This window comes from Quercus robur, chromosome 8 (assembly GCF_932294415.1).
Source record: "Quercus robur chromosome 8, dhQueRobu3.1, whole genome shotgun sequence".
NCBI lineage: Eukaryota > Viridiplantae > Streptophyta > Magnoliopsida > Fagales > Fagaceae > Quercus > Quercus robur.
In genome coordinates, this window is record NC_065541.1 from 46,608,144 (window position 1) to 46,680,232 (window position 72,089).

Consider the following 72,089-nt stretch of genomic DNA (forward strand, 5'->3'; position numbering starts at 1 on the left):
AATAACTTTTAAAGTTTATTGGAATTTTTAAAATAACTTTATTGTTAATTCAAATTGGGAAATTAATATTAGAAATTTCTAAAATTACAACTTTTACACAATTTTTGGATGGGAAGAAATAGGAGGTCAGGAATTAATTAGTTTCTTTGGTTTGATTGGATGAGAGAAAAAGGGTTGATTTGGAGTAGTATAATTTCCATGTACCCTAGCCTTTTGCTAATAGCCCAAATTGGGCGGAAAGAGGGCAAAAGGGAGAGTGATTCATGATAAATTTTGACTTTTATATTTTATAAAATTACTAATATGCCCCTTATAAGTCAAATATGTTTTACTATATAATTTTCCTGAGGGCCACAAATGTAAAACACACAATTTTTCTGTTCTTTTCTTTTTGCAAACCAAACAAAAGATAAGACAGAATATATATATATATATATATTTTTTTTTTTTTTTCTTTTATTTCCTTTCATATATCCAAACACACCAAAAGAAAATATTTCTCATTTCTCTTTCACTTTCCTTCCTCTTTTACTCTGTCTTCCCTTTCGTGCAACTATAATCAAACATAGTAATAGCAGCTTAAAATCCTTCTGTCTAGACATATATAGCATAACCTCTTGATCTTACTTAATTCCGGTGCGTTTAGAATTTCAAATCTCATAATTAGAGTTGTTTGTTTGGCCATATATTTAATTTTAACAGATGAAAGTAGCTAGCTAGCAACTGAGCCATTTTAAGTCCACGAGGACAAGTAAAAACCATTCATGTGAGTTTTATGATTTGTAAGCTACGTACGTTGTCTATGTTTTTAAGGGATACTAAGATTAATTTGTATCACAACCAACATAGTAATTTTTTCCGGGCATATATCTAATTGTCATCATATATCTAATTGTCATAACTGTGAGTTTTAAAAACTCAACTCTCAATGTTGTCAATGGACCACATGAACTTATTATTCTGGTGTAGAGTAGAAGGGAATCGATTAAGTTTTCAACTTGCTGTATAGCATATAATCGACTATACGCATTTCATGCAATTTCTTGGTCCTTTTTTTTTTTTTTTTTGCCTTTTCTTATCCAAACAATTAATAAGTCTTAAATGCTTTCGTGTCTACATTTTTTAATATAACAATTAACTCTAGATTGACAAGTTTTGTTTACAATGGTAAGCTGTGGCAAGTTATTACTAATAAATAAAAAGTGATGTTAGTGGTAGGTTGAAATAAAAATTAGTAAAAACTTATCAGTTTAACAATTGTGAAATTTGTTCATAGAATTACTTCTAATGTAAACCTACTTTTGTAGTTTGTGTTAACTGTTCCATCTTCTATAAAAGATGAAGTAGTGTTATAAACACAACAATTTTTACAATAGTTGAATTGATATGTTTTATTAGTTTTCATCTAAATCCATCATTAACATTGTTTTATTATTTACCATTAACCACTTATTATTTAGACAGTTGTGATATATTTTGTGAAAATTTAAAAATTTATTGATTATTGCACACCATCCATGTGTCTTTGTGCACCATTTTTGAAATGTTACGTGAATAAGATGTGAAAAAGTTGGTATTTTTTGTAAGCATAGCATTTCTTTTTGGGTCAAGGTAAATTTTTTTTTTGTTTATCTCAATTTATTTAAATAATATAGTTTTTATATATTTTTAGAAATAAACTTTTTTTTTATCACACATTTAACATAAAAATTATCAAAAACTATATATCTTCATAATCACCCTTTCAAAAAAAATATATCTTCATAATCATTATACAAATAACCTTTTAAAGAAAATTGCATTAGCCAGCCAAACACACACTATAGTTTATTAAGGATGGTTGGGATTAGGATGACACGAAAGAGAGTAGCGCGTGTGAGGTAATCTTTTACCTCTTAAAGCAGAATCTTTGTTTTTTTTTCCTCATGGGCGAGTGTATGTACTATCTAGTATGTGTAATGAATGATAGTCATCGAACGCATGTACTCCTAGTCCCCCACCATAATCATAAAATATGGAGTGTAACTAAAATATACTAGTTTTCACTTTCAAGTGGTAAATAATAATAATGTAATACTAGGATCAAAATTAAAGCTATAAACATATCAAAAAAAAAAATTAAAGCTATAATTTTATTACTATTTATTCACATGATAAGTTGTAAGTAATAGAATTGTATTTATTACTTTTATTCCACTGAACTTGTAACATGGACATGGACATATTGTAGCAAAAATTGTGTCATTTATTGTTCTAACCTTCAAAAAAAAATTGAAAAGTGAATTATATTGGTAGATAATATTGTATTTAAAAATAAAATAAAAAAGAGGGTGGGGCTTACTAAAAAAGCATAGGCTAGCGCTCTCATAAGTCGCTGTCAGTCATAAATTAGGAAAAGCGAAGAGAGCTATAGAGAATTGAGACCACCACACAGAGCGGGAAAAAATATTATATACTACTAATAAATAAGAAAAAAGAAAAAGTAAAAAAGCTTTCTCTTTCATACACACTGTGACTGTGTCACAGACACAATATACACTTTTCTCTCTATCTAACCTGATTTCCATTTCAATTCCTACCTTTCTTTCTTTCAACTTCTCTCTCTATCTCTCTCTCTCTCTCTCTGTCTTCTCCAATCTTCTTCCGTAATCACCCATCACCCACTTCTCTTCTAATCTATATGTCTCTTTGTGAAAGTCTTTTCCTTTCCTTTTTTTGATTTCAACATGTAGACTCTTTTAGTTTGTTTTTTTTTGTTTTTTCATCTTTCAAGTTTCAACGTTGTCTTAGTGCTTTGTTTTTCTTTCAATTCTTCATCGTCTTAGGTAAAGAGTTTACACAAAAGCATGGCGTTTTCTATTGAGGGCTTCTCGATCCGGTAACTTTGTTCTTCAAACTCAAACTCAAACTCTTTCTTATTATCATGATTTTATGCTTTTTTTTTTAATGCTTTGCTTTCAAAATCTTTCTTTAATTACTTGGTACTTTCACTTCTAACGTGTTCAAGATTTTATGTTCCCTTTAGAGAGTACACTGCGAAGATGAGGACCGTTGACGTGGTCAAGTGCTGGCCTTTCGCCAAAAGCTCAGAGATTAACGTTGGTGATGGTGGTGACGAAGATAAAGATAAAAGCAAAGAAGATATCAAGGCCTCGCTTCCTCCTATCACTGTCGCCAAGTTTCGCTGGTGGTCCCATGAGCTTCAAAGTGTTAAATCCAATCACCAGTTAGCGAGGATTCAAGGAGAACAAGATGGATTTCCAACGAAAGAGAGTGAATTTGGTGAGGAAAGCTCGGAGAAAGCAGTGTCAGAAGTGGCTGAGGAGAAATTGGAGATGGTTTGCCCGGTTTGCCGTGTGTTTACTGCGGCAACTGTGAATGCTGTGAATGCCCATATAGATAGTTGCCTTGCACAGGCTTCGAAAGAAGAGCGTCGCCAAATGAGGAAGGCTAAAGCTCCTAAGAAGAGGTCCATTGCTGAGATTTTTGCTGTAGCGCCTCAGATCGAAGCAGTGGATGTTGATGATGATGATGATGAAGAAGATAGTAGTGGTGGAGAGGTCAAGGTAGGTAGTTTTCAGTTTTCAGCTGGGGATTATGTTGTTTCAACGTTTAAGGGAAAGAAGAAAATGATGAAGAAGAAGAAGAAGAACAAGAAGAAGAAGAATAGGAAGATAAAGAAAAGGGTTTTGGAAGAGAATGGTGTGGCAATTGAGAGCAGGTTGAAGAAGAACAAGAGAAAGTTGACGAAGAAGAAAAATAAGAAGGCTTTGAAAGATGGGTCAATTGCAACCAAGGTTAGTGATTTATATCATGAGATATTGTCGATTTGCAATAGTAATCTCTGTGATTTTGTGTTTGTTTTTGGGTTCTTTTTAGTAATTGTAGTATGTTCATTTTGGATATATTGGTAGCTAGTTTGTATCATAAAATCATGAATAGGTTCTTGATTAGGACTTGTGAATTTTGGGTTGTTTTCTTATGTTACGTTCTCCATTGGGTATTTGCTCTTTTTTACTTTTCTGCTTGATATTACTGCTGAAAAAGCTGGTTAATTACTGCAATACGATTGAGAAGGAGAGCAGTGACCTTGTAATTGTACTTGTTATGTGAACTAGACGGCAATGAACTAGGCTGATCAGTAAGTATAAAGAGAAAAAGTCAAAAAACTAGGAATGGGGTTCTCATGTTTGGGAAGGATTCAGCACCTTATGGAGGTGAGGGTGGGGTGTGGTGAGGTGCTCCAGCTGTACGGTACGGGTTGGGCAGTGAAGGCTTTTATAATTTTGGAAGAGTTTTTGTCCTCGGTTTATCAAAGGGTATCCTTGATTAATGATGCTGCTTTTTCCACTGTTGCAATAATAATTTTTTGGAAGATAATCATTTGGCCCTTTGGGGCCGCACTGATTTTTTGATTTGATGGCTAATATTTGATCATGAAGATTGGTGGAAATATGAATGGGAAAGATGGCCTTGAAGAGGGCAATGTTCATATATATGACTAGTTGGATCTCTTTTCTACATATAATAATTTGAAGGGACTGTTTACAAGGTTAAAAGGGTTGGAGATAACGCTACTAGTGGTGTCTATTGTGAAATGGGGTTGTTGATATGCTAGTCCAGATGATCACTGCATCTGAATATTGTGACTTAGAATGCTATACATCATTATCACATGGACTTTATGTAGTGAACTGGGGCTTATGTCAACTTAATGGCTTATTTTATAAAATGGAAAAACAGTTTCTTATGGTATGATGTTAGTGCAAGTTAAGGGGCGTTTGTTTTTGCATTCTGGGGCCTGATATTGGATGTAAGGATCTTGTCTGCATCTTGGCCGGATGGATAAGAAATGATATTCAAGACTGCTTACATGTCAATTGAAAAGATGACTACTATCTCCATTATGATAATCTTGCTAGGGAGCTATATGGCCTATTGCTGTTGTTGATCTGATGGTATTGGAAACTACTGGATCTCAATTGCTGTAATCAACATGTTCTTTTACTTATTTTATGTGACTTCCTGTGAGTTAAGGACGTTTGCTAAGAATATTGAAAGTTTCTTGCTCTATATAGGCCAAGGCTTCTTGTCCATGGATTACACTTCGTGAATTTGAATCAATTCTATACTTTGGATCAGAGTGAATGATTAGAGAAATAATGCTACTTTAGATGCTGATAATTTTGAGCTGAAATGTGTTGCTCAAGAACTGCACCAGTGGAAAGTCTGCATTGGATTACACACTTCATACTGGTTTTGAAATATTGGATATTACCTCTTATATATAACTAGTTTAGGAGAATGTTAAATTCTTTATGGAAAATAAAATTGACTTTGACACCAAATTTGTTATCATGCGGATTATAATTTGTTAGTAAAAATCATCAGATAGCTATGAAAAGTTTTGTAGTTCGGAACAATTTCTGGCCTGCAATTTATGTAGATTTAGAGATTGAAGAGCCAAGAATTGGGATTGAAGTTATGGTGTAGGACTAGGATCTTTTTAATTTGTTTCTTGAAAAAGTCACCTAGATACTTAGTAATAGTGGAGTATCAATCTATAGAACCTTTGCTAGTTGCATGACAAAGAAATCCACAATAATGTCATCTTATTGACCTTTTGCTAGTAAACATTTGAAAGAAAAACATAGTGTGGATATTCCTCGCATGAGGGTGCTCATTTTTGTTATGGCCTTGGATTTGCATGTGTTGGTTTTTAATCTTCTTTCAATTATTTTACTTATCAGGGAAAAAAAAAAAAAAAATTCTTTTGGATTTTTCTTGGGCCTTATGTATTTTATTTCATCAGTTCATTTGAATTTGTTTATCATAATTCTTGACATGCTGTTGAAGAGGCTAACTAGGAGTAATCCGCAAAGACAACGTTTAGAGGGGACAGTTTAAGCTTTTGTATGCATTTTCTTTTTGATGCCTCTTTTTATCCAGTTGTATCATTTATTTACTATCTTTTTCTTGTTTAGTTCTAAACCATTTCATTCATCATTTGCATTTAACCTCAATTCTAAATTTTCGCTCATGTTTTTGTCTTTACACCTAGAGTAATCCGTAGAGCTGAATCCCATGATATTAGGAATATCTTTTTATGTTAAGAAATGCTATTGGGAACTAATAGGCATTCATAAAATAATTTTATCTTTACTGGACATCTTTTCTTTAAAGTAGAATTCTATCTAAGCAAATTAATGAGACGACATAAATCACCTGTTTAATCTCACAATAGTTTCAGGTTTTGATTCCCATATTGTGGTCAGATATAATTCTGCTGACTTTAGGTCCCTTCTTTTGCAACATTCCAGCAGAATGGTTTTGAGTATATTCATAGTATATTACCATCTATAAATGCAACGTTATGCTGCATTGAATGAATATATCTGTTAACAATAATATTATGGATATGACAATATCTTTGTTCAAGTTCTTAAAGCTCATTTGTCACAACTACGCAATGGTCAATATAACTGTTTCCTTATGTTTTAAATATGTTGGAAAAAGCTTGGGGTAAAAAAAAGGGTGAATGTAAGAGTTACAAATATCATCGAGCTAGTTGCCTATATATAATTTTATAAAAAAGGATGAGTTTTTTTGTGTAAAGGCATCCTTGTAGCTCAACTGGCATCTCTTGTGTTTCTAATGAAGACAATCTAGGGTTCAAATCTCCTTACCCCCATTGTAACTATCGAAAAAGAAAGGCATCAACTGAAATAGTTTCAAGGTGCACACCTTGCTTGACTTTTTTCGGGCCTGATGCTCAATATGTCTGATTTTACATGTTTTACGGAGTTTCAAAAGGCCATTCACTTCTCTACAAGTTGTCTTCTAAACGTCTAGCTGGATATTGAAGTGTTATAAGTTGTGTGCAACTCATTTAACAATCATTTGAACTGCAGAAGTCATAAGATTCTTTGGAAATTCAACTGTGGTTTTTCTTCTGAATCATGAAGAGATGAGAAATAAATACTTTCCTCAAAGCTCTTTACAATAACTTGAATTTGGAGATTTTTCAAGGATTGTAAGCAAACTGTACTCGATATTTTCCCTTCCAGAATTTCTTTATATAGCTATATCTCCTAAGGAGCCCTATATGAGCAACCTCCTTAAACAAACTTCAACTAGGGGGCAGAAAGACATACGTCGATTAACCGCCTAGCTTCAAAGTTTTAGACATTTTCTACGACATGAGCGACTAAAACTTTTTCCTTCAAATTCTATCTGTTTTTGAATGATTGACATTTGACTATCTTTTCCTTGTATTCCATTGTTGTAGATCATATGTTTGCTCTCAACAAAAGGAAATATCATATGTTTGCTCTACATCTTTGCCATGTATCCAAAAATATGAATTTTATGTTAAAAGTGTACATTTCTGTTCCTCTGGCCAATTTTAGCAAGCCAAATGCTAGGCACTTAACTGTCTCCTGTAAAATTTTTACTTCAAACCCTGCTCATACACGTTTCTGTAAAAAGCCTTAAATAATCATCATAACTGAGATGATATATGATTAGAATTTCAGGATTCAACTTAGTTTACTTTGAAATATTATGTTTCCTCCTTTATCTGTAACATTTTATGATATGTTTGTTGTTTTAACTTCTCTACAATTACTACTATATGTTGTTTCTTTAAATCCTTAGTTCGCCCATAACCCAACCTACAAGAATCCTAATCCTAATCTTTAATTTGTAGTGCTGAAATTGCAAGCTTGGTATATGGCAATTACCTTGATGAATCTTCCTTAATGCGAATCCTTTTATAAAAATACTTCCCTTTTATGGTTTTTTCTTCTCTTTATTTGTCAAAAGAATGGAGTCCTTCTCTTCTGTTGCAATGCTGACAGTGCTAAACTAAATTTTGAGTTCAAATGTTATTCTTTAGCTCTTTGACGTCACTTTATAAGTGCCAATGTCATATTCTTTGAGTCTATTTCCCATTTTTCTTCGTCTTCCTCTCCTGTTCATAATCCTTCTATTTGCCTTCCTCAAGTGATCCCGTTTTCTCCATCAGCCAATCTTCAGGAAACCTTTAAAATTATATAGTTGTCAACGGCTGAATGCTGCTAAGCCTTTTTCCTTGCCTGCAGATCCATCTCTAGCTCATCCTCAACCTGTCTCTAATGTTTCTCCTACCAAGATATTATTTCCACCTATTGTTCCCCCATACTTAAATTCTCTACCCATTGCATTGCACAAAGGTAAGCATGGCTGCATCTCTCCCAATATGCAACTTTGTTTCATATGAACACTTGTCCTCGTCTCTCCGTGCTTTCACTGCCTTTGTTTCTTCTGTGATTTTTCCTTAGTCTGTTAAGGAGGCCTTGTTAATTCTTAATTAGAAAAAAAAAAAAAGGGAAGTAGAGATGGTATCATTTCACCATAATGGCACTTAGGAGTTAGGATTTTGTTCCTCTTCCTTCTGGAAAGTATATACGGTTGGCTGTTGTTGGGTGCACACTGTGAAATAGTTACCTGATGGGTCTATTGAGTGCTTGAAGGCTTGTCTTGTGACAAAGGGGTATACCTAGAACAAAGACATTGAATATTCTGAAACCTTTTCACCGATTGCTAAGATTGCCTTTGTTTGAGTTTTCATATCCCTAGCTGCTAATCTTGGTTGGGTGTTATTTTAGTTAGATGTGGACAATGCGTTTTTAGATGTTAATTTACATGATGCAGTCTAAGTAGAGTAACGAAAAATGCTGTTTAGACCCCTAGCATGACTTATAACCAATTTTAATGATTTATTCAACAAATAAATTGGGTAGTCAATTAATCACTATTCAAGCATAATATGGAAAACAACAAATCACATCAACCATAAACACGTGCACACATAGACTACTGGCATATTTACACAGAGTGAAAACTCAAATGGTAAAAACACTTCGGAGCCAAGCCAAACTCATCAAATCCACTATGAAGATTGTTGCTATATAGACTTGTTAAGAATGTAGGCCCTGGTTGTGCCAAATTTATCTAATTTTAAACCAAGTTAATTATTAGTCCAATTATGTGCTTGTTCTCAATTGGTTTACTCAAACACCATACCATACAAAATAATTCACATAGAGACAACGATATGATGACCCAAAGAAAATCAATAGAACAACTTATCCCACGGTAAAAACCACTAGGAGGGTTTAACCTAACAATCCCAAGGTAAACAAAATCCACTATGAATAGAATGGAAGTTTATACAATAAACTTAACCTTAAATCTAGTACTACCTCATTCAGTACATACTAACGTGACTCCACGCAACTCCGGATCCACACACTTCTATTCTAGACTTTGTTGAACGTGAATCTCCCACTCACGACTTCAAGCAACCACCTGAAGATTTGTACAAGTAACTTTGTTGTAACTTGATTGCAGTAACTTCAGTTTGATCGCCAGATCTTTAGAACTTCATTTTGATCTTTGGTTGATGCTTTAAGTGAGTCATTGAAACTCTACAATGCTTGTGTACAAAACACGACTCTCCAAAGTCTTGAAAAATGTGCCCTAGGGTTGTTTATATACTTGACTTGAAAACCATGAATTCCTAGATCAAATGGCTGAGAGCAAATAGAACCAGAAAACTGAATATGCACGAATCTCGATGGGTCGACCTGGAATTGAGTTGGAGTTGAGATTCCTGAAAATCTGATTCTTTTTTTTTGCTTGAACCTTAACTTGTCTTGAACTTGATCTTGGAATTAAACACACTAAGATTCCTAAGATTGGTTACACAAGGTCACACTTTGCCAACATAGTCCTATGGACTCAACAAGGCTAACTTATTAAACCTCTAGTAAAAGTAGACACTGTATCAGAGCTCCCCACTCCTACTGCAATTGTTGAACTAGCCTTTAGCCTTCACAGTGATTTGATGCAGCAAGTCGATCGCCGGCTGCCAAACCAATGACTTGGTTACTTCAAAGCCACTTTAAGATTTTGGTGTCGCCTTTTTGGTTTCAATGGCGCATCCAATACACTCTAGGTGATCTTTGGAACTCTCAACCTCTCAAAGATGATCAATGGGAGAGGGTTGGAAGACAAAGAATGCTATCAAATGGTTTGTTTGTTTGTTTTTTTTAGCTGTCTTCCTTCTCACAAACTTAGGGTTGGTATAGGGTTTTTATATAAGCAGGGTTTGGGCTAGTGATGGCTACACAAATGACTTTAAAAGAAAATCTCGAAATTTCCTTAACATGGTATCATTTGATCGAGTCTACCGAGATTTTCTGTCTGATTTTCAATCTCACATGACTGAGCTTGACATTTTGCATAGTGAACAGAAGTTTCGATCTCAGCCTTTTCAACCTTCAGCCTTCATTACCACTATTCAGTATCAAAACCCAACAATACAGATAAATTTGTCATGGAATTAGCCAACACTTAAAAATCTTGACTGGTAACAACCAGGGTTTGTTGCTCAAGAGTATGGGAAGGTTTGTAGACTGTGCAAACCTTGTGTAAGTGATACTAGCCATCCATATAATTTCATTCTGCATGAATATATGAAATCATCTGGGAGCAACTATTAATGGCATGGCATGGGCATGTATGGGAAACATGTTTGAATTGAATCATATGCACTTTCATCTGTCATGAACAGTGCAGAGAAAAATATCCATGTGTCTGAATATGATTGAGATATGTTTGAAACTGAGGAACAAAAGCATTCATGGCATTACTCCATTTTGAATGCATCAGTTTTCATCTGATATCCCTCTGTCCTACAATCTTGGGTACATAATAGAAGTAACATGAAGATGTGCAAACTTTGCATGCATCCATCTGACACCTAGACCACATCTACATGCAGCCTTGCATTCATGCCTTTGAAAAGAGTTAAAAGTCATTCTGTTATGTCCAGAAGCATCACAATGCTCACTGTCTCACTGCATCAATGTGTATATTAAAATATTTTTATCACAATATTTTTTTATGCTTCTAATAAAACTAATACCATCTCATACTTGTGACTCTGAGTATTTTTCAACCTTATGATTTCACAAGATAAATGTCATTGGCAAAAACTAAAAAAGTTATTTTTAAAGCTCCAATACTTTAATTTAGTGTTCTTCCAGGACCCATGGATGCTATTTTCTGAGCCTGCCGCCCATCCTTGTATTATTCTCCTAAGCATAGGGAACATTTAGTACCTTTGACTCCTTTATGTTAAAACTGGGTGTTATAATGAAAGGGCTAGAACTTAGTCATCAACTTACCATGATATTGTAAACTAGTTTATTCTACCCATTAAACCATGTATAGTTCAAAAGCGTTGTCATTTTCAAAACCTTGTATGACATGATGTTACGGGTTTCCTGTTCTTCTCAGGAGAATCTACTCGAGCTCAAACTCCATCCTCCAGTCGAGTCAACTGGAAAACTGAAAGGTTCATTGTGTAATAAGAGGTTTCGAGAGGGCATTTTGGATGCTTCTGCTGCCATCCAAGGAAAGAAACCAAGTCTGAAATGCTTATCTACACAAAAGAAGCTGAAAGTTGTTCAGACATCCAAATTGATTGCAAAGCAGCATAAGCCAGTGATTCCTGTTCGCAGCATTCTCAAAAGCCATAAAAAGGTTGTTTCAGAGCTTAATCCTGAAATTTACAACTTGCATTGTGGTAGTCTAGTGAATCATTCTGCTATCCAACGGTCTGATAGGCATGTTAGGTTCTCAGACAAGGATGACATACTTGGTCCAAGGAAGAAGAATCTTTCAGATGCCTCTGAGCACAGCATTGGCAACCTATTTTCAGATTCTTTTTCTGCTTCACCAGGGAAGGACCAGTCCACTGAATGTGATAAAGAAGTAGCCACTATGGAGATAGATGGAACTGATGATGATGATGTTTTCATTAGTACAGATAACAGAACTGAGCCTCAACCTATAGCAGGGAAGAAACAGTTGCTCAATACTCATGATCATGATGATAACGCATGTTTTTTGAGGCCAGATATTACTTGTCAAGACAAAATAAATCATTTTCCAGAGAAATCAGTGACTCTGAGTCAAATTGCAATTCATGAAGATAATATGCACATGTTTGATCAAGGTCATTCGACTGTGTCACATAAACCTGCATATGCTGGCAATCCTAGACTCATTTCTGCACTGGAAGAAAGGCATAATCCTCATGTAAATGCTCAAGTAGGTGGTAATGTTATCAGAGCTTTCAATGATAGTGGAAAATCGATTGATCATTTTGCAGATTCTATCCATGGAGCTGCTGCAATGAATTCTTTGGAAAATACACGGGCTTCTTCACAGCCTTCATCATCTTGCTTTGTTTTAGATGAAAATGCAAACAGGACACTTCCATTTGTGTCACAATCTGCTACAGAGAATTATAATGGATGTACTCTCAATTACAGACCATTTTGTCATGTGTCTCCAACAGAGTTGATGAGTAGCATCTATCCATTTCCAGAGTGGAAGCATAGAGCAGTTTCGTATAAAGAAAAGTCCATGGATGAAGGATTTTTTGGCTTGCCTCTCAATTCACAAGGTGAGTTAATACAGTTTAGCTCAAGTGGGAGAGGTGGCTTGGACCAGCTGAGGCTACCCAGTACAATAACTGGTTCTTCCAGTTGCTTACCTGTGCACAATCTTGTCCTGCCACAAAGTTCTGGGGATTATTTTAGTGTGAAGAAGAGGCATTTTGTTGAGAGAGAACATCCAAAAGATTCATTAAACTTGTTTCCTTCGCAGAATTATGTTACAGAGATCCCTAAAGGACATTTACCAGCTAGGTTAGGTGTCACTGAATTAGAAGGTGCCGGAAGATCAGATGTTCGCTGGCTTAATTCTGAGAGGGGGAACAACCACTCTGTCCACCTGCTTGATTCAAACCTGAACCTGTCTGATGTTTCTTTCAAAGGATGCTGGCAATATAATCAGGTGCAGAACCAAAATGCTAATGGGATTATTCATCATAAGGAAAATTCAGATAAAATCTTGCGAAATTCTACCCAACCAACAATGCGGCTGATGGGAAAAGATGTAGCAGTTGGTAGAAGTAGTAAAGAGATTCAAGGATTTGAGGATGGGAAGGTGTGGACTGATAAGGAAATCATCACAGAAGATTGTCGTGCACATGCTTCCCTGGAAAAATCATTTATGGAGAGAAATTTTCTGCAGGACTGGATGTTACACCCTGCATCAGGAAAATCGAAGGACGCTCAGTCATTAGAAATTCAATGCAATCACGCTTCACAGAGCAATTTACTGATGAAAGCTCCAGAACCTAGTTTTTCTAACCCATTCCTCAATTGGCAATCTAATGTGGTTCATCGAAATGGCAGCCTTACCATCAATGAAAACCGTAGTAATGAAGTACATTCCTTTGTTCATTCACCTGCTTCATCAGCAATGTTTAGTGGTGCACCCGGCTTCCAGGAGCCCTTTATGTCTGAAGCTGAAACTCTAAGAGTCAATTCTCAGTTACCACTAATATCTACCCATCACATTAACTGTCAGCATATGCCTTGGAGTCCTGTTGAACTCAATCACAAACAGAGTCTACCTCATGCTACAAAATCAGCCTTCAACTTTCCTTTCTTGCACCCAGATTGTAGAGAAAATGTCCAACCCTCTTGGTTTCAGGGATCCTCAACGAGCCTGCCCCCATGGTTATTGCATGCGCAACAGGATAAACCACTAATTACCTCCCCTCAACCTTTTTCTGATGTGGGTGGTAAATACTTTCCCCAGCTTACGTCTGGAACTAATTTTTTTCCTACCCCACCTGTGCATCATTTACCAGAAGTTTCTTATCATTACAATCCCATAAACTCTTACTCACACATGAGGAATTCACTTGGTACAGCATCTATGTTTCACCCTCCACTTGTTTCTGGAGTTAATTCAACTTCTTCTGTCAACATGGGCTACAGGAACAGAATCAAGTTCAAAGATACAGTGAAGTCGAAAGCTTTTTCTATCAAAGACCCTCTTCCTTGCAAGAAAACCAAGAGGCCGGCAGCTAAAGTAGATCATTCAACAAAGCCCACCAGGGTACCTAATTTAGAAATGCCAAAAGATTTAAGTTCTGTGACAGGGTTGACAAGAGAAAACTTTAGTGGGGACATTCAAGGTAATGCAGGAGTAGTTGAACTCAACCGAAGCAAGGATAAAGCAATCAGGGTATCATTTTGCCCACATGAGAATGAAAATGACGGGCTTGGAACTTCATCTGGCACTGATCCTTCCAAAGTGGATAATGCCGCAAGATTAGGTCCTGTTAAACTAAGTGCTGGAGCAAAACACATCCTGAAGCCTAGTCAAGCTATGGATCAAGATAACTCTAGGCTAATCCATTCAACTATCCCTTTTGCTATGCCAACAGATTGTGGTAGTGTGCCAGAGTCTCAGAAGAAATTAACAAAAATTTACAAGTTCTAGAAGTAAGTCTTACTATGTTATATAAATTACTCAGGCTTCCTTTTTGTCCACCATGCTTCATTCACACTGCATTTTGTGAATTTTACAGGATTGCCTCCGAGTCAAAGATACAAGGTTGCTAGATCTTCATGTTTGACTACTTTTGGGTTGCTAAATTCAAAGGACATATAGTATTTTCAGGTTCAGGCATTTGCATGTGCAGCACTAGCTCCAATGGGGGGTTGAATGATGTAACCATGGTTTGGAATCCACTTACAAAAGATCAGCTGCTAGATTATGCTTTTGATATATGCTTTTTAATCGGTTGTTCTCCAGGTGTCATCTATATCGTGGTTTTGATACTTCTCTAATGAATTATTATGTAATCTGGAGGACTTATTTTATTTTATTTTATAAAATTGTCATTCTGTTGCTGAAAATGTTGGTGTGATAATTATTTCTTGAACGTTGAATTTGTGGGATGTTAATTTTGTGAAAGTTCTTATACAGTTTTCAGTAATTAGTAAGATGGGTTTTTTTTCCTCAATGATGTAATCATGACTCTTTGAGCACCAGACTAACGTTGGGAATATATTATTTATTGAGAAATGATATGTCTACAATATTTTTGCAACATTTTTACAACAAATCTTAAGTGTTAGATTGTTATTGTTGGGGTAAAAAAGTAATTTTAGTGTTAGATTCAAATTTGAACTAATAACAACTAATCATCTGTGATTTGTTGTAAAAATGTTATGAACGTAACATCTCTCTTATTTATTTGTCAATTAGCAAAATATTATGAGGGTTTTTAATGGAATGTAAAATGGTTTTTTTTTTTTTTTTAATAGGAGGAATGGAAAAGAAAAACATAAATTGTTTTACTATACCATTCCTTTTTCTTTTCTTTTTCTTTTGGCAAAAATTCAAATCGCATCGTTTAAGTTTGAGTGAATTTTGGATGAATTGATATTTCCATCTATAAAAGAGCATCCATATATATGGCCATATGGGCAATTCACTAGTTGAAACCTTAGTCCTAGGTTGTTATGTGTGGGGACTGGGGACCCAAAAGTCTAAGAGACCTCTTAAGTGAGGTGAAGTGAGGGAGAACCAAATATTAACTCATTGACTAAATAGAGAAAGGTCGTGCATCTTATATAAAGGCTTTAGACTCTAATTGATAAGATACATTTTCTCACGATACTATATATATGTCATGTGAGGAAGAATAGAACCATACAGCTTGTGCGGCCAAAGCAGAGAATATCCAGTTTGTTGGGATCGTTGTGGCGTGAGCGTGTCAGTATGTATTTTAGTAATAGTTTTTTTCTTCGATTGAGATAAACTGGAAATAATTTTCTTTCTTTCTTTGTTTTCTAGTTTGATTTATTTAGTATTTATTTGGTAATATGCCCCCTCCCAAATAGATTGGGTAATAAAACTCTTTTCTTGTTTAATTCTTAAAATATTGAATGAAAAAAATATATATACATATATAAATATATATATATTTATATTTTTAATTTTAAATGTTTAGTCCATGGGAGGAAGAATGAGAGATCCAAACCAGTAACTTTTACTACATTAAAAAAAAAGGATTACTTAGGCCATGTTTGGATGCATATTATTCATCAAATTTCCATCACTCAATTTCCGTTACTCATCACTTTAAAATACTACACCTGTTTGGCACCAACACTCAATATTTTTCACACTATTTGTGGGCCTCATACCTGTCACTCGGTGCAGTTTTTTTTTTTCCCCAGTACCCAGATCACCCGAACCCAGTGAAAGAAGAAAGGAAAAAAAAAAAAAAAGAAAAAGAAACCCAAATCACCAAACCCAGTGAAAGAAGAAGAAGAAAAAAAAAAAAAAAAAAAAAGAACCCAGAAACCCAAACCCAGTGAAAGAAGAAGGAAAAAGAAAAAGAAAAAGGAAGAACACCCGAGACCGAACCCAAGAGAAGAAAGGGAAAAAAAAGAAGCAAGAACACCCAAGACTGAACCTAGGAGAAAAAAGAAAAGAAAAAGCAAGAACACTCAAGACCAAACCCAGGAGAAGAAAGGAAAAAAGAAAAAAAGGAAGACACCTTAGACTGAACCTAGGAAAAAAAAAAAAGAAGGTAGATTGGTCAAAAGGTGCGGCTGAGTTATGACTAGTGGGTCCCCTATGTGTGTTTAATTACAAAAATGTCATTGAGTTATGAGTTATGAAAACTGGAAAAAAAAAGCTAAAATGTGTTTTCAGTTTCTATAACTCATTACTAAAAAATCAGAGAATTGAGTGATGGAAACAGAGTGATGGTGGTGCCAAACGGATTTCTCGCTATAGGTCCCACCATTTTTGAGTTATGAGTTATGGAAATAGAGAATTGAGTTATGGAAACAAGCCATCCAAACCCTCCCTTAGTTTCCGCATTTTAGTATTGTAAGCATCACCATGTTTCTTCTATTTTTTAATCTTCTATACAAGTATGTACCAACATTTTCAATGAATTTAAGAGAGATTGTTAGAATATATTATTAATTACCATAAATACATAGGTTATGATTTGTAGAAGATTATGGACTAGTGTAGTTTTATAATATCATGGGTTATCATTGTCTTAGGGTTATCATACTTTTTTTTAAAGAAAAAAGAGGGTTATCATACTAAGTTTAAGATATTCTTATGTATACTCTACATTGAATTAATTGTAACACATGGTTCATAATATTAAAAACTTAGTTAGTATTGTGGATGTAGATCATCATGCAAAACCACACTAATTCTCTTATTTTCTCTTTATTTCTCTATACTATTTTATTCCCTCTTTCTATTTTAAATGGTATCAAGTTAGGGTTTTGAAACCCATCTCATTGTCCTTTTTTGGTGTTCCTTCTCGGTACTACCTCACCCTAAGGTCATTCTTAGAGTCATTTAAGTAATGTTTCTTTAAGATCTTAGCCTTTCAAGCACATTATCAAGTTTTTTTTAGTAAACTTGGTACACCCTAACTCAACATTAGCATGATATTATTTGTTTTGAATTGCTCCTCACAGTTTTAAAAGGCCTTATATCAATTTGGGTCCAAGGCCTCCATAAAAGGCGCAGTACATCCCCCTACCTAGATGATGTGGGACTCAGTCAGGATTTGGGTCTCTATCATCTCACATTTTGACATTTTGGATCCCCACAATCCACCCCCTTAAGGACCATGTGTCCTTGTGTGGGACCTACCCACCATCCCATCGCATAGGGCTCCGCTTTGATGTCATTCTATCATATCCTAACTCATCATTGGCATGATTTTGTCCACTTTAGGTTGTCCTTCATTGTTTTAAAAGGCCTCATCTCAATTAGAGTCCAAGGCCTCCATATAAGGCCAAAACCTTCCCCTACGTAGGCGATGTGGGTCTTACTGTCCTTTTTTGGTGTTCCTTCTCGGTACAGGTAATACCTTCCTCTAAGGTCACTTTTAGAGCCATTTAAGTAATGTTTCTCTCAAATATTAGCCTTTCAAGCACATTTTCAAGTTTTTTAGCACACTTATCACACCCTAACTTACCATTAGCATGATATTGTTTGTTTTGAATTGGCCCTCATGATTTTAAAAGGCCTTATATCAATTAGGGTCCAAGGCCTCCACATAAGGCTTAGTACATTCCCCTACCTAAGTGATGTGAGATTTAGATTGGGTCTTTCTCACCTCACACTTTGGCCTTTTGAATCCTTACAATCCACCCCCAAGGACCAAATGTCCTTGTGTGGGACCTACCCACCATCCCATTGCATAGGGGTTCGTTTTGATGTCATTATGTCACATTTTAATTCATCATTAGCATGATTTTGTCCATTTAGGTTGCCCTTCACCATTTTAAAAGGCCTTATACTAATTAGAGTCCAAGGCCTCCATATAAGTTCCAAAATCTTTCCTTATCTAGGCAATGGGGGTCTCAGTCGAGGTTTGGATCTCCCTCACCTCACCTCACTTAAAAGATCTTTTGGTCTTTTAGGTTCCCACAATACTACTTAAAAAAAAAAAATGTAGAGGTAATATGCAAAACTGCACAAAAAATTAGCCAAATGATGTTAAAAGTGCCCTCACATGCCATCCAAATTTTATGTATGCCATACCCACGCGTCGAACATGGCGATGTGGCACCAACATAACTCATTCTCTAGTCACTGATGTAGCTGTTCTCTAGTCCTAATAGTCATCTTTTGGCCTTCAACCCCTTCTCCATGTTTTCACACCTTACATTATATATCATGACTAGTCCATTTTATATCCAATTTGATCATTTATAGTCATGGTTTTCTTCATGAGCATATATTTCAAACTCAAGATGTTTTCAAAATTCTACCATGAATTTTAGGGAGCATATTAGAATATATTAGGATATCATCATAAATGTATAGACTATGATTTTATAAAATACTATGGACTAACATAGTTTTTTAATTTTTAATTGATTGGACTACTATGATTTTAAGGTTGCCATGCTAAACTTAATGTATTCTTATATGTATATATTCTACATTGGGTTAATTGTAATAAACTAATCCAAATAGAAAATATGTAATCTTCTGGGGCATTCTGTCGTGGGCTTAAGCCGTCAAACAAAATCACTTTAATTCTCTTTTCTTACTTTTTCTACAACTCACATTCTATTTCCCTCAACTAAAGATGCAGAAGCCACGGGAGCAGCTAATAAGTTTTTGTATTTTCGTGGTAAGTAAAGGGTAATATAATTTATTTTTGGGCTAAATCAAAGGGAAATAAGTTACAATAACCTATATGTAGCATTTTTTTATTTTCAAGTTGCGCTAGAGTATAAATGGTGAATGTCAATATATATATATATATAATCCTCTATGGTAGTTTTTGGCTGACTGGCTCAGTAGTAAACAGGGCGGCCTCTCCATTATGCTTCGCTCGAGTACCAACTTGTTTTGCAAAAACGGAAAGGAAGGCAATCAAGGCATATAATTAACACGGCTTAAGCAATAAGTTGAAGATAATTAAACCTATAATATAATCATTATTACAAAAATCTCTACAATACTTGCTCCACGAATACAACAGATGGGTAATAAAAAGAACCCTCGAAATTCTTGGTGATGGTCAAATTTTGCATCAAAACATATGTATAACTGGTTGACTGCCACCTTTTTTCCTTTGGTTAAAGCAGACAGCAAATATGTGTTCACAGGTTGTTTGTGTTGAAGGTCTGCAACACTCTGCAGAGCCTATTTATAAACTTGGGTGCTTACGTAAACGCATGAATCTCCCAATTCATAGAATATACTAATTAAAGCTATGTATCCAAAATAAGAAAAGATAAATAAGTTTAACCAAAAAAAGAGATATATAATTAAGACAGGATTTTCAGACATAATCAGACCTGAGACCTCTCAGTGTTCAGAAAATTAACTAAAAAAGTGATAGAAGCCAGACAGTTGCAGCCTTGCAGGTTGCTAACTAGATTCGCCAGACTAGCTAGTACAGTGCTAGGGTATGATAAGCAGTAGAACCAGCTGGACAATGTTTTTTTTTTTTTTTTTTGGAGAATAGCTGGACAATGTTTAACCAAATAGATTTAGAGTTACACAATTTTTTACAAAATATCTTAAAACAACTTGCTTGTAAGTTGTTAATAGGAGATACAAAAGTAATCAAACATGTTGATATTAGTTTATATTGAAACTAAATGAGAATCAATAAAAATCTACCAATTCATTTGTTGTTAAAATTTTTGTGTTTAAAACATAAAGTCTTGGGACACAAGTTTTGTGCAACAAGTTGATCTATACATATCAGATTAAGATGAAACAGTACATTAATATATTCATTCTTAATAGTTTTATACATATCAGATTAAGATGAAACAGTACATTAATATATTCATTCTTAATAGTTTCACATACATATTTAGCATTTATGGTGATGATGTACCATTAAAAAAAATTAGTCCATGTCTTTTTTTTTTTCTTTTTCTTTTCTGGAGATGGTGAACTATGAAGTGTGTAAACTTAATAATTTAGTATTATTTAACTTTTATTTTTGAGTAATTTGTTATTTGTTATCTTATTTGCATTAAAAGGAAAACAAATAATCATATTTATTACTGTTATTATTACTTTCTTTTTTTTTTTTGTATGTGGGAAAATACAGGTCAACCCGTAACTTGATTGACCCGACCCGCTTGCAACCTATTTAGGATGATCCATTTTTAACCTGAACTTGATTTGACTCATAATCCTAGTAACTTGACCCAACCTCTTTGCTAGGTCTAGTGAATTTAGGTGCATCAATCATAAAATGACGCTTAAGCATATTGTGAATTTGGACATGTATTTAAAAAATTTCCATTTTGAAATAGTCGATTGTGAGTGATGGAAAAAAAGCTGTGAGTTTATGTGAAAGTAATTGTCTATTTCTCACATTTGATCACATCATTAAGTTGTAGTAATGTTGTGGCAAATGGGGTGGTCTTATAAGATTTTGAAGAAATTGATAATTAATATTGTTAAAAATTACTTTGAATTCCTAATTAGATTTGGTTTGAGTTTTCTTGGTATGGAAGAAATTTTTTTCCTTAAAAGACAAGGATTTCCTTGGTGTGGAAAACGAGGATTCTCATTGATATGCACAGTGGCGGAGCCACACACAAAGGTGGGGGGGCCAAGGCCCCCCCAAAATTTTAAAAAATTAATTTATAGTATGTATATTGTTTACATTTTAAAAAATGTAACATGTAAAAATTGAAGTTGGCCCTCCCAAATTTTGAGTTATTTCAATGGTGCTCTTAAAAGAAAAAGAAATTATATTAAAATCATATAATTTAAGAGGTTTAACAAATTAAACTATGTAGAAAATGATAAATTTTTGTACATGTCTAATAGAAGAAATACATGACTTTTATATACTCATTAAAATTTAGAAAATGATAAATTCTCTTAGTAAATTAATTTATATACATGTGTGTGTAGAGGTTTGTCTTAACTAATATATTAGCATTACAATTTGGCCCCCCCAAACCAAAATTTCTGGCTCCGCCCCTGGATATGCAAGGAAAGAAGTTTTCTTTATTCAAGAAGTAATTGGGTATTCATTATCCATCAAAAAAATATTATTAAATCCTTATAAATGGGCATTGTTGCAAAAAGTTTGGTCAAATTAAGATTCTCTACATGGGGAGAAAATAAGGCTTTTAGAAGAACATGAAGTGAGTTTCTTCAAAAAATAACTTGGTAGATTTTGGGGGTTGAAAGATACCCTTGTATGTGTTGAAAGTTAGTTTTGTTAGTATGAGAGAGAGTTTTTGAGTGTATTGGAGTTTATGTGTGTGAGATTTGTGAGTTAATTTGTGTTTGTGAGAAATTTTGTGTATGTTCATTAGTGAGATTTGTAAGTGTTGTAAGGTTTCATTAAGCATGGTTAGAATCCATATCGTCGATCATGTATTTTGGTTAGCATTACTCTTAGACGTAGGCATAGAGTTTGTCGAACCATGTTAAATATTACCGTATTGTGCTTCCATTAGCCACAAAATCAGAACAATTGATATTAAAATTTCGGCTATTACACAACAAATATTCTTATGAGAATGACATATAACGAAAGTAAATCTTTTTTAAAGAAAATTCATCCCCATTAATTACAGGTGGTGAGTGCGTGGCCAAACATGAGCAATGTTTGGTCTTCCCAAGAGAATATACAAATATAAACGTATTTACACACAATATAAAAGCCATATTTGTTGGTTGTAGCATCTCTATATCTTTACATATACATGTGTATCTTGATTTTGTTACTGAGCCATATCTCCTCAGTGCTTCTTTGCTTCTTTTTCAGCCTGCAAAATCAACTCTATAAAGGTTAATACTCCAAAAGCACACGATTGAGAGAGAGAGAGAGAAAACAACCACGCAATATATTCATACCGCTTTGACCACTCGCTCAAAGGCTTCAGTTCCATATTTATCAATGAATAGCTCCACGGATTTCCTTGCATCGAGGCTCATCATCTGGATTACCTTCTTTTGGGTCTCAGAATAAGCAGGATTATTCACACGGCCTCCAATCTTAACATATTTTCTCACCAAATTCATATAAATATAAGCTGCCCCATTAAATATTGGTAGCACCAGCCACAAGCCAAATACAAGCTTCATGTATGGCCAAATTGGAAACCTGTCACACAGCACATATATTTTCATGCAGATTTATAATTTTTTGTTAGTGATAGCACAATATGTGACATTCATGTCAATCATTACAAACAATTTACGTCTGATGTGATAGTACGTACCAAGCGAGAACTTTCCAACAAGAAAGCTCAAAAAGCGTTATGAGTGAGTATAAGACCCAGTATGTTAGCCATTGCTGATCGTCTAGGCTTGTAGGACTCTCAATTGCTCGCATTGATGCATATCTGTTCGTATATATATATATATATGGAACTCGTATTAGTCATACATTAATATCCTTTTAATTAGTTTTCTGGTATATGTAAAATACTGGGGATGGATGTACTTTACTTACAGAGGATATAGAAGCATCACTGCAGGCCTGGTTCACAACAAGAATCAAAGTTATTGTTAGGATACAATTTGAAAATGATGAAATTTTTTTAGGATAGATGTTCCTCTCGAAAAGGATATGTACTGTTAGTTAAAATCATATCTTCTAAAAAAAATTTCCTGATAAAGTTTGACTAATCACTAATGCACTGGATTAATTCATGCAACGAAAAAGATAGCATTAAATGTCAGACTAACAAACAAATTATGCATGACCATTGACCATATATATATGCATCCTTTTGTCCTTTTTCTTGGGGTGGCCAATAATTGAGTATGTAGATGATGCCCAGTATTTGTGACCAACTAATGTTATTGCTGAAACATCCAGTTTCTTTTAAGAAAGACATGAAAATAAGAAAGCCATAAACAAATTTCTTGCATTCTTATTGAATAAAAAGTTACATACCCGGCTAATGAATCCATGATCCTCGCAATTGGTACAAAAACGCCCATGTTGAAATTCTACTCTCGGACTCCTGTTGATCGATAAAGACTACAATTTTGGTGAGTTTGATGAAAAATATGAGATGTGGTTGCAGAGTTTTTATAAAAGGAAGCTAGATAGCTAGCTAGCTAGGTGGGGTCGATGAAACGAAGTAAAGAATATCTGTTGGATTGGCCAAAGTCTTCTTTTCTCCCACAACAAGGAAAAGAAAAAGGCAATGAGAGAGGAGGAAACGCTAAAGTAAGTAGCTACTTGCCTTTAAACCTGTGTATCAAAGGTATCTATTCTCTGCACCATTGTACCTTACTTTTCTTTCTCCTCTAGTTTGTTCCATTTTAAAGTTTTTCATGTCTCTATCACTTTTGTCAAAAAAAAAGTTTTTCATGTCATGAACCAAGAAATTTTGTAACATTTACTTAATAAACTAATTCAATCTGTTAGAATTGTTTAGGAGATTTACAAGATTGGAGAGCAAGGCCAAGAAAGGCATCCCAAGTTTGTATATATGAATATTCCAAAATGGTACGTATCTACCTTTATAACTGAGCCATTAAGGCATGCGCACATTGACATATAGGGTCCTGCACACCTTACATGGATTCATGTAATTAATTTAGCATCTTTCTTTTTGGCTAAAATTTAAACATGCTTCACTTTAATGAGCACTTCTCATCCCAAAAAAAAGTATTATCTCTATAACAACATGGTCAATTTTTGGCCTCTAAACATGGAAGTGCCCAAGCTTAAAGGAGAGCTCGTGAGTAAATCTTATTAAAAAAAAAAAAAAAATTCCTGACAATTTTATCATTTAATTATTATTTTATTATTATCCCCTCACATTTGGCCTCAATGGCATAGTGTCTATATATATATATATATATATATTTATATATTGATATTCTAGTTTACTAGTTGGATCACTCCACTACCAATTTTAGTTTGTAAATTGAATGCTTTAATATAGTTTTATCAATTGGAGTCCGTTTGTTTGTTTATGAAAATCATGTGTCTCTAATTTTGTTGGTTTCATTTGAACCTGTTAGTTCTCTTTCTGTATTTGATACTGGGACTCTTTTTTTTTTTTTTTCCAGATTACCCATTTTTATGTAATATTATGAATTTTTACCCTTTTTTTTTGTTGAGAAAAATATTATGAAATATTGTATGTCATTAACAGAACATTCCCATTTTTAAGTTTAACTTTAGCATATAGATTAAAAACGGAAAATGGAACTTAATAAGGAAAAAAATGTGACTTGGAATAGTAAGGTAGAGTGAAAGAGATCAAGCTATATATTTTCGCAGAAAAAGGTGAACAATAAAGTGACTTTTAAACATCTTTTTTCCTGTTTTTCAAACAATGGCCTTATGTCATAGACATATGTTTTGTTTATTTGATGTAACACTTGAATGACATCAATATTTTCAAAATAATTCACGTCCATACTCCATAGTACTAGTTTACTTGAAACAAATCAGTAATTATTGTGTTTAGGGGAACTAGAACAACAAATAGTAAGTTTTTCCTTTGCATTAAAAACCATTTGCTTTTTGAATCCTCTTATGATCTTTACGGTGAAGGTCAACTAGAGATGAATTTTATTTTTTATTTTTATTGTTGAGTACGTTATATTTTAATTTCTATTCCTTATCTCACTTTCTTGCATTTGAACAGCTAGTGGCCTAAAAGAAAGTAAAATAATTTCAAAAGCTTCTTCTTTGTCAAAAGGACACATTAGACATAGGCTAGGGCTAGTACAATCATGGCGAAATTTATATTTGTACCAGCAGTACGAAATCTTCATAATTATATAGAAATCTTCATAATTATAATGCTACTTTTAGGTATTAAGCAAGCAATATTTTTAAATGAAAATTTGTTAGCTATATTCTAATGACATGTTAAACAAGCTATTAATTAAAATTTTAACATGGTATTCCTCATTTCGTATGAATGACAAATTATACAATGAATTTAATTAATAGGATTCACTAATATGTAATAAAAGTAACACAACGTCATTCTATTATTGAAATATTTAATAATTATTTATGAAAAAATATCTTTACATTTAAATGAAATGAAGAATTAAGTGTTTTTTTTTTTTTTGGGAGGGAAATTATGTGTTTGTTTTGGTACGTTTTTAGATTTCTTAAAACACAATCAGATTAACCTAGTTATTTAGCCAAGTAATTAACTTAGGTAAATTATGCAGATCTAGGTTAACACAGATAAATCATATCATTGAAACAGTGCGAAATATAAATAACACAACGATATGATAACTCAGGAAAACAAAACTAGTAAAAAATCTGGAGAGGATTTAACCTAACTGTCTTCAAGGTAAAACAGATCTATTATGAAAGAATTGAATTTTACACAATAGCGACTTAGACCACTAACATCCTATTATTACCTTGAGTAGGAAACTTACTACCATAACCATGTGACAGTTTCGAGTCCATAGACTACTTCTTTCTTAGATTCACAGCAAACACAAGCACTCCCACTTGTGTATCTTTAAGCTCTTTATGCAACAACCAAACTAATCATCAAGTTCTTGACATAATATTGATTCTTGATAACCCTAAGTATATATGGAGGCAAACACCTCTAGATCTCACAAGAGATTCACATACACAACATAAACAACCACTATAAAACGTTGTTAGAGTTTTTCTTTTATATTTAAGGCAAAACATAAAACCCTACTCGTCAAATGGGCTTGGGCTGAGTTGGAAAATTCTACAGAAAAACAATTTGCACGAGCTTCGATCGATCGAGTCTAATTCTCGATCAATCGAGTTAGGTAGATTTACACAGTAAATCCTTCAGTACACTCGATTCCAACTTTACATATAAACATACTTTGAGCAAGCTTAAAACAAGACTAAACGTTTTGATCATGATTTGCTAACATTACAAAATGAAATTTTAATACATTTAAACTTAAAGTCTTAGAACCCAACAGTTTTTAATGGAAGAAGAAGTCCTAAACAAGTTAATTAAGTAAATGGTTATTGATATTTTTCTAAAGCATTCGTTGGGATGGGCTTCTTTTCAAGGTACGACTACACTACTGCATTAAAACCTATACTATTCCATAATAAAAATAATAATAAATCGATGAAAATAAGTTCATCCAACAGACTAAAAAGTAAAAACATATGAAGCTTTTGTAATTTGTAATTTTGTACCTAATGCATGGAATACCACTATTAGAATACCATTTAAAAAAAAAAAAAAAAAAAAAACTCATAATTAAGTAGAAACTATACTGTAGGAACCAAGTATGAGGCTGTTGGGCCTTAAATCACTGGGGCTCACAATTTATTTGTAGTGGGCTTGAGGATTTCCTACTTTGGGTTGTTCTCGGCAGAGAGACTCAAAGCAACGCTCTGTTTACACTTTTTCACTATACTGTTTTCTCTCTATTTTTCTAAACCCCCTCTTTCTTCCAAACTTCTGCTATTTATAGGCAAGGTTAGTGGTGAGATTACGTTTTCAGCCTCTGTTAGTGCTATTGAAGGTCCAGTATTATCTGATTTAAGTGGATTTTTAGGTGAGAGTGGGGTGCAACAATTATGGCCTTGGAACTTGGTTCCAGCTTAGTTGATGATGCTCGGTAATGCAGTTTACCGAGCAAATCACGATTAACCCGGACACGGTTAATAAGCTTGTTCGAGGAACATATGCCAAGCACACATCGGAACATAAGGCCCAAAATTGTCTCTTTGCGCTAAGGTAGATCCAAGAAAGGCTTAGGGCAATGGGGTTGTTCCTGTTGGGCCTGGGCCCAAGGGCCTTTAAGGGTCTTGGGATCTCGGTGTCGTACATATACCTAGAGTAGTATCTACAAAGAGTGAATTTTGGGATTAATTAAAGTGTAACTCATTAATAATGTCATTGTTTATGTTACCTTATATTTATGATTGGAATCTTATAGCCCACCCACACCCATTATCTATCTATCAAAGTGTGAAATTTTTAAAATTTTTTTTTTTTTTGGTTAAAGCTTTACTGGATCTATAATTCAATTATTTTTTATCATTTATTTCCCTTAATACCAATTCCAAAATGGTACGTATCTACCTTTATAACTGAGCCATTAAGGCATGCGCACATTGACATATAGGGTCCTGCACACCTTACATGGATTCATGTAATTAATTTAGCATCTTTCTTTTTGGCTAAAATTTAAACATGCTTCACTTTAATGAGCACTTATCATCCCAAAAAAAAGTATTATCTCTATAACAACATGGTCAATTTTTGGCCTCTAAACATGGAAGTGTCCAAGCTTAAAGGAGAGCTCGTGAGTAAATCTTATTAAAAAAAAATTCCTGACAATTTTATCATTTAATTATTATTTTATTATTTAATATAGTTTTATCAATTGGAGTCCGTTTGTTTGTTTATGAAAATCATGTGTCTCTAATTTTGTTGGTTTCATTTGAACCTGTTAGTTCTCTTTCTGTATTTGATACTAGAACTCTTTTTTTTTTCCAGATTACCCATTTTTATGTAATATTATGAATTTTTACCCTTTTTTTTGTTGAGAAAAATATTATGAAATATTGTATGTCATTAACAGAACATTCCCATTTTTAAGTTTAACTTTAGCATATAGATTAAAAACGGAAAATGGAACTTAATAAGGAAAAAAATGTGACTTGGAATAGTAAGGTAGAGTGAAAGAGATCAAGCTATATATTTTCGCAGAAAAAGGTGAACAATAAAGTGACTTTTAAACATCTTTTTTCCTGTTTTTCAAACAATGGCCTTATGTCATAGACATATGTTTTGTTTATTTGATGTAACACTAGAATGACATCAATATTTTCAAAATAATTTACGTCCATACTCCATAGTACTAGTTTACTTGAAACAAATCAGTAATTATTGTGTTTAGGGGAACTAGAACAACAAATAGTAAGTTTTTCCTTTGCATTAAAAACCATTTGCTTTTTGAATCCTCTTATGATCTTTACGGTGAAGGTCTACTAGAGATGATTTTTATTTTTTATTTTTATTGTTGAGTACGTAATATTTTAATTTCTATTCCTTATCTCAGTTTCTTGCATTTGAACAGCTAGTGGCCTAAAAGAAAGTATAATAATTTCAAAAGCTTCTTCTTCGTCAAAAGGACACATTTGACATAGGCTAGGGCTAGTACAATCATGGCGAAATTTATATTTGTACCAGCAGTACGAAATCTTCATAATTATATAGAAATATTAAAAATTATAATGCTACTTTTAGGTATTAAGCAAGCAATATTTTTAAATGAAAATTTGTTAGCCATATTCTAATGACGAGTTAAACAAGCTATTAATTAAAATTTTAACATGGTATTCCTCATTTCGTATGAATGACAAATTATATAATAAATTTAATTAATAGGATTCACTAATGTGTAATAAAAAGTAACACAACGTCATTCTATTATTGAAATATTTAATAATTATTTATAAAAATATCTTTACATTTAAATGAAATGAAGAATTAAGTGTTTCTTTTTTTTTTTTGGAGGGAAATTATGTGTTTTTTTTAATGGAAGAAGAAGTCCTAAACAAGTTAATTAAGTAAATGGTTATTGATATTTTTCTAAAGCATTCGTTGGGACGGGCTTCTTTTCAAGGTACGACTACACTACTGCATTAAAACCTATATTATTGCATAATAAAAATAATAATAAATCGATGAAAATAAGTTCATCCAACATACTAAAAAGTAAAAACATATGAAGCTTTTGTAATTTGTAATTTTGTACCTAATGCATGGAATACCACTATTAGAATACCATTTAAAAAAAAAAAAAAAAACTCATAATTAAGTAGAAACTGTTGGAACATTTTAATATTAAATAATTAAAATGAGTAAATGTTATAACATAAATGTAAAGATGTGGGAGTGAATATGGAAGATAAAGAGTTGTGAAAATGTTTAATCCCACATTGAAAATGAGAGAGACTATTTTATTCTTTTTAATTGTGGTGATTAATGGGCTAACATGAATTGTCTCAGATATTGGGTTAGATATGTGCGCAAGGGGGAGATGAAGAGTGGAGGTGTAAGGAAGGGTGTTCTTTCTAGTGGAGCTTTGGGCTTGAACACTTTGTGCAGAGGTTGTTCCAGCCATACGACACTTGTTGGGCTGTTGTATCCTTGGGGAGACAAGTCAGAGAAGGTCTGCACTGGTTACAAAAATTAGCCAACCAAGGGCTTGAATCTCCTTAAAGAGAGCGAGTGCCGCGCCTCAGTCCAAATAGTGTTGTGTATTTCCTTTCTTTACATCAATAATATTCAAAAGTATTATTTAGTTTCTCTTTGTGTGTTATTTCCATTATTATTGTGTTTGCACCAACAGAAACTATACCTAGAGTAGTAGTATCTACAAAGAGTGAATTTTGGGATTAATTAAAGTGTAACTCATTAATAATGTCATTGTTTATGTTGCCTTACATTTATGATTGGAATCTTATTGCCCACCCACATCCATTATCTATCTATCAGAGTGTGAAATTTTTAAATTTTTTTTTTTTTGTTAAAGCTTTACTGGATTTATAATTCAATTATTCTTTATCATTTATCTCCCTTAATACCAATTTCAAGCCTTTTATGACCCAATTTAATATTAAAAAATAATGTTTTTTTATAAGATATAAAAAAATAACAATCAAAACAAAAAGATACAAATATTTGCACATTAGGAACCATGCTACAAATATTTGCACAAAATCAATAATTTATTTTTGCCATCATCAAATTAACGAGGCACAATAATAAAAACAAAAAAATGCTGGAACACGATAAAATAAAAAGATACTGATAACAGTTTCAAAAAAAAAAAAAAAAGATACTGATAAGTGATAACAGATCACAGCTGTGAGGGTATAAATAGTTGTGGGAGTCCCATATCAATCCCTATCCCATGCCATGTTAGACAGGTAGGGTACAAAGTACATTTTAATATCTGGTCCGAAAGGAGTATTATATATTCCTTAATTATTCCAAAAGCTTTTCATCATATTCACTACTTTGCTAAAAGTGCACATATTCCACTCCTCTTCATCTGCGTGGGAGACACGCTTTTGTACCTCTAAATCCATTTACCTGAATGAAATAGAGATTTTTTACATTCAATTTTGAATTTAATTTTATAAAAGGCTAAACATACATACCGTTATCATAAACCATCCAAATTAATACAAGAAAGTTTTTTTTAATGTCTAGGATATTGCATCATCCTTTTTAAATTTTATAGTATATAGGTCTTGCATGTATAAATTAATTTGGGGTCTACACACTTAGAGAGGAAAATACATGTATTCAATATGTAAGACAATTATTAACTCTCAACACAAGTTAGAGAAGAGATTCTATATCAGATTCTAATGCTAAACCCAAATCCATTTTTTTATATATAAAAAAAAAATCCTTGTTATTAAAGTCAGTTTTGATATATAAACCTACAAATTAGTTTTAGGAATGACAATTCGTATTAGCATGTTATGTCATGATATGGATATTCGAAAACATAACTCAACTCTAATTTAGCCTATTTAATAATTGTATCAAAACTTCTTTTCAAAAAAAAAAATAATAATAATTGTATCAAAACTTTCAACCTTAACACAACTAATTTATTAAGTGGATTGACATAATACGACCCATTAAACTCATTTAATATAGAATCTAAGAAAAATAAAGCAAAATGAGAGTTATTTTTTCTTCGTTTTGGGTAAAAGGTTCAAAAAGTAAAAATGTTAGGGACTAGTTTCAATTAATAATTTATCAATATAATCATTTAAATTTATTTTACTTACTCAATTATATTTATAATTCAAATTTATGTTAGATAGAAACAAAATTGATTTATATATAAATCAGGTCATTTTGAATTGATTGCGAGCTAATTAGGTCAACACAGATGGATGGTGTAACGGACAATCATCAATGACGCCAGTTTTGTAAATGATTTGGAAATTCTAGTAAAAACAATAGTTGCAAACACGGATTTTGTCATTACCATATTTAGTCTAAAGGTTATTAAAAGAAAGGAAACCTAGTCCCACAAAAGAAGTTTTGTAATAATTCTCTAATTGAAAATTGCTTCTCCTCGTCACTTTTTAAGGGAATTTAAGGTTGTCTATCTGTCCATGATTGCATTTTTTTTTTCTTTTTATGTGTTTGCTTTCCCCCCAAAAATAATAGAATTTTTTTTATATCTATACCACGTCGACGTCCACTCTGTAAATTTCTTTACTTACCACTAGTTTGAAAAATATATCAATTACATACTATATGTTAAAATTAATGCAGGCTTGATGCACAATACAAAATAGATATCAAACACACTGCACTAGTAAAGGTTAAGCCTGATTCTCAAAAAAAAATGGGGTTAAGCCTCTTTTAATCCTTTTTTTTTTTTCATATTAAAAAATAAATTATTGAAGGGAAATTTCGTGCAATATTAATGTATGCTTAATTAAGACATATATTGATTACACTAGGCTTGAATTTTCTAGATATCTTATGTTTGAGAGTTTGAGACTGTGTGAAAGAGAGAGAAATTAATATAGGAATTGGAAGCCCACAAGGACTAAGGTTCAGCTTGTTGAACTACATTTATAGTGGAGAGCCCAAAACATTTACATCTTTACTCTTCTAAATAGTATATTACAATGAACTAAATGTAAATTATATATAGAAATACATTAGGTTTAGTTTTGTAGATTAAACTACGGGAACTTGTAGTATTACAATTGTAAGGTAGCCCATAATATTTTATAAAATTTGTTTTATATAATTTATATTTGGAATGGGAAGTTTGAACCCTAGACATTGTTGTTGAAAGCACTAAAAAATAGTAGTTGAGCTACAAAACTAAATACGTACTTATGGTCAGTAACAGAGCGAGGAATTCGAGTGAGGGGGGTGAGATACACTCAAACCCCAATGCTTAAAATTTTGTTATAGCCTAAACTTTTATATTGTAGCTCTAGATTAACTCAAAGACAACTATGTTTTTTATCCTAGCTACTTATAAAAGAATATATATGTGTGTGTGTGTGTGTGTGTGTGTGTGTGTTTTCTTTTTATCCCAAGCTTTTTTGGGGAACTTCATCAAACACTTGAGTTGCAATTATTCTATGCTAATACTTTGAGATAAATTCATAAATCATTTAGAACCCAAATAGAAACCCACAAAAAGAATCAAACTTTAATGAAAATTTGAATAAAGAAAGTGTATTTTTTGTGAAAGCATGAAAGTATTGAACAAAAAATGGATGTATGAGTGTGTGTGTGTGACAGCATCTTCAAAACCCCAAATTTGCTAAGAAAGAGATGACTGATGAGAAAGGAGACCAGATACATTGTAATAGTACATGCCAGGAGGATCTATATTTGTAATTTCCTCAACCATCATATTGGCTCTATGGTTTGTTGTTGTTATTGTTACCACCGGAGCAACAATGGTGCTATCTCTCTTCAACTCAGACATAGAGCATTTATATTTTTTGTTTAATTTTTAAAGGTTTAGGCTGATTTTGTGTTGTTATTTGAGCTTCTTCTTTCTTTTTTTTTTTTTTTCTTTTTTCTTTTTTTTTTTTTTTTTTTTTTTGTTTTAACTTGGTTATGTGGGGGCCCTAGTTAAAATTTTTTAGGACCTAAATTCAAAACCTAGCTTTATACCTATTATATTTTGCTTTTTCTCATTGGGCCAAGGGCCATTGCCCCCGGGTCCAAGTATAGCTCTGTCCATGCTTATGGTAATTTCTAATTATATATATTCTAATAAATATATATATATATATATATATATATAGATTATGGACTTCGCCATTTTTCATTATTGTGACCTGGTTTCTAGGCACACTCCTAGGAGCTTGCTCAAATGCCTATTAACAATAATATAGAATATACATATGTGCTTATGCTGATATGCAAGCATTATGATGGCCTCTTATCTTAACAAGGTATTAGGTATATAGGGTTTACTTAGCACCCGACTAAGCATCTAGAGAATCTACTTTTCCATTGTATTCCCATGATGTAATGATCAAGATAAATACTTAGTATCCATTTGGATTCACGTTTGCGGATCCACATTTGCGTTTCTTTCCCTTTTTTTTTTCTAGCCGCATGTTTTGACTTTTCAGCAGTGAACAGTGCACCCCTGCACTGTTCACAGGTCCCACAAACTTCACTTTTCAGCAACTTTTTCATTAAAAATAGGTCCCACAGCACTATTCACACTTTAATATTTCCATAAAGAAAATTTGATAGATTTGAGTTAATGCCAATTTCATTATGATAAGAGAAATAAAAAGAGAACATAAATTGTGAATTTTTTTTTCTCAATAAATTTATAGTTACAATATATTTTACAACTATCAAAATGACAACTTATTAATGGTAGATAAAAAAATAATGTCAGCAATAGTCTAATATATATATATAAATTGTGATATGAGAATCAATAACAATTTTTCAACTAAACAATTATGAAAATTATCGTGTTTATAACATTATATCTTTTCCTTTTTTTTTATGAGGTGAATTAGATAGTATCATTAAACCACAAATTAAAACTTATGAAGATTCATGATTAATACATGTGCTCACGAAGATTTGTAATTTATAAGCGTGGTTATTGAGAGCGGGCAACATTGTATTGATATGGATGATATATAATTCACTTGATTACATTCAAATGATGATTACTGTGAGATTAACGATACAAATTAGGTTTTTTGCCTTTTTAAAAGTATGGGATTCATTTATCTGGTCAATATCAAAAGGAAAGAGAGGATGTATCTCTTTTTCTCTACTCATTTCTAACTCGTGGTGTCTCAGACTTTTTGTCATCTCATCCCTTTGGTAATGTATGTAAAACTGTACATACTTATTGTGTGGTCAAAAACAATGTTTATATTATTCGATTTCATGTGTACTTTACCTACTTATGACGTATCTCCAAAAGTAAAAACTCATGAGTTTCGCTTTGTACATATAGTTCTCACTGTGTGGTTTTAAAAAAATCCCATGGTAAAAATCCCTCTCAAGAGTTTTAGTAGTGTGTTATGTGAAATGATGAATGTGTCATATTCATATATAATCTGTGCATGTATGTTGATCCCCTAAATCATGTACGCATGATATAGTGACATACATGGCATGCAGAAGTGTGATGTGCATGATGGGAAAACGACATGCAGAAGTGTGACGTGCATGATGGGAAAACGACAAAGAGGATGGATTTTAGTACTGTGCCATCACAAAGCCAGGCTACCTTCATGTGTGTGTGAGAGAGAGAGAGTACACATTCATAAATAAGAATAATGGTGGGTAAATAAAATATATATGGTACTTTTGTTGGGTATTTTTTTTGAAGGGGATTAGACCTTATTAATCATCATGCCTATAACAAAAACATCACATTTGTGCCATACCTTATAAAGACTAATTTAGTTGCAATTGAAGCTTTTCGTAATTGTTTATAAAGCCAAAACAGTCTAGCATCATTTGATGTGGCACTAATCATACACCTACACCATACACTTAAACAATATCCAATCAATTTTCTCAAAAAAAAAAAAAAAAAAAAAAACAATATCCAATCAAATATGGGGGCTCACAATGTCCCTCACTTAAATTTCTAACGTTCTCGTCAAGCCCACTTTGTCGGTAGTGTTATTTAGCCCACACGAGGTTATATACTAGGATTTAAGTGGGATGAGATTGTGACGCCTCATATTTTATTGGATATTGTTGAGTATGTGTTATGTAGGTGTGATGAGTCTCATAATGCGCATATTTAGGATTTATTAACAAAAAGAAGGAATCTTAATTGTGACTAGAATAGTCCGTTTGAGTTGTAGTGCATATGTCTAGCATTATTTTTTGTTACATGACTTTCAGACATTTTTCTTCACAAATTATTGAGAGCGTAATGTTTGTACATTCAATATCAAAACCATCAAAGAATGTACATATTTTTGTATATTAAATGTACACAATTTTTCAAAAAATGTACATGAATATTAGGAATGGCAAAAATTGCCTGAGCTGTGAGTACCTGACCCTAATAGGGCGGGTTTTACCCGATTGGTGAAACAATAAGGGCGGGTGTGGGTTTAAAAATCCCACCCACAGTGGGTTCGGTGTAGGTGCGAGTATTAGGTATACCCACCCGAAACTCGACCCATATACATATAATATTATTAATTTTAAAAAAATTAAATCCTAACTATACATACATACATATATATATATATATATATATCATATTTTCTATTTTCCAAACCCTAAGTCCTAACCTATCTCAATCTTCTCCTTCAGCTGCCCCCTTCACTCTCACTCAGCGGCTCGCTCCTTCCTGCGTCTCCAACTTGCCGTCAACGCCAAAGCCAACATTCCTCCCCCTCTGTCACAGGCTCACCGTGACTCATTGACTTGGGTTCATTCTCCATCTTTTATTATGTTTGTTTCTAATTCATCTTCTATGCTTATAGTTAATCATCATAACATGGGTTGTATGATGTTTTTGTTATCATATTGTTTTTGGTTTGATATGCTCTTTTTTTTTTTTTTTTTTTTGGTGATTTGTGATGTGAAGTGTGGAAAATGAAAGCATGAGTCTTGTTTGGGTTTATTTTATTGGAAGCTTTGTTATGTTGTTTTTGAGTTTGAGATTTAAACCCATTAATTTTATTCAATTAAAATAGAAATTAGATTAAGTTATAATATAGCTTGGGTTATGAGTGTTTGTGATCAATGAAAAAAAATGTGAGGTGTGTACTGTGTAAAAGTGAAAGCCTCTACCAAAGCTATGATTGCCGCAAGGTTTTACTTCCTTTTTTTTTTTTTTTTTTTTTAATTTCATCAATCAATGTTTATTATTTACAATTCATTTCATTGTTAAATGTGAGTCATGTGATATTATTTAGTGTTTTAGTGTTTTGCGTTTTTTATTTATTATTTCATCTTGAAAAATGTTTAGGATTTCTGTGTTTATGTTTGTGATCTTGAAAGGGGAAAATGAGAAATTTGAAATTATTGTATATTTGTGTGATATTATTTGGTGTTTTACGTTTTTTTATTAAAAATATTAGGATTTCTGTATTTGTGTATTATTTCATCTTGAAAAATATTAGTGTCTATTTGTGCCTTAAAGGGAAATGGGAGACACAAAAAAATTTGGTTCTCCCTCGCCAGGCAACTCTCCCTTGAGAACCACATGTTGTCCCTTGGCAACTATGCTTATGTGTTCTCCTTCACCACTCTCACGATCACTCTCACCATTCTTACCTTCTACCAACTCACCCTCACAACCACCATCACCTTATGCCCATTAAAAAATGAGTAAGTGTATGAATTTGTAGGTAATCATGTGTAATTATGATTGGAGTTTTTTTTTAATTGATATTTGTGTGTACTGTGATGCTAATTTGTGAATATGTTTTTTGATTGATAGAATTTCTAACTCCAAAGCTTCTGAACGAATTGGGAGTCCGCAATCTCCGGTGGTGGACTTGGTGGTAGAGGTAGAAGAAGAGGATCCCTCACCCACTACGAATGTTAAGAGAAATAGTTCTCCTCCAATTGAGGTTGTGAATGGGAATGAGACTGGGAATGCAAAAGGAAAAAAGAAGTGTACCTCAGATGTTTGGGATCATTTTAATAGAAAGAAAGTTAATGGGAAACTTAAAGCTTAGTGTCATCATTGTCGCAAGTATTACTTGGGTGATCCTAAAAATGGTACAAGCCATTTATGTATTCATTTAGGGAGATGTCCATGGCTGAAGTTTAAAGATATAGGAGATATGCAACAACAAGTGTTAATAAGCAACAAAATAAAGTGAATGGAAAGACCAGTTTAAATCCTTACCAATTTGATCAAGTTAAAGTGAGAAGTAATCTTGCTCGAATGGTCATCCTACATGAATACCCATTTTCAATGGTTGAGCACATTGGATTTAGAGAATTTTTGGGTTCTCTTCAACCCATGTTTAAAGTTGTTTCAAGAAACAATTTGAAGAATGACATTCTTGACATTTATGATAATGAAAGGAAGAAAGCTTTGAAGATGATGAACAAGAAAGGAAGTAGAATAACAAGCACAACTGATATGTGGACTTCAATTAACAAAAGAGAGGGTTCATGGTCATTACTGCTCACTTTATCGATCAAACTTGGATCTTGCAAAACTAGGTTTTAAGGTAATTCTCTGTTACTATTTGTTTTGTAGTATGAATATATGATGTATTAAACCATATGAATTATATCATATGTCATTGATAATAGTGTTTATTGAGTTACGTTATAGTTATTCCTATTTTTTTCTAGGTTTGTTAATGTTTCTTTTCCATACGCACGAAAGTTTTTCTTGTTAATGTCCTTGTAGATTGTTTTTTAGAGTAGAACATTGATAGGAAGTTGTCTACAGTAACCGTTGATAATTATAGTACTAATGATGCTAGTACTACAATTGGTGATGGTATTGAAAAGACTTCTCTTGAACAAGCTTGATATTAGTTCTCTTATGTTGAATGTATCTATGTTGCTTATGAGGTGTGCTACACGTATTTTGAATTTGATTGTTCAAGATGGACTATTTCTTATTGGTGATGGTATTGAAAAGATTTATGGTAGTGTGACTTATTGGACTAGATCACTAAAAAATAGGCAGAAATTTGATGAAAATGCACGTCAATTACATATTCAATGCACCAAAGAGTTGGTCTTAGATTGTAAGTGTAACACCCTAACCTAATTACATAATTTATTTTATGGGTTTAAATGCATGTTATTATCTTAATTACTTTTAAGTGTATGAAACTTTGATTTTATGATTTTATAAAACATACATACTCTTTTTAATGTTATGGAAATGAAATTATAAAGGTAAAGATTTATATGTAAAGTCATATTGTTGTTTGGACCTTTTTAGAAATATAACTTATAAGGGGGTGAAAAGTACAAATGTAAAAGTTGAAAAAGTGGGTGTGATCTTTTCTCTCTCTTTGCATCACACGTGCCCCACCCCAAAAGCCTTCTACCTTATCTTTTCTTTTGCTAAACTATAAAGTTTAGCTCTTCTTTCTCTATTCCTTTTCTTTGCTCTTGTTTCTTTCTTCTTCCCTTTTTACACGGCAACACCTCTCTCTCACTCTCTCACCGAAAATCATAAACATCTCTCTCTAAAAAGAAACTGAAAGAGTAGCACTAAAGTTTTAGCTTCAAAGTTTGTGGGTAAGCAAATTAAACCTCATCTGATTTTGGGTATTTTGGATAGTATAATTGTTTTGTTTATTTCTACTCCTTTATCCTTTATCCTGATTTTAGAAGTTAAACTTGTGATTATGTTTTAGTAATTTGAAATATTGTTGATATTATGGTCATTTGGATGCTTATTAACATATTTTAATATGTATAGTATAGGTATAAAAATATTCAAATGAGATAAAGACATATTGCTATTAGTTGATGATTTTGTAAGAATATATGCTGAAACTGTCACTATAACAGATTTGATGTCTACAAAAAGAAAATTATGTATTAAATCATATTTTGTGAATTAGGATGTTAGGAGTAATTTTTATGAATTCTAAGACACACATGGTTGTTATGGAAGTGGTCTCACAGCATTTGGATGAACATAAAAATAATTTTTTAATTTTTAAGTTGCAAGAAATTCTGTTAGGACAAATTTGAATATGCTGTCTTGCGTGATTTTTAGTAAATCATGGTTTTATTCTTTGACTTCGAAATTTTTATGGTATATACTAGACATACAGGGGAGTGGTTTTGTAAATTTTCATGACATTTGGATGTGTATGGACAGCCCATTTGTATTTTACAAATGGGGCATACGCTGCTGAAATGAGCAATGAACAACATATGCTACATCTGACTTTGTGGATTTAATTCTCAAGTTAGGGTGAATGTTTTGGGTTATAATTTAATATGCTTATCCTTTAATATGTTTGGATCATAGATAAATTTTATACATTGGTTTCTCTATGGTTTGGGTACATAATGTGTTTGATGAATATATAATGTTTTTTGGGGAAACTATATGTGATGGGAATTAAGATTTTCTTGAGTTTAAGAGTTAGGTTATGATTGAGGTATAAGTTTATATACTTAGGAAGAGTTTGTCAATAATAAGTTTTGGTCTTTCATTTAGGTGGCAAGAACGAGAACATGGACACTTGAGCTCCTCTTGTACAATCTCTTGCGTCTTCTGTTTTCAGGTAAGTGATTTGTGACATGTACTTTTGATAAGTATAAAAATTGTTTAAAAAAGTATTATGCATTAAAGCTTTTAATTATAGATATTAAATATATGTATGATTTAAGTAAAATGTGTTTGTGAGTTGTTCAATCTTATATACATAATAATTTTAGCATATTGATATTATTATTTATATTACGAACATAATATTTAAAAATGAAGTGGATATGCTACTGTTGTGAAATATTTATGTAAAATCAAAGTTATCAGAAAAATATAGTTTTCAATTATTCCATTGTTATGATCTAAACTCAGCCAGTAGGGGTTATAGTACTGGTATTTCCATGGAGATTTTGATTGGCCATTAAAAGTGAAATTGACTCTTCTATACCTGCCCTTATTGGTAATAGTCAACTTGTGGAGGATGTCAACCTACCCCATGATTGAAAATATGTATTATGATATGATTTCAGAATTATCTAGCATTGTGGGGAATGCTGGATGCTTGGCACTCTGTGTTAGAAGCCTCCCAAAGTTGTGACAGACTTACAATTGTATTAACTAATATGTATTACAAATGAGCTATTAAGTTATTTGGAAATTATAAGTATGATGATAAGAAAGGTATATTGAATATGTTATAAGTTTGATGAGAAGTTATGGTAAAGTATTTTATAGTCTATTCAAAGTTAAGATTACTGAATTATGTTTAAGTTCCTTATTATGTCATTTTATTATTATATGAAAAGAAAATGAAGTATTTTCATCTAAAAACTCGTAAGTTATTTTAAGAACAATGTGAATAATATGAAAACTATTTTATCAAAGCTAGCATATCCATAAAAGATTTGATTTACATGCATTCTTATTAAAGACTAATAGAGCTTAAAACCTTACTAAGCTTCACAGCTCACCCTATTATATTTCAATGCACAGATTCTTCTTGGAAGCAGCGAGAGTATTAGAGGTGGTAAGGATTCTGTGATTCTTGTTTGTTAGAATGTAGAGTTTTTTTTTTTTTTTTTTTTGTATAGCAGTTTAGCTCTTTTGTTGTATAGGAGGAATCAAGATGTACTTGATCTTTGAGCACAGATGTAATTCAGTACCTTAGTTTGTTTTGAACCCTAGTTCTATGTCTTTGGGGTTAGGTTTGTAATAAGAGTTTTGCTAAACGTTTAGCTATGTAATATTTACACAGATACCTTAAGTTTCAGTCAGGTGGTAATTTTCCAAGTTCAAAGAAAATGAAATTTCAAGATTTTCATCATTTTTGTATATTATGGCTTTTATGTAAGAAAATAAGCAGGAATTCAAGAAACAATTCTTGATAAGTACCTTCAGTTTAGGTTGGTTCGTGTTAGTATTGAGGTAAATTTGATATTAACATGCCGGTCATGCTCTAAACTCTGAAGTACAGGTTTGGGTTGTGACAGTAAGACACACTGGAATTCAACTTATTTAATGTTTTCTCTACTACTTTGCTTTATAAATATGTTTTATCCTGTTTGGCTAAATGTGAAGCATCTTATACTTGTTTACCACTTGATAATTGGGAGGTAGCCAAAAACATTTGTGGGAGGTTGGAGTTATTTTATAGGGTGATAGAGTTATTCTCTAGTCATAAATACCCTACAGCTAATATCTATTTTACTTTTGGTGTGTGAGTTGAAAATAGCATTGAGGCTGCGTTTGTTTTAGTGTAAAATGTTTTCTGAGTGTAAAATATTTTTAGGTGAAAATATTTTCGAGAAAGGAAAATATTTTCAAGTGTTTGGCTACATTATAAATATTATTTTAGAAAATATTTTCAAGTGTTTGATTGCATTCTGAAAATGCTATTTTTTTACTAGTTTCTTACATTTTCTTAACCATTTTCTCAACTTCCAAACAAATTTCATAATAGAAAATTTCAATATATAAACTTAAAACAAACAAAAATCAGAACAAAACCAAACAAAAATCAGAACAAAACATTTGTTAAATTCAAAAACTTGGTCAAACGGAGAGAAGGAGGAAGAAAGAGTGATCGACAAGAGAGGGAAAGGGAGAGGTAGATCGAGAAAGTGAGAGATCTGGCATGGGTGGGTCATGGGTACGATCTCGCCGATGCTGGGGTGCGATCTCGGTGGTGCTTCAAGCGGCGCGAGATCGGGTGGGTGTTGATCGGGCAAGGTGGGTGTGGGTTTACCGAAATGGGGATTGGGTTATGTTTCTCTGGGTAGCTTGGATGTGGATTAGAGCTCATGGTGGTGTGCGATCTCGCAGATGTTGGGGTGCGAAGAGCCGGTGCTGGTGTGCGATCTCGGTGGTGCTTCAGGTGGCGCGAGCTCGCCGGTGCTGGTGTGTGATCTCTTTTCCTTGCTGTTTCTCTCTCTCTTCTGTTTTCCTGGAGTGGAATTGATTTGAAAGTAAAATACAAACGGAAATGGTTTTATAGGGTCAGAGGGCATATTTTACGATCAACGAAAATGATTTTCCGTTTGACCCAATTTTCCTTGCGCACCCAAACACCCTAAAAAGTGTAAAATGTTTTCCTGATTTCCTTTACCACCGAAACAAACGCAGCCTGAATGAATGGAATTTGTCCTCAAATGAGATGATAAGTAGAATGGCAAAAAGTATGCTTGCTAAATTTGATTCTTATTAGGCTGATGTTAATGTTGTTATGGTTGTTGCTGCCATCTTGGATCCAAGATATAAAATGAAGTTGTTGGAGTTTTATTATCCTAACATTTATGGTAAAAATTTTGATTTGAAAATAGAAAATATTAAGAATTTTTGTTATGAATTGCTTGACGAGTATGGAAATGCAAATGGGTCCCTTATGGATAATAAAGGAAGTTCTCATATGCCTACAACTACTTCAAATGATGTGGCACAAATTAAATATAGGTTCCAAAACTCCTTTGCATCTTTCGATTTGTTTGTCAACAGTACTTCAAGAAAACATGGGAGTGAAAGAATGAAATTTGATCATTATATTAATGAGGGAGTGTTGAAGAGGAATGAGGACTTTGATATTTTGGCATGGTGGAAAAGTAATGGTCTCAAATATCCAACTTTACAAAGGATTGCAAGGGATATTTTAGTCATTCCTATCATAATTATTGCTTTAGAATCTACCTTTAACACTAGTGGGAGACTATTAAGTCCACACTGTAGTTGGCTTCATCCTATGACTATAGAGGCATTGATGTGTGCTCATAATTGGTTATGGAATAAAATCAAAACTTAGCAATTGTATTTATAAAATGAAATCAAAATTGTATTTTTATATTTGCTAGTTTTAATTTGATGAAGTTTATTCCATATTTTTAATTCATTTTTGTTGTAGGTTCTTCAACTATGCCAGGATATTGTGCAATTTAAACAATTATTAATGATGTGGATCCTAATGAAGATGATGGAAGTTGTGTCACACCTATGGGGGATTGGTTTTATGTTGAAGACTTGAAGTTCTAGCTTTTGTTTTTGATAATGTCGATGTTTAACATCTTTTGGGCTATTATAATTTCCTAGACTTGTTGGATTAATTTAGTAGCTTCTTAATTTCTTGGACTTGTTGGATTAGCTTAGTAGCTTTTAAACATTTGACTTGCTAAAATAGTTTGTAATGGTCATAAACTTGTGAGATTTATTTTGTAACTTTTTAAATATTTATCATGTGATCTTAGCTTAGCATATGTTTTGTTTTGATTGAAATACTTGTTGGATTAGCTTAGCAACTTTTAAACATTTGACTTGCTAAAATAGTTTGTAATGGTCATAAACTTGTGAGATTTATTTTGTAACTTTTTAAATATTTATCATGTGATCTTAGCTTAGCATATGTTTTGTTTTGATTGAAAAACAGTGGATGGGTTTCACAATTGGGCCCATTAGGACCAATAATCCAAGTTTTATGATTTATTTTTTGCATGGTTTATGTTTGATTTATTTTGTATGATTGGATTTCATAATTGGGCCACAGTTCAAGGCAAGCTTCTGGAAAATATAAAATTGTTTTGTTTTATTTTTATTTTTTAAATTTTTTATAGATTGGTCCATGGTTTAGGGCCTTCAAATTGGGCCCTAAAGGGACATGGCAAGGTGGGGCAAGGCCTCGTGGGGGCGGATATGGGGGCAAAAAAAAACCTGTTTAGTTAACAGGGCAGGTGATGGGGTGGGGGTGGGGGATAAAGAAACATGAGAAGCATGAGCGGAGGCAACCACACAAACACAGTTCCACGTATTTGATGAAATACTTCTTTCTATTGATGTCATTATCGAATGAGATAAATAAAAATAAAAACACTCCAATCAATCCAAGGTCTCTTTTTACTCTTATCGCCTAAAATTTCTTTATAATTAATATTATTATTGTAATTGATCTTTATTTTGAAAATAAATCTAAATTGGTGGCTTTGTTTGGTTAATGGGCCAAAGTAGGACTATCTCCAAGATTTGATTGCTTCCACTTATTGTCAATTGCAAGTGAGAATTTCACAAATTTCTCATTGTAGCTGTTGATAATATATATTTTAGATACAACTATGAAATAATATTCTAGATATTTTATGGTAGTTTGCAAATTATAATGTCCAAATATGCATAAGTAACAAGAAATAGTCAGCGTTAGTAAATTGAGATAAATGAAAAATTATAACACTAGATAAAAAAATCGAAGAGTTAAAGACCTTGTCTATCTTGATGCTTCTCCCGCAGCATCATTTTTAATTTATTTCTAGTCACATGGGTCCTTGCATCAGCTTTTGTGCCCTATGCTAAACCCAAAATTTTACCAAATCCACCAACCCTATAAACCAATCCACATTGTCCATTTCATAAACTCTACCTATTATTATCCTCACATTCGCTCCTTCAGTCTGTTGTGTATCAGTCTCTCTCTCTCTCTCTCTCTCTCTCTCTCTCTGCCCCAAACCCAACCCATCATTATTCCTAACGAATATAAACTTTCAAATAATGTATATAATGTTGTATATTATGGCTCTATTTGAGATCCGTTTATTTTGCTAAAATTGAAAACTTTTTGCTGAAAGTACTTTAGATAAAGGTAAAAGTTAGCTGAAATAATACTATTAGACCCATGAATAGTACCAAAATGTGCAGTGAGACTCATGAATAGTAGCAAAAATAAGCTGAATAGTAAAATAAACTGACTTTTTAAGCTGGGGCTAAATGCATACTACGGTTACGTTTGGATATCTTATTTTTTGCCAATTTATTTTACTATTCAGCTTATTTTTGCTACTATTCATGGGCCATATTGTACTTTTTGGTATTATTTATGGATTCCACTGTACTATTTCAGTTAACATTTACTTTTATCTATAGTACTTTCAGCAAAAAGTTTTCAGTTTCAACAAAATAAACGGATCCCAAACAAGCCCTATATGTACACAATTTTTCGAAGAATGTACCGAAGATACACCATCAAAGAAGGTACACAATTTTTCAAAGAATGTGCATAATTCTATATATTCAACATACACAATTTTTCAAAGAGTGTATACAATTATGTATATTCAACTTAAGAACGTGCCCAATTTTGTATATTCAACATACACAAATTTTCATATTCAACATACACAATTTTTCAAAGAGTGTATACAATTATGTATATTCAACTTAAGAACGTGCCCAATTTTGTATATTCAACATACACAAATTTTCATATTCAACATACACAATTTTTCAAAGAGTATATACAATTATGTATATTCAACTTAAGAATGTGCACGTACAATTCTGTATATTCAACATACACAATTTTTCAAAAATATACATAATAATGTATATTCTATATACACAATGTTGAATATTCAAAGTACACCGTTTTGTATATTCAATGTGCATAATTTTTCAAGAACTATACACATCTTTATATTCAACTCACAATTTTCAAAGAATGTGTATAGTTCTATATATTCAACATACATGTACACAATTTTTTCAAAAAACTACACAATTTTATAAGGTACACAATTCTATATATTCAATGTACACAAATTTTCAAAGAACATACATAATTTTGTATATTCAAAGCACACAATTTTTTTATGTGTGGACATTTTTCATCACAAATTAATGAGAGTATAAGGTTTGTACATTCAATGTCCAAACATTTAAAAAATGTACACAATTTTGTAAATTCAATATCCATACTTTCAAAAATTATACACAATTTTCAAAGGAATGTACACAATTCTGTGTTCAATATACACAATTTTTTTTATGTGTGGACATTTTTCTTCAGCAATTTTTCAAATAACATACACAATTTTGTATATTCAAATATCATAATCTTTTGATGTGTGGATATTTTTCATCATAAATTACTGAAAGTGTAAGGTATGTACATTCAATATCTAAACCTTCAAAGAAGGTACAAAATTTTGTATATTTAATGTTCAAAGTTTCAAAAAATGTACATAATTTTATACATTCAATGTACACAAATTTTTTTGATGTGTGGCAATTTTTCTTCACAAATTACTGAGAGTATAAGGTTTGTACATTCAATATCCAAACCTTGAAAGAATGTACATAAGTTTGTATATTCAGTGTGCATTTGGCATGAATTATTTTTGCTAACTTATTTTACTATTTAGCTTATTTTTTATACTATTTATGGGTCCCATTGCACTTTTTGGTACTATTCATGGGTCCTATTGTATTATTTCAACTAACTTTTACTTTTATCTACAGTATTTTTAGCAAAAATATTTTAATTTCAGCAAAATAAGTGGATCCCAAACGTACACTCAATGTACACAGATTTTTGAAGAATATATAGAATTTTGTATATACAATGTATACAATTATGTTTATTGAAGATCCATAATTTTTTAAAGAATATACAAAATTATGTTACTGTATATTCAAAATAAACTAATATTAAGGAATATACACAATTTTATATATTCAATGTATACAATTATTTAAAGAATGTACACAATTCTGTATTTTCAACGTACACAATTTTTTAAGAAAGTACACAATTCTATATATTAATTAATGTACACAATTTTTCAAGAAAGTACATAATTTTGTATATTTAATGTACACAATCTTTAAATGAATATACACAATTTTGTGTATTCAACATATAAATTTTTTCAAAGAATGTATACAATTATGTGTGTTCAAAATACACAAATTTTCAATGAATGTACATGATTATGTATATTCAACGAATACAATTTTCTAACGAATGTACAAAATTTTGTATATTCAACGTATACAATATTTTGATTTGTGGAAATCTCTTGATATTCAATATCCAAATCTTTAAAGAATGTACATAATTCTATATATTCAATATTTAGTCTTTTAAAAAAAGTGCTCAATTTTATATATTTAATGTACACAATTTTTTGAAGGATTTACACAATTATGTGTATTAAATCTATACAATTTTTCAAAAAATTTACATAATTTTGTATATTGAATGTACATATTCCAAAGATTGTAAAAAATTCTGTATATTCAACTTACCCAATTTTTTGATATATGAACATTTTCTTCCTAAAAATTACTAATAGTGTACAGTTTATACATTCAATATCTAAACCTTCAAAGAATGTACACACTTTTGTATATTTAATGTTCAAACTTTCATAAAATGTATACTGTTTTAAAGAATGTGCACAATTTTGTATATTTATTGTATACAATTTTTCAAAAAATGTACACAACTCTGTATATTCAACGTACACAATTTTTTGATGTGAACATTATGTTTTTTTTTTATAAATTACTAAGAGTATAAGATTTGTACATTTAATATCTAAACCTTCAAAAAAATGCATACAATTTTGTATATTCGATGTGCATAATATTTTACTTAAAAAAAAATGCAAAATTTCCAATGATGTACACAATTTTGCATATTTAATACACACAAATTCTCAATAAATGTACATAATTTTGTATAGCCAACGCACACAAGTTCTCAAAGAACGTAAATGATTCTATATATTTAGTGTGGGGACTGGCCCAAAATAACAGGCTGGACCCTAGGCCCGTCCGAGGACACAACCCATCCGAGGAGTGAGCGTGACCCAAGCAATCCTTATTCAGGCCCACTGGGGCAAAGAAAACATGTTCGAAGGGTAATTTCTCCTCGGATACTGTAAAATCCGGAGTAAAGGTACATCCAAGCCACTATAGTCCATCTTCTAAATATGTAAAAAAGAAGGAAACCTGAAATATCTCAGCAAAGGCTGCCACCACCACATTAAATGCATTACAACTACTCTTCTGGCCGCATTAATGTGGAGAAGACCCCTGAACAGTGCTACCTTGGCTACTACAACTCACAAAGAACTGAGAGAGGTGTCTGATGGGACAGGTGCTCAAGTGGGGGTTTGGATGATCAACAAGTGTAAAATCCAGATGATTGGAAATGGCCTATATAATACGTAAAAGTCCCCCAAGAGGGGGACGGAAAAAAAAGAAAGAAGTATATTGTAGCCTTAAGAAGAGTCTTACTGCATTGATCTGTATTTAGTAATCAAGTTTTTAGCTCTATCATTCAGGGTGACCTTTCTACACAATAGCATCTGTTCTTGTTCGTGTGTTCCCTTAACCCATGCAGCAATTCGTCTAAACTTACTTAAACCAAGTTCTTTAGCCCATACTCTACAAGAATTCATTGTGTTGGGCTTTTTGGACCAAGGCTTGTAACAACAAGAATTTGGTTGCCAAATTGTGCCCCTACATTTAGCATACACAATCTTTTGATGTATGAATATATTTCTTCACAAATTACTGAGAGTGTAAGATCTATACATTTGACATCTAAAACCTTCAAAAAAATGTACAAAATTCTTTACATATAACGTATACAACTTTTTAAAGAATGTACATAAATTTTCAAAGAACATACACAATTTTGTATATTCAACATACATAATTTTTTCTCGAATGTACACAAATTTTAATGAATGATTACAATTTTGTAATTCAATATAAACTTTTCAAAGAACGTACATAATTATGTATATTCAATGTACAAAATTTTTCAAATGATGAACACAAATTTGTAAATTTAAAGCACATAATTTTCAAATAATATACAAAATTCTATATATTCAGTGTACCCAAATTTTTTACATGTGGGGATTTCTCTACACAAATTACTAAGAATGTAAGGTCTGTACACTTAATATCTGGACCTTTAAAGAATGTACACAATTTTGTGTATTCAACATACACAATTTTATATATTGAATGTGCACTATTTTGCAAATAGTGTACACAATTCTATAAATTTAACATACACGATTTTCAAAAATTATATATAATTTTGTATATTTAATGTACACAAATTTTCAAAGAATGTACAAAATTTTGTATATTTAATGTACAAATTTTTGTTGTGTGGACATCTTTCTTCACAAATTACTAAGAGCATATGGTCTATACATTCAATGTCAAAATATTCATAGAATATGTATAAGTTTTTATATTTAATGTACTCATTTTTTTGAAGTTTGTAAACAATTTTGTATATTCAATGTACACAAATTTTCATAGAATGTAATTCAACGTATACAAATTTTTAAAGAATGTACACAATTATGTATACATAATGTACAGAGCTTACTTTCACCGTAATTTGTGAAGAAACATAGACCCTAAACCCTAAGTTGTAAACCATTAACCCCAAATGCTAAGCCTTAACAATAAAGCTTAAAGGCTTAAGCCCTAATGCTTATACCTTAATCCCAAAGCCCTACACCTTAACCCTAAATCCCTAAGCCCTAAGACTATATAGGAAAGCCCAATGTCCTTACCCTAAACATTAAATCCCAAGCCCCAAACCCTAAACCACTTACACCCTAAACTTTAAACTCTAAACCCTAACTTCTAAACCTTAAATCCTATTAGTATGTCATTTAAGATTGTGTGGGTTTTTTTTTTTTTTTTTTTTTTTTAGCACACAGGCCCAAGTAGAAACAAGGATCCTAGGCCCAATACTTATTGTTCTAAGGGACTGGGCTTGGTTCACTGCAATTAAATTAGGCTGATTTCGAACCAAGTGGTGCACAAAGCACGAATCCTACAACACCTACATGCTAATGTACGGGAAATATATGCATTGAACAACAAGGAACAACAAAGGAACGAAATGATGAAGAAGGAACATAAAATAAAGCGTTAGGGATTCTTAAAATAATATAAAATACTTCGTTACTTTCTTGATTATGTAATACACTATGCTCACTAGGACATGTTACAAAGTCCAAATAAGTTCAAAAATCACAGACTTAGATAGCTCTTCAGGCCTCTAAGACTTGTAAAGTTTGAATCCTTTTGAATTAAAGTATGTTCTCTAGTGATTGCTTGAGGATACCGGGTGGTATTTCCCTCATTTTTCTCTCTTTTTGAATTCTGACAGAGTTCTCTCAAGGATTTTTACTTTAATTCACTATTGCTGAATGACTTTCACTGTTGGCTGCTTCCCTTTTTATAGTTCCAACCTAGTGTTTCTGAGGTACCACTGATTCCCTCAATTTGCTCCCCTAGGTACTAGAACCAATGTTGTGTCAACAACATTGGTGGCTAGTCTCTTCCTCATTCCTCATTATTTTCTTCTTTTAAGGTTCCTTCTTCAAAAAGCCTATTGCTGACTTTCCCATTCTGGGGGATACTAGAAGGTTGGCTTTTGTTCTTTCCTTCTCCAAGGCTTCTAGATTCCACTTTTTTCAAACCCACCTGCTTTCCCTTTTGTCATTTTTTCTAGGTGAGCTGATTCCTTTTTGCCAAGCCGAAAGATCCCAAGCCACCTTCCTTCCCGATTCTTCTTCCTGGGTTCCCCGAGGTACCAGGCTCTTGCTTATGAGTTGTTGGTTCCCATGCCATCTGACCCATTTTCTGCATCATTGGGTGGCTGATAAGGACATAATTGTTCTTGTTCCTTGTGTTTCTTGGCACTCCTCCCTGAATTGTCTTAATTACAACCTAGCTTTGCTGCATGTCTCGAGTATCCTAGGCTCCAAGGAATCCCTAGGTATTCTGCCCCAATTACTTTCCCAAGCTCCCCCAGAGATTTTTCTGACCTTTGAAGGCTGGGCTGGGCTTTTTCTTTCCTTTATTTCATGGGACCCGAAACTTGCCCATTCATGGATTTGGGTCCCTCCTTATGGACCCTTAATGGGTTTGGACCTCTCTTCTTTTTTTCTTTATTGGAAGTCCAAATGCTTTATTTTTCCTAGGTTTCAATCATTTGCGTAGTTTTGGGCCTTGGTACAACATTGTGATTTTTTTTGTACCTCAACAAAGACTTAATATGAAAATGTTATAAATGTAGCATTATTCAGAGTCCTTTGTGTTTATGCTGTTTTATTTTGGTTAGCGATGTTTGGATTAGTATAATTTTATTTATTATTAATTAACAAAGTATCAGGGCCTATTTGGTAAGCCATTTCAAGCAACTTTTAGAGCATTTTAAACACACTAACACATTTTTTCACCCACACATATATAAAAAACATTCAAACAACATTACTCAAACTCCTCCACCAAACACCCCCTTCATTTTTTTATTTGAGTTTTTTTTTTTTTTTTTTGGATAGGTTATTGATCTTTTCAAACTAAGTAATTTACTACATGACTTACCAAGTGGTAGATAGATACCCATTTCTAAGAGCACTAGCATTCGGGGGTGTGAAAACCCCCAATTACTATTTTACCATCTAAACCTTTAAAATCATGCTACATCCAGGTATGTAAATCCAATTTTTTTTTCCATCCTTGCTATTGTAAGATTGCATACATGCAACATATTGTTCATGAGGTTGTAAACAAAAATATAATATTTTAATCTCTCACATTCTCTCTCTCTTCCTCTCACTTTCAAAGTTCACTCCTCTTTCTTCTTTCTTTTCTCCCTCTTTATCTCACTCTCTCTCCTCTCTTCCTCTCACGGTGAGTTGAGGCTTCTCTCTCTCTCTCTCAAGTTGGCTTTGGGTGGCTTCGGATTGGGTTGTGGGTTGCTGGTAGGTGTGGGGGTCGTGGGTGGCCATGGGTTTTGCTCGTGTGGGCTGCCGTGGGTTTTGGGTTTGATGGATTTTGCTCTCCATGGACGTGGGTCTTGGGATTGATGCGTTTTGCTCATCGCTCTATCCTTTGCCTCCCTCTCTCACGCCTAGGTATGGGTTGTAGGGCTATGGTCTAGTCACGTGGCTTTGGATTGAGACATTTGGAGTGTGTTTAGTTTAGTTTAGGTTTTTTTTTTTTTTTTTTTTTTTTTTTTTTTTTTTTTTTTTTTTTTTTTTTTGTGCTATAGGATTGATTTTGGATGGATATCGATTGTGGTGGTGGTGGAGGTTGCTTTTAGTTGTGGTGGAGGCAGCTATTTTTGATCTTGGGTGTGGTGGTTGTTAGTTGGTTATATTTGTGGTTGGGTGAAGAGAAAAAGAGAGAAGATTATTTTTTATTAGGTAATTTATATTATTTTATTGGGTTATATGTAAAAATAAAAACTATGATATATGGTAAGTTATAAAATAAGTTGGTAAAATAGATAAAGTGTTATTTAAGAATGTAAAATATGTTTCTTTTTTTCATGGTAAAATAGATAAAGTGTTATTTAAGAATGTAAAATATGTTTCTTTTTTTTCATTCTCAGATGCTAGTGCTCTAATCGTCGATTTAAAATGATTTTATTTTTTATTTTATTTTTTTTACGAAACTTGACTTGTTTTTTGTGTCTAGATAATTAATTAATATTATAAAACTAGGAGAAATGATATGTCCACCATTTTTCCATCACCCAAAAATATTGTGGACGTAGTATTTCTCACTAGATCCAAACCACTTTTCCATCACCCAAAAAATCTCGAGTCTTAAAAAAAATTATACATGTGTAAATAAATTAATTATGAGGGTCTTAAAAAAATTTAGAATAAACTACATATTTGGTCCTTATCCTATACACCATATTTCAATTTGGTCCCTAACCTTTTAATTGTGTCAATTTGGTCCTTAACATTTCAGTACCGTGTCAATTTAGTCCTTGATGAAATTTGATGACACGTCTAATGGCCAAAATAAAAAATTAGCTTTCATTGATGTGATAATTCAATAAAATTTTATTTTGGCTATTTGGCTTGTCATCAATTTTCATCCAAGATATAACAACAAGGACTTAATTGACATGACATTGAAAGGTTAGGGACCAAATTGACACAATTAAAAAAATAAGGATCAAATTGAAATATGTTGTAAAAGGATAGGGACCAAAATACGTAGTTTACCCAAAAATTTAATTACAAAAAAAAAAAAAAAAAAAACCAAACAAATCAAGTATTGAACTCGGATTTGGCTCGAAGGGTGTAATGGTAATTCCGTAGCTACTTCGTGCCTCCGGAGTCCTGAACTCTTCTCAACTGCGCGCCCTCTTACCAAAATCACTCCTATTTCCAATTCCATATTAGCCTCTCACTCTCTCTCTCACTGAAAACCCCCAATCAAAACCCTAACCCTAATTCTGCTCGGCTCTCTGCAACTGCAACATCCACTTTGGTTTTCTGCTCAATTCTCCGTACGCCCTTAAACCCTAATTCTTCTTTTTTGATATTTTCTGCCATTTCAATTATTTTGAATTTTAGTTTACTTATTGATAATGTTTAGGCTTTAAGCCCTAATTCTCTCAGAGCGAGTGTTATTTGGGGCTGTTTCATTTTTAAACTTCCCCAACTTTTCAAATTCGGATTCCTTTTATTTATATACCTGAGTTAAGTTTCGATTCCGATCCGATACCCGCCGGGTTTTAAAAATCGGTCCCATTTGACCCGGTCGGTTATGACCCATTTCAAACCGGTTGGGTCAGGCGGGTCATACCTGGGCTTCCAACTATCCTCGCCGGATTGCCCTACTTTTTGCGGGTCGACCCGCACCCGATTGTGGGTTTCGTAATTATTTCGCACCGTGGGTTCTTCGTTTTTTCATGGTGTTTGTTTGTTTCAGGCAATAGTGAATCATGGGTCGGATCTCAGACCCGGTTAAAAGTGTTGGGTTTTCTTGAATGTCAGTAATTGTGCATTAATTAAATTTCAATCTCTATTCTTAGTTTGATGTCTGAAATGTATGAATGTTGCTCAAATTGGCGTTTAGTTAGGCTTATGGTTGTTTTTATGCTACATATATTTCTGCAAAGAGCATAATTCTGTTAGTTTGCAAGAAATTGAGTTGGGAAAGTTTATACTAGCTTCTATTGACACAAAGAGCACATTGTTATTTGCCACATCTTTTTTTAAATTTTAATTTATTTTTATAATTAAAAGAATGTCTAGTTTTCTGTTTGTTTATTGAGTTACTATTTTTGTGGTTGATTATTGATGTGAAAATGTTGACTTACTAGTGGGTAGCTGAGTACTGAGTAGTTGTTTGTACAATGGTTGGCATTGAAAAAACTGCAAACTAGATTTAATTTGTGCTTTTAATGTTCCTGGTCACGGCTGATTTTGATGCGGCCAAGTTGGAGTAGCTAAAAAATAAAGGGATGATAGAGGTAGACTTTTGATTTCTAGGAGAATTTTTCCAAGTTTTGAGGAATGTTTTTACTGTCTATTGGAAAAACTGACAACATCTCTTTCTCAACTTCTTTTGTTAATGAAATTAGTTTTTTTTTTCCATATGCGTGCCAAACCAAAGGGTTTTTTTATTTTATTTTATTTATTTTTTATGAATTCCATGTTGAATGTTGCTAAAATATGCATAAGCCCCAAATGTGAAGTGGGAATTGATACGCTATACCATTTTGTTCTCTGAAAAATAAGAGTGGTTTATCTATTTGATGTGGATGGTTTTGTACAAATTTCTATGGCACTTTTTTCTTGGTATGTAAATTTAACAAATAAAGATAAGATCCAAACAGTAGTTGGTGATGCAAGGTATCAAACTCTATACCTCTTGCATGCAAAGCAAGCACTCTTTCTTTTGAGCTTCATCCACATCTACAACACTTCAACATGTTTACTGAGTTTAACATTGAAGAATTAACCCTTTGGCTTTATATCATCTTGTATTAAACCCATAATCATCTATCACAGTATGATAATCAAGGTGCTGTGTTCCTAAAAAGTCAAGCACTTGTTCAGTAATAGATTTTTGAAATCTTATCTCATATATTTGGTTGAAGTTTTCATATCAAATGCCTGTACTATCTTTCAGCTACCTGTCACTTGGGCATGACTAGATTCTACACACTGTGGATGTTGATGGGTCCCAAACCCCCCCCCCCCCCCCCCCCCCCCCCCCTCTCTTCCCTCCTTTTTCTATGAAGTTTCTAATAGAATCTTCTTCTTTCCATCTTTTAGTCTTTCCGCAGCAGTGTCTTCTACTTTTCTTGCATCTCAAATGTTCTATCTTTAATATTTTTCAAACTTGAGTAACTTCCAATTCTTAGAGTCTCATCTCATTATGTATTTCATACACAAGACATCCCATTAATTGTCTTTGGATGTCATATGCAAGCCATCCAATCAATTGTCAGCCAAATTTATTTACAAGTATTACTATGAGATCCTTATTCTTGATGTTTTTCTGTTGCAAACTTCAAGAGTTAATTCATCTTCTAAGTGTAAGTATTGTTTTTTGGACTTGGGCTTTAGAAGTGATTATACTTTAGAAGTGATTATATTTTAGGGTTTGTAAACTAGATGAGTTGAATCAGTTGATTAGAAATAATGGTGGATGATGTGGTAGCTGCTGAAATGACAGCGAGACACTCATCAAGAATCTAAGAAGATAGAGCTTAAGCTATTTGCATGGTTGTAGGGCATTGGAGGTTCTGGAATTGCTATGCTATAGTACAACTGTACAAGTCTCACAGCTTATGGCTTGAGCATATGAAGTGACATTGATGCTTGAAGTTAATATGGACCAAGCATTAAGGATCTTGGGTGCCCAGAACAGGGAACCTTTTGTATAGACTTGTGCTTCTGGGCCACAACTGTAATTTTTGTGGTCTTTGCTCAGGCAGTTTTAGGATGAGGTCTTGTGTGACAGGATTTGAAGCTTAATAGGAGAGGAATCCTGAATGTATCATTTGTTTTTCTTGATAAGGTTTTTTTCTTTTCCTCTTTTTTTATTTTTAATTAAGAAAAAGATAACTAATTAGATTAATTAGAGTGAAGGAGATGCTTCATTTACACAAGATGTGTACACAAAATTAAGGATGAGTATATCTATCCCAGCTTTATGCTATTAGTTTAAGTATAAATAGCGGATAAAATACATTTTGGAGATAAACAAACAACCTTTTACCTGGTCTATTTCTTGAGCTTTTAATATGACTTCCTAACAAACTTGATATCTTATTTATACCAAAAAAAAAAAAAAAACTAAAAATTGAAAATTCACAGAAAAAATTCTCTTTGGAACCCTTGGGATGCCTTTTTGATGATATCCTAGAAGATCTTGGGAAGGTTTTTGTAAACCTTCTAGAAATGTCTTGAGTATACATAGGAACTTTCAAATATCATGTTTCTTTAAAATTTCTCTCTAAATTCGCTCTTGCCCTTTTCTCATATTGTAATAGTTGCTCAATTACACTTCAAATTTGCCTTGCATTTACCATATAATTTTTCTTAGCTTCTTTGAGTCCATATTTGTCCTTCTGTTTTCAGTAATCTTATAAACTTTATATTTGATTTGAATAAAGTTGCTTAATGTATCTCCTATGAATTTTGGAACACATTTTCCATTCCATCCTAAAGCTCCTACTTATGCTTCCATTCTGTTAATCTGGGTATGAGATATTCTGATGTGCAATTGAGTTCTCATCCATCCATCCAGATATAAGATTTTGATGATAATGTGTTTTATTTATTTGGAATGATTCCATAGTTTATTAATCGTAAGAAAGTATCAAGTCTTATAGAAAAGATTGATACAGAAAGAATAATTGGTAGAGATTTTGTGGTTTTCAAACTTGTACGCTTGTAAGAGACTAGAGCAATGCATGGATGAGCACATGAAATTTTTTTCTTTAGTTATTTATGTTTGATTTGAGAATTAGGATAGGAAAGATCGTGATTTTTTTTTTAGGTTGATAGTCATCTGTAAGCATGTTGTTCTTTCTGGTGATTGTTTCTGCATATAAAAGCTACTTGAAATTGGTCTTAAATTTGATTTAAGAATACATGTAACTGACCCTGACTAATCTATTGAGGATCCATAACTAACCTTGTTTTTCGGGATTAATCAACTATGTCCTCTGTTTTTTGGTTGTGACATTTTATGTATGTTACTGTTGGTTGTGGTTTTAAACAGATTTTCTTTGCTCTCTTGGGCTCATGGTTTATGTTTACTGACAATAATATATTTTTTCATATGTTTCCAATCTGCAGATTGTGGTGAAAGATTGGCTTCATGAAATGGATTTGTCAGATGCAGTAATAGTCAATTCTAGCAGATTGAAATCTGTTGTATGGAATGACTTTGATAGGGTTAAAAAGGGTGACACCTGTGTGGCCGTTTGTAGGCATTGTAAGAAGAGACTTAGTGGATCAAGTACTAGTGGAACATCACATTTGCGGAATCATTTGATTAGGTGTCAGAGAAGATCTAACCATGGCATAGCTCAATATATTACAGTGAGGGAAAAGAAAAAGGAAGGAGTCCTTGCTCATGCAAATTTCAATATGGATCAAGAGCAGAGAAAGGATGAAATGCTTAACCTTGTGAATGTTAAATTTGAGCAAGATCCGATGAAAGATGAGACTGTTAACACTGGCAACAATAACTTCGATCAAAGACGAAGTCGACGTGATCTTGCTCGCATGATCATTTTACATGGCTATCCATTGGCCATGGCAGAGCATTTCTGGTTCAGAGTATTTGTTAAAAATTTGCAGCCACTTTTTGAGTTTGTTACGTTGGACATAGTTGAGGCTGATTGCAGGGATATCTATGTGGAAGAGAGGCAAAAGGTGAGTGAAGTGTTGGATAAACTGCCTGGTAAAATCAGCCTCAGTGCTGACTTGTGGGCTACTTATGCAAATGCTGAGTGCTTGTGTTTGACGGCACACTACATTGATGAATCTTGGCAGTTAAAGAAGAAGATTCTAAATTTTGTTATGGTTGATCATTCCCATACAGAAGACATGCTTTCAGACGTTATCATGTCATGTCTAATGGATTGGGATATTGACCGTAAGTTATTCTCCATGACTTTTGATAGTTCTTCTACCAATGACAACATCGTCTTTAGAATCAGAGATCGGCTGTCCCAGAATAGGTTTCTTTATTGCAATGGTCAATTTTTTGATGTACGCTGTGCAGCAAATGTTATTAATTTGATGGTTCAAGATGCCTTGGAAGCACTATGTGAGGTAACCCATAAAATTCGGGAAAGCATACAATTCTTTAAAAGTGCAGAAGCAATGCAAGCAAAGTTTAATGAGGTGGCTCAAGAAGTTGGAGTTCAGAGTAAAAGGCCCTTATGTTTAGATAATTCATCACAGTGGAACTCGACATATGTTATGCTTGAAGTAGCCTTGGAGTACAGGGAGGCTTTTTCTCTTTTGCAAGAAAATGACACTGTCTATACAATGTGTCCATCTGATATAGAGTGGGAGAGAGTTACTTTAGTTACCAGTTACTTGAAGCTCTTTGTTGAGGTTGCTAATGAGTTTACAAGGTCTAAGTCTTCAACTGCAAATATATATTTTCCCGAGCTCTGTAATATTCACTTGCAGTTGATTGAATGGTGTAAGAATTCAGATGCTTGTATTAGTTCTTTGGCATCAAAGATGAGAAGCAAGTTTGAAGAATATTGGGACAGATGTGGCTCAGGTTTAGCAGTTGCAGCCATGTTAGATCCTCGATACAAGATGAAATCGGTTGAGTATTACTATCCACTAATCTATGGTAGTAGTGCTTCAGAACGTATTGATGATGTCTTTCACTGTGTCAAGGAACTTTATAATGAACATTCTATCTGCTCGCCATTAGCTTCTATTGATCAAGGTCTAGCCTGGCAAGTGGGTGGTGGTGCCCGTTGCTCAGCTGCTTCTAGGGATAGGCTGATGGGGTTTGACAAATTCCTTCACGACACTTTTCAGAGTGAAGGCACAAAGTCGGATCTGGACAAGTATCTAGAGGAGCCCCTCTTTCCTCGTAGTGTTGATTTTAACTTATTAAATTGGTGGAAAGTACATACTCCTAGGTATCCTATCCTATCGATGATGGCACGCAATGTGTTAGCAACTCCCATGTCGAAACTTGCTTCAGAGTTTGCATTCAGCACTGAAAGAAGAATGCTTGATCGTGATTGGAGTTCACTAAGTCCAGAAACAGTCCAAGCTTTGATGTGTTCTCAAGATTGGATACGCAGTCAAATAGAAAGTTAAGTCTTTTTCCCGATTTAAATGTCACTATTTCTGGGTAAACTCTACTGTCGCTGAGCTTTCTTTTCTTGTGTATTACAATAGATCATCTACGGCAGTGTCAAAGTTTCCCATGTCTGCATATCTGATGCATGGTAGTGAGTTAATTTTTATGGTTGTCTAGTCTAGTTTAAATCATCACCTACAGTATTATTCTCTCCATTATTCAAATTCATTTGATTGTCCTCTTAAATGGTTTTTTTATTTTATTTTTTTTTTAAATTAAAAAAAGTAACTTAAAAATTAATCTGTTGCCTTTCCAATTTTTTCTTGCTTCATCTGATAAGCCAAATCTTCCAACCCCAGTCGTCCATTGAAGATGGGTGTTGACTCGTATGGGAAGGTAAAGCCTGAAAGGTTCAGATTTGATTTGAGATAGTTAATGGGGTGGCCATCTGGTGGTGGTGGTGCAGCAAATCTTATTTCTTTTTCACCCTATGAGTTAGATATGACAAATTTGTAGTAGTCCCCCAGTGGGCCTCCTCTCTCCCTCATCATGCAAACTTTTTAGATGTCCATCATGCGTATCAGTCGTAGCAATCAATCACCTCTCTCTTTCGAGCGTTGAATTCTTGATCAAGATATCTAGTCTACTAGTACTAGAGTAATGATAGGTTTTGTTACCATATTTGTTCACAATTTGTTAGAGCATCAGCATTGGGGCTTCTATATGCCAAATGTTAGGAACATTTGGCATTTAAGCCCCAAAACTACTCAACAGTGGGAAGGCCATATGCTAAATGCCAATTCCAAATTTGGGATTTAGCTACAGTACCATCTCAAATGTAAGATGGTACTGTAGCTGAATGTTATAAATTTTTTTTTTTTTTAATACTCTCATTTCTCTCTCCTCTCTCATTTATCCCGGTAAATTCCTCTCTCCTCTCTCATTTTTTCTGTTTCTTTTCTCTCTCTTTCTTCCTACTCTCTCTTCTTCAACGGAATGGAGGCAACGGCGTGGAGGCTTGATCAGAAAAGCTGTGGTGGAGGCGTGGAGGTCGTGGGTTTCCGGCGTGAGGGTCGAATTTGGGTGGCGATTGGGTGGCGTTTGGGTGGTGTTTGGCGTTTGGGTCGAAGATGATGATGATGATGACGGGTTTGGGATGAATCCAGACGGCGACGGGCGACCCTCTCTCTCTCGCCATCGCTGCCGGTGAGAACAGATGGGTTTGGGTTTGGGTTTTGCGAGAACAGATGGGTTTGATTTTTGATTTTGGATTTTGGATTTTGATTTTGATTTAGGATTTTGATTTAGGATTTTGATTTTGGTTTTGATTTTGATTTGGCTGGATTTGGCTGTGCTGTGTTGCCATTGGATTGTGTTTTTTTTTTTTTTTTGGTTCAGCTACTGGGTTTGTGGTTATGGCTAGTGGGCCGACGGTGGAGGTGGTGGAAGTAGTTGTGGCTGGTGGGTCGACGGTGGGGTGGGTGTCTATGGCTCCGTCGGAATGGGTTTTGGGTCAGTGGGTGGCAGGGTGGGTTTGCTGCCTGGGTTTTTTTTTTTTTTTTGGGTGTTGACGGTAAATTATGGGTTGTTGTTGGTGGTGGCGGTGGCGGTGTCAGGTGTGTAGTGCGTCGGTGGTGGTGATTGTGGTTTTTTTGGGTTAGTGGGTGGCAGGGTGGGTTTGCTGCCCAGTTTTTTTTTTTTTTTTTTTTTTTTTTTGGGTGTTGACGGTAAATTATGAGTTGATGCTGGTGGTGGCAGTGGCGGTGTCAGGTGTGTAGTGCGTCGGTGGTGGGTTGTGGTGGCTCTGGGGCTGAGGATCGGTTTGGATGGCGTTTGTGGCTGGCGTTTCTGGGGTATTGGGTATTGGGTTGAAGCAGCAGTTGGTTGAAGAGGTTATTTGGGTATTGGGTTTTTGTTTTTATTTGGGTTTAAGGATATATTATTTTATTGTGTAAAAATATTATTTTAATGAGTAGGATAGGAAAATAAAAGTTGGGATGTTGGGTATATTGAAAAATGGTATGGTATAAGTAATAAAGTAGTTTTTTAGAATGGTAAAATAAGATAGGATTTGAGATCCGGATGTGGATGCTCTTAGAAGGATAAATATTATCAGTGTAATATCACTTTTACGAAGAAAAAAAATCTTGGGTGAGACGAGCACACCCGTCTCACAAGATAACATCTCCACTTTTACATGGCTAATTATTGATACTGTTTTTATTCTGTTCATATTACATACATCATGTTATTTTAGTAGTGATGAAAAATTGTGCTCTAAATTTATTATCTTTACAATTAAGGGACCTCTCCTATGTAGCATCACCTCTTCAGATTTCCTGGGGAGAGTTGTGAAAATGAAAATATTATTCTTTTGGTTAAGAACTACTGGGCATCCTTTTGATTTATTTATTTTTTGGATAATTTAATAGTTATAATGAGATAGAAAATTGGAACCCTGGACGCTTTTTATGGAAATGCTAGGAAGTGCCTATTAAGCTACAAGGCTTTTGGCACTGCCCTTTCAAATTGATTAATTGAAAATCAAGATGTTTGAGTGTTTTATTTTTATTTTTATTTTTTTTAAATATTTGACCTTCCATCCCTTTGAATGGATCCATAAAACTAAGGTTGTCAAAATCGCGATCCGGATCGTAAAATCGCACGATTTTACGATCCCACATCACCAAAAAGATTAAAATCGTAGCAGGATCGCAAAAATGTTAGGATCGTTTGTAGGACCGTGTAGGATCGTATAGGATCGTAGGATTGTATGGGATCCTACCGATCCTACCATTTGGCTTTTTTTTTTTTTTTTTTTTTTTTTTTTTTTTTTTTTTTTTTTTAAGTGGGATTCATTTGGGTCATTTAGGTAAGTCCAGTAAAATAATCCCCGGTCCACCTAAAGGTCCAAAACCCATAAGCCCAATGAATTGAAGTCCCAAATTTACCCCTCTCAAAATAAAATCTCAAAAAAACCTATACTACTTAAGTTAAGTTTTCAAAAACAAAACCTAAATTTTTTAGAAACACTAAGCTCCAGCATGCAGTAGCTCTGTCCGCGCCTCCACAGTCCCCTGTCAAAAACCCAGCACCTCTCAACCCTCTCAATGGTGAGCCATCGCTGCTTTCAAGCTTTCTTAAGTATTTAGAAACATTTAGAAACATTCAGCGCCAGCACCTCAGTCCCTCGCCTCCTCAATCCTCTGTCAAAAGCTCCAGCACGCAGCAGCTTTGTCCCGCGCCTCCATAGTCCCCTGTCAAAAACCCAGCACCTCTTAGCCCTCTCAATGGTGAGCCATCGTTGCTTTCAAGCTTTCTTAAGTATTTAGATGATTACGATGATTATGCTTTCAAGCTTTCTTAAGTATTTAGATGATTACGATGATTACGCCATGGATGTTGATACTAAGAAGGATGTTGATACTAAGAAGGATATAGATGATGAAATGAGATATGACAATGATAGTGACTAGATTAGAAGAACTTTAGAATTGGAATTCTCTTTTGGATTTCATATTTGTAATTAGCTAGTTTATCTTAGATTGAGAATTCTCTTTTTGAATTACATATTGTAAATTTGTAGTTAGCTAGTTTTTATATGCTAACTAGCCTAACTTATTTTGGATTTGGAACTTAGAATTTGGAAAACATTTTCCATATGTGTAGATAATATTTTGGTACTTAGTTGCTATTTAAACATGTACTGAACTTTTTAGATACATTATGTCAAAAGTTAAATATATTTTGTTTCGTTAGAATAACATAAGAACAATGTAGTGCGTGCAAATTACATTTTATGATGCAATTTTTTTTTTTAATGGATGGATTCATATTTTAAGTGATTATATAACATACAAAGTCACTATCAATAGGATTTTTGCTTAAAATTTGAAAATAGGTAGGATCTTACGATCCACGATTCGATCCTACGATCCACGATCCTACCTACCTCCCATGATCCTACGTAGGATCCCGATTTTGACAACCTTGCATAAAACTGAAATATTTGGATGTATGACTTACCAAATGCTTCAAAACAAAATAACTAGCTCAAATGACATCTCTTGTATTTATTGGAGACGTTTGAGGATTTAAATCCTTCCACCCACAATCGAATTATCCCAAAACAAAACAAAATGACTCCAAATTTAAAGGACATAGTATTTTTTTGCATGCCAGCCAGTTTGGAATATATAAAATATTGATCGTAAAATAAATTCTTTCAATTTTACTTGAAATACTAAGAAAAATTCTTAATTTAGCGGGTTTCGGTTGTGGTTTCCATTCTGGTAATATTATTAGTATGCATTAACAGACATGTATCTAAATTATGCGAACCAACAAAAAGTTAATATAGACCGAAAATTATGCAAAAACAAGGATTTTGATGGCTCAACTGTGTGTTATAATCTCTCCATTTGTTGCTAACCCATACGATAAACATAAAAATTTGATTACAAAATTATATATCATACATTTAATTAGTAAATGTTAATAAATAAAAAGTCAAATTATACAATTTTATAGGAAATAACATACCTAATTTAATTAAATAAATTAGAATTTATTTAGAGAAGATTAAATATGATTATATTAGTATTTGTTTGGTGTTATGTTTGCTTTATCCAAAAAGAAGATGGGTTATAATTAGTTTAAACCAACATGAACTATTTGTAACTTTAAAATCAAATGAAAAATATATATTAAAATGATGACGTAAAAAAGAAGAAGTGAGTTTCCGCTTTAAAAAAAGTTGTAGATTTTTAAGAGTTTTGGTGACATCTATATAGTCAAAGACTCAAAAACTATGTGTGGCGAGCTAGTTTTGGCATACTAACCTACGAATTGAATTAACTGAAAAGGCGTTTTTCCCAGATGGTCTTTGCAAACTGTGGAGACAGAAGCAGATGCAGTTTGGGATTGTAGGGTGGTTGTTCCTCTTTAGTGTGGACGCTATTTAGTAGTATTTAATAAGTGGCCCAATCTATTCTTTTAGAGATTTGCTTGAGGTGGCTTCATGTAACTTTTCCCAATTCGAGCTACCAAATTTCTATTTCATGGTGTGGACTTTATGGAATAATCGTAATGCTATTCGAGTTAATGGATAATGGAAGGATTTGATTGCGGTGCTCAATTTAGCTCTTGACTAACATAATACAGAAGGACTACATATGTTCATTAGGCCTTTGTTGTTCCCAAGCCTCTTAGTTGGGTACCACCACCACAACAGATTATCATTATTATTATAGAGTTGTTAGTATAGCATGGAGGATACTATTAAACCCAAAAAGCTGATACTCTAAAGAAAAAATAAGAAAAAAAACCAACACTAAAAAAGTTTAAGCTTATGAGTTGGGGTCCACTTATAATATATCAACCATTCACCATTGTTATTTTTATTTCATGTGAGACTTTACTCACATGTATATCTAACAATCTACCTCTCGTCAGGGCCGGCTCTATGGTGGAGCAAAAAATGCAACCGCCTAAGGCCCCAAATAAAAAAAAGGCCCCTAAATTTTAACCAATAGGATTATTTATAATCAATAAATAAAATAAATTTTTTTATTAGATGAAAAAAAAAAAAAAAAAATAGAGAAAAATGCAACGTCGTCCACAATATTTTTCACAACACTTGTACAACTAATGCTAAGTAGCAAGTTATTACAGCCTATTGCTGATGGCAAAAAAATAATTATAGTGATATTTTCAAATAAAAAACAAAAAACAGTTTAAAATCTAGGATTTGTTGTAAAAAATATTGTGAATGTTGCACTTCTAAAAAAAAAGAATAATAATAAGAGTTTAATTAGCAAACTTTTACTAGTTTTCATCTAAATCTACCACTAATACCACTGTTTTACTTACCACTATCAATCTACCACATCAACAAGTATGAAAAATTTTGTCAAATTTTTTTTGTCTTAAAAATTCAAAAAAAAAAAAATTCTATGTAGTTCATGTTAATTAGTAGTAATTTTGCATCTAAATAAGATGATCAATTTTCGCCTTAGGCCCCCAAATGCATCAAGCCGCCCCTGCCTCTCGTGTATGAGTTTTTGCCTCTTTGTGGGCTTCCAAACCTCTCTACGGGCCACAAACAAGTCCTGGCTAGTTTCTACTTGCCTATGGACTTTTTCCATCATCAAAACATCCTCCATGGACTTTTCATACGCTATCCACATGAGAATCACATGTCAACCCCGCACGCACATCCATAGACAATGCTCATTTGTTGGTTTTTTTTTTTTTTTTTCAAGATCGTTTGTGTGGACCTTTTAGGCTTGCCTTGTGTGAGCTCCAAGTGAATGCACCCCCGTCCTCGCTTCAACTACGAATGGGACCCTTGACAATTTGCCACTTTGTTGCATACCACCACAGGGTCTACTACCAATTGTTGGAGAGATAATACTCTAGGAGCCCCCAATTGAATAGTTAATATAACATATAAAGACACTAATTAACCCAAAAGGCTCCTAACAAGTGGTATTAGAGTACATGATTGTGTGTTGCAAAGGTGGTGAGGTGTTTAGGTCTCTTTTACAGTTGGAGTAGGGACAGAGCAAGTCTAAAAGGCCTACACAAATGGTCTTGGCCCCAAAAAGGAGAATTGCTAATGTAGCTAGATCATGCTGTGACAAGAGGTTCCCATGGACATGGATGTGCGGATTGGGTTCCCATGGATGACACATGAAAGGCCAATGGGTGACGCCCTGGTGAAGGTAAAAGCCCATAGACAAGGAGTGAGTAAGACTTGTTCATGGCCTATAAAGAAGCAGAGGCTTACACATGAGGGAGAGATTGTTATATATACAAGTATGAGTGATATCCCTATATGTTATATACATTGAATAATAATGAGAATAATAAGTAGTTAATATAATTTAGTTAAGCACAAACTCATAAGCTTAAGTATGTTGGGTTAAGTGATATCCCTATATGTTAAACACATTATTGAGGGTTGGTATTTTGTTTATGACTCAAGGGAATTGCTTTTATATTGTCATTGATGTAATTACACGAACTCTTGTTTTTGGAAAAAAAAAAAAGGGGCTCAGGGGAAATTATTTCGGATTTATTGTCTGTTATTAAGGATTTATTGTCTCTAGGTTCGTGTCTGATTGCTTGGGGCCCTTCGATGGATGATTTAAAGAAGTATTTAGGCACTCTTGTATCTGTTTCAGTCATTTTGTGCTACAATCATAGCACCAAATCTAGAATCCTTTTAGCTAATTATGCTTTTCCTTCTCTTAATTTTCTCAAGTTTGGGTGGAAGAATAACCTCAATTTCTTAGAAATTGTGTTACTTGTGGATTACCTATGTTGTAATCTTTCTATTATACCTTTTATTTATTTATTTATTTTATAGAGATAATTACAACATGCTGCTAACCTTACAGTTCGAATCTTTTCTCTCCTAAACCCCCAAGCACTTTGTACATAGAGAGGTGCTAATCCAGCTACAAGGTCATTGGCATCTTTCTATTATACCTTGGTGTATATTTCAGCAAAAAAAAAAAAAAAAAAAAAAAAAATTATGCCTTGGTGTATACTTGTACATATAGTACTATCTTCCACCTCCGAACAAAAATTACTATTTTATCACTCCAAAAAAAGGTTCTAAATTGTATATGTGTTGGTTTAATAGGTAGATAATAACAATATTATTATTATTTAGTTTATTTTTTGAATCATTTATTTTGTTAAGATTTAAATTGAAAAATTCAATGACAGTGCAATCTTAACTATTTGTAATGCATTATCAAAGTTCAAGTTATAATGTTCAAGATGCAACTCAAAGAATACAATATTTCAAGATTTTGATTGCCCTTTGATTGTTGCTTGATTGATTGAATAGGAGTCTTCAACAGCCTTTAGATTGTGTCTTGATCGATTTGAATGCAAATTCTTGATAAATCATCAACATAGTCTTGATCAATCAAAGTCGATAAAACTGAATCTGACTTGTTTTAATCAAACATATAAAAGGCCATGTTATACACAACTCTAAGAGGGTTTAGAGCAATGAAATTAATACTGTGTCGTACCGGCCGATATGGCTGGTTTTTTTCGTACCGGTGAACTGATTGGTACCAAAACCCCCCCTTGATTCGTACTGCTCTAAGTACCGGCCCATACTGAACTGTTTCGGAATTACCAGCGAAAATTGGATGTTTCGACCAGTAAATCTAAACCGGGCCGGTACCCAAAAAAAAAAAAAAAAAAAAACCCAAAAATCATCTGTTTTTGTTATCACAGCCGCTCACCACCACGTCGCCAGTCACTCCCATGTCTCCAGCCACTTCCATTTTGTCAATCGCAGTCTCCCCACCTGCTTCAGCTTCTTCTTCCTCGCCTCTTCACTTCTCCGTTCTTTGTTTTTCTTCAACTTTTCAGCTTCTCTGTTCATTGGTTTTTCTAATTTTGAACGCCTGGTATATCTTGTTTTGGACGCGCTAGAGTCCCACTCCCACGTGAATATGTTGAAGTCATTAAATGAGTCAAAAATTTTCAAAATTTTCAAACTTATCTCCAAGCACCCGTGTCCTAGTTTTAACTTTTGCACATGTTTACCGAAAAAAAAAAAAAAAAACTTTTGCACGTTGATTTTTATTTCTTTTGTTTTTTCATTACTGCATTTAGTAAGCACATGTATTTAGTACTATTATTAAACTACAACTTTTCTTAAAATAAAAAGTTATACTACAACCATAATTATTAATATTTAAAGAAATTATTATTATTGGTCATACTTTAAATTATTTTATATTTTTAAGAGAATATATACAATTTTTAAGAGTATATATATATATATATATATTTAGCGGTAATCTCGAAATGATACACCGGTATTAATCGGTACCCAAAATATATTGTACCGCTAGCCAAACTTGTACAGCCCCCTGTATGGTATTGACTTCCTTAGTTTAGAGTGCTATTTCCGTATGCTACGATGTTGCTATTTAGTGATCAAGAAGCTAAAGCCAAATAGCCAATCCCAATATGTAACTATGAAGCTAAAATCTTCAAGATGGTCATGGTCAGTTAGAGGGTTTGACTGTGATCATGGGCAAGGTTTGTATGAAGAAGTTCATAAACAAGGGATTCAAAGGCTCTGAACTTGATTGTGGGATCACAACAATAAGTTATTTACCAAGTAGAATCTAAGGTCAAGTGTTTAAAGAATCAAAATGTAAACTTCTCCTTTAGTAGTAGATTTCTTCATTGGGGCAGGGGCATCTCATAGTGCTTTTTCATTCGGAGTGATTCTCCATTGATTTTCCACTTTAATTATCATAATATCATGCGTTCATTGTCTTATGTTTATTGCTTTACATATTGGTGACTTTGTTGGCTTGTGACATTTAAATTGTTAAATTTTGATAATATATTTGGCAATTTGACATAAGATGATTTAATTGCTGAATAATCAACAAAGTGGTCTAAACAATCACTCAAATTTTTGTACAACTATAAAGTTGAGATTCAACAAATACCATCACTACTTGAAGTCTAGAAGGTCCCTTTTTTTTTTTTTTTTTCACTAGGGAATAGGGACATGTGAGAGGTAAGACATGATCATTGGTTTTCCAAAAGTTGTTGATGTGATTGCATATATGAATACTAAAACAAGAGACATTTTGTCTCTTGTTCTTTTCTAATTGCTTTTGGAGGATCTTACATAAAAATTGAAGCTTGAGGTTGATGCAAAGGGCTGGATTTGTTTACAGTAAAGGACATTAATTTATTCTCTTCCTAAAGTTCATTTTAAATCTGAGAGATGCTTTAGACCTTATAATAATTTCAAAATCGTTGCTCTCGTGCTTATGCTCCTAATCTCACTCTATGAACTTAAATCATAGTTGTTCACGTTATTAGTGCTGCATTCATGTACTGTCTTGTTGTAATCCTTTCCATAAACGATATAACATTGTCATGTTAAGTATTACTATTTTATATATATAGTTTTAATGTACGCATAATCTATTTAAAATTAATAACCAACCTATTAATTTTTCAAATTAGGGTCCCACTGAGTATATAGTACACCCCACAAATTGGTGGTACACCTCTATCGAGAAAGTTGGTGCCATGGCCTTTAAAGCCCCAAGGAAATATCATACATACATCATTGCGAATGACTACTCATGGTAATTTCAAGAGTAGGGACACCTTTGTTGGGGTCTGATAATAAATCAACAAAGTTGACTAGTGAAGGAAGATCAAGTTGAATTGCGGCCCAATTTTATACGTTGATTGCGAGCCCATGAAGGAAGGCGCCATGATGAAAACAAATGGTATGTTGAATTAATATTTTACTTTTGTCCATATTTCATTAATGTCGTTGTCAAATTGAATGTCTTAGATGTCAGAGAAAAATATGGCACAATTTTAGCTCTGATGAGAAAAAGATGTAGAGAAGGGTGTTTTTTTTTTTTTTTTTTGATGGGAAGAGAGAGAAGGGTGTTAGCTTATCTGTAGTGGTGGCAAATTCCATATCAAAAATTTAATTTGTATTCACATGAATTTTCATGTATTCAATTTTATTTTAATTGTAATTGTATCAAGTCATTGAGGTTAAAGATCAAAAGAAAAAGTCTATGTGCTACAGCAGAAATCTTGGTCAAGCAAAATTCAGTGTAATAGTGGAAGTTTTAAGTGAGTCTGTCCTGATTTGAATTTCAATTAGAGAAATTTGCTTGAAATTCTCTTGAAACTTTTTTTTTTTTTTTTGGAGAAGAAAATTCTCTTGAAACTTGATCAATCGAGCTTGCCCAAAAATTTCCTTTTTGGATTTCATGATTATATTTTTATAGCCAACTAACACTCAACTGTTATTGATTTAAGAATGAAAATTAAATTCTAATCACAATAAAACGATGATAAAGGCTATGATACCTTAGAGAGAGAAAACTTTGTAGCCTCCATGCCTCACCCTCTCCAAACTAATATATATACCTTTGAGAGGAGATTCATTCACCATCTTAATTATACCTTGAGTGCATTGTATTGGTGTTGGAAACCACAAAGACGATCACCAAATCTTAAAGTGGCCTTGAAGTTTTTGAGAGATTGAAATTGTGGTGGGCGATCGACTTGTCTTGTAGGAAAACTATTGAAGCGAATTGGTTGGTGCAGCTTGTTGTAGCAAGAGTGGGGAGCTTGGATACAAGTACCTTACTTATACTAGATGTTTTGTAAGTAGCAATTGTATCATAACTATCTTTATAATGGAATCAGTTTTCTGGGTGCAGCCTTGGAGAGTTTTTCTCGTTGTGAGTTTCCTATTTGTTAACATATGATGGTTTCTATGTGCATGTGCTCACGATTTATTTTCTTTATTGTCTATCCATGATTATTACTTTGAATTTTGACTAACTATCCGATAAAATCAGTAGAAATTCATGCTAGGATTTAAACAATATTTTTTAGAAAGGATTAAGAGTTGCAATGAAGTCCTAGAAAAATTTGAGTAAAGTTGGGTTTTCTCTATGCACTCTTCCTCCTTTATAAGTAAGAATTCAAAAACAATTCCAAGGCTTGCTCATCATGCCTTTTCTTGAACCAATAAGTTGAGCAAGGAGGACATCCAACTAAAGAAGTCAAGGACCACGACAGAGACCATAAACTTAGGTTACTTTTGGTTGGAGTAAAAATATGAAGAATAGAAAATGGGGAAGAGAAAATAGGAGAGATTTTGGGTGGGAAGGGTGTTTTGTTGGAGTGATTTTGACGGAAAGAAATTGGCGGGGAGCCGGTTGTTTCAGCATCCCCAAGTTGGAGAGAAAATGGAAAGGAGAAGGGGTTGGATGGAAATTACTCATCTACCTCCTTCCCCTCCCCCCAAATTTAATTTAATGTTAAACTCTTTTATTTTTTTCCTAGGTTCTTTGCTCCATGTTTGAGTTGCTTATTTTATTCCAAAGCACTACTTTTTTTTTTCTTTCCTTTATAAAATATTTATATAAAAAAATTTCATGTAATAGGGGCATGAGAGTAAATTTATACAAATTCTATTTTCTATCCCTTCACTTTTCTACACTCTAACCAAACAAAAATGAGGAAAATTAAAATATCTTTTATCTTCCTACTTTTTCACCCCTTCCCATTTTTTATCATCTTACTTTTTCATCCCTCAACCAAACAAACCCTTATAGAACTTTGCCTGGAAAGCATATAAGACTGTCTTTTTTTAAGAGGGGTCTAAGACATGAAAACAACTATTCAAAATGAAATCTATAACCAGTCATGATGACCCATTACAAGTGAAAATAAAATCCATAAACAAGGCAAGCTCTAAGTCTAAGCCATTTTTTGACTATTAAAAAAGGACCCAAAAATTGTAGGTCAATAATTGGTTTCATCAAGAAAGAAGAGGGAAAAAAAAAAAAAAAAACATAGGTGTGTAGTGTGTTTTCTCCCTCACCCCAAGGACCCCAAAATTATCGGCAAATAGAAATCTAATACAATTTTTTTTTAGGTCTGTAGTGTTTAAGTTGACAAACTGTAAACAAAAGTGTAAGTCTTTTTGTTTTTAAAGTCCATTTCTAGTTCAAGACTCATTATCTGAACAACTCAAGAAGAAGAAAGTTTTTGTATTCTCGACAACTAATCAACAACTAGTCAATGAATCGAGTGTTTCTCAACAACCTCTAAAGGCTAGTCGATCAATCTAGAATCGTGAAACTCAACTCTCAATTAGGCCCATTAAGTCGACCCACGATATAGAACTTACGCCTTGTTAGAGAATAAAAGGAATCAATAGTGGTTGACTAAATAGCAAAAGAGGGAAGCTAGTCACGAATACATAGAGTTTTGTACCCTTACTCTCATATTCACCAACATACCAAGGACACACAAAAGTAGATATAAAGAACGATATAACTACTTGTAAGGTTCTAAATGTTTATGAACTAAATTTGTTATATGTTGACAAACTGAGTACAAAAATTAGTCTACCGTAAGATCTTAATGTTTTTGAAGAGGTTTAGACATTGCTTAAATTGATACAAATCAAGATTCAAGAATGTACAAACTGTTGAAAAAGGATTTCAGAAATTGAAGAGCACTATCAA

The 72,089-nt window shown here is 33.2% G+C and overlaps 3 protein-coding genes and 1 long non-coding RNA gene across 4 annotated transcripts; 3 read left to right on the forward strand and 1 right to left on the reverse strand.

The window, feature by feature from the left end:
- The first annotated feature begins 2,556 nt into the window (after nt 1–2,556).
- On the forward strand, nt 2,557–14,941 carry LOC126696685 (uncharacterized). Its single transcript, XM_050393367.1, has 4 exons — nt 2,557–2,878; nt 3,026–3,797; nt 11,347–14,417; nt 14,504–14,941. Exons 1-3 carry the CDS (start codon nt 2,847–2,849, stop codon nt 14,413–14,415), a joined length of 3,873 nt encoding a protein of 1,290 aa, XP_050249324.1. The 5' UTR covers nt 2,557–2,846; the 3' UTR covers nt 14,416–14,417; nt 14,504–14,941.
- A 7,049-nt stretch (nt 14,942–21,990) lies between these two features.
- On the reverse strand, nt 21,991–23,537 carry LOC126696686 (HVA22-like protein f). The gene is made up of 5 exons (XM_050393368.1): nt 23,375–23,537; nt 22,928–22,954; nt 22,695–22,817; nt 22,327–22,576; nt 21,991–22,238 (listed from the first exon to the last, which is right to left on the reverse strand). The coding sequence occupies exons 1-5, from the start codon at nt 23,419–23,421 to the stop codon at nt 22,212–22,214; spliced, it is 474 nt and encodes a 157-aa protein (XP_050249325.1). The 5' UTR covers nt 23,422–23,537; the 3' UTR covers nt 21,991–22,211.
- A 14,953-nt stretch (nt 23,538–38,490) lies between these two features.
- Nucleotides 38,491–40,927, forward strand: LOC126696687 (uncharacterized). The gene is made up of 3 exons (XR_007646084.1): nt 38,491–38,675; nt 39,613–39,679; nt 40,597–40,927. It is a non-coding gene; the product is annotated as an uncharacterized LOC126696687 (long non-coding RNA).
- Nucleotides 40,928–53,011: 12,084 nt separating this feature from the next.
- Nucleotides 53,012–59,129, forward strand: LOC126696688 (zinc finger BED domain-containing protein RICESLEEPER 1-like). The gene is made up of 2 exons (XM_050393369.1): nt 53,012–53,212; nt 57,024–59,129. Exon 2 carries the CDS (start codon nt 57,051–57,053, stop codon nt 59,025–59,027), a length of 1,977 nt encoding a protein of 658 aa, XP_050249326.1. The 5' UTR covers nt 53,012–53,212; nt 57,024–57,050; the 3' UTR covers nt 59,028–59,129.
- Nucleotides 59,130–72,089: the final 12,960 nt, after the last annotated feature.

Bases quoted from the DNA above. Each gene is read 5' to 3' on its own strand.
- LOC126696685 (XM_050393367.1), top strand. From the start codon at position 2,847: ATGGCGTTTTCTATTGAGGGCTTCTCGATCCG. The intron at 2,879-3,025 runs GTAACTTTGTTC...TGTTCCCTTTAG, and splicing joins ATTGAGGGCTTCTCGATCCG to AGAGTACACTGCGAAGATGA. The intron at 3,798-11,346 runs GTTAGTGATTTA...TGTTCTTCTCAG, and splicing joins ATGGGTCAATTGCAACCAAG to GAGAATCTACTCGAGCTCAA.
- LOC126696686 (XM_050393368.1), bottom strand. From the start codon at position 23,421: ATGGGCGTTTTTGTACCAATTGCGAGGATCATGGATTCATTAGCCGG. The intron at 22,818-22,927 runs GTAAGTAAAGTA...ATATACGAACAG, and splicing joins GTGATGCTTCTATATCCTCT to ATATGCATCAATGCGAGCAA. The intron at 22,239-22,326 runs GTATGAATATAT...TTGATTTTGCAG, and splicing joins TTGAGCGAGTGGTCAAAGCG to GCTGAAAAAGAAGCAAAGAA.
- LOC126696688 (XM_050393369.1), top strand. From the start codon at position 57,051: ATGGATTTGTCAGATGCAGTAATAGTCAATTCTAGCAGATTGAAATCT.